Source organism: Conger conger, chromosome 2 (genome assembly GCF_963514075.1).
Source record: "Conger conger chromosome 2, fConCon1.1, whole genome shotgun sequence".
Lineage (NCBI taxonomy): Eukaryota > Metazoa > Chordata > Actinopteri > Anguilliformes > Congridae > Conger > Conger conger.
The window spans coordinates 63,443,892-63,499,611 of record NC_083761.1 but is presented as its reverse complement, the minus strand read 5'-3'; the positions used below and the strand labels follow the sequence as shown (position 1 = coordinate 63,499,611).

General features: G+C 42.1%; 2 protein-coding genes across 5 annotated transcripts in view; both read right to left on the bottom strand.

Annotated features, from left to right (window-relative positions):
• The window catches only part of bsk146 (brain specific kinase 146), a 13,673-nt gene extending 13,485 nt beyond the window's left edge, over positions 1–188 (bottom strand). Inside the window, exon 1 of the mRNA XM_061231729.1 lies at positions 31–188. The gene's annotated coding sequence lies outside the window, so the exon portion shown is untranslated. The remainder of the gene's footprint in view (positions 1–30) is intronic.
• A 4,568-nt stretch (positions 189–4,756) lies between these two features.
• On the bottom strand, positions 4,757–55,330 carry wu:fj29h11 (uncharacterized). Of its 4 annotated transcripts, none has more exons than XM_061232742.1 (49): positions 55,075–55,330; positions 54,266–54,417; positions 53,437–53,527; positions 53,019–53,319; positions 52,126–52,431; positions 45,251–45,856; positions 44,423–44,805; positions 44,175–44,303; positions 43,688–43,885; positions 42,971–43,111; positions 42,551–42,808; positions 39,512–39,695; positions 38,790–38,962; positions 38,183–38,311; positions 37,894–38,069; positions 37,272–37,441; positions 36,194–36,421; positions 35,366–35,472; positions 34,575–34,772; positions 33,870–33,981; positions 33,224–33,413; positions 32,512–32,659; positions 32,149–32,326; positions 30,836–31,013; positions 30,630–30,756; positions 30,243–30,362; positions 28,412–28,556; positions 28,174–28,286; positions 26,770–26,923; positions 26,405–26,653; positions 25,908–26,102; positions 24,671–24,849; positions 24,091–24,277; positions 23,366–23,508; positions 21,277–21,461; positions 19,009–19,262; positions 18,164–18,383; positions 17,639–17,819; positions 17,357–17,483; positions 17,134–17,214; positions 16,695–16,880; positions 15,847–16,118; positions 12,519–12,664; positions 12,281–12,365; positions 10,401–10,512; positions 9,188–9,325; positions 8,088–8,273; positions 6,082–6,301; positions 4,757–5,879 (listed from the first exon to the last, which is right to left on the bottom strand). In XM_061232742.1, exons 4-49 carry the CDS (start codon positions 53,308–53,310, stop codon positions 5,297–5,299), a joined length of 9,072 nt encoding a protein of 3,023 aa, XP_061088726.1. In that variant the 5' UTR covers positions 53,311–53,319; positions 53,437–53,527; positions 54,266–54,417; positions 55,075–55,330; the 3' UTR covers positions 4,757–5,296. The 4 variants fall into 4 exon arrangements, with proteins under 4 accessions (XP_061088726.1, XP_061088725.1, XP_061088727.1 ...); XM_061232741.1 differs by having other exon boundaries at positions 54,314–54,417; XM_061232743.1 differs by lacking the exon at positions 53,437–53,527 and having other exon boundaries at positions 54,314–54,417.
• Between the last annotated feature and the right edge of the window lie 390 nt (positions 55,331–55,720).

Genomic DNA, 55,720 nt, shown 5'->3' with positions numbered 1-55,720 from the left:
AATATCATTGTTATTCATCCGGTTACTTACCATTCGATCTGTAATGCACACAGAGGCTTTTCACTGTCTCTCCATTTAAAGCTGAGAATTTAACCAACAATAAAGGATGCCAGAACACTATGTTCTTATTCGTTGTTTGTACATATATATTTTCAGTTCCAGATATTAATATCGATTGAAACACAGTCTTGCACAATTTCACCTTGCTGAGCGAGCCGATTCCTCTCTCAGGCTGCCTTGCGTTGCCCTATTGTCTCCGCATCGCTCCTGGATGAAGATTGCAGCCAAGCAAAGAAGCTGCGAAACCTCCAGCCCCCCGCAACCGTCGGCCAATCGTAGCACAGATCAAGCAGCAGCAAAGCCTGCCTGCTCGCCTGTCTAGGAACGGTCTTCTGTCTCCGTCCAGATTAGGAACGCTCAACGCATCACTATGCGTAATAAATTGAGAATGAATATGAACGGTAGGAAAGGATCCATGAAGTACAGCGTTTTAGTGAAGTGCATAGGTTTGAAGGAAACTGTCATTGGTGTATTTACTGCAAAGTCAGCCATGTGAACTGTAGCATAGCCTACTGTATGATCAAGAAATAAACCAATGCAAGTTAACTGCAGGGTGTGAAATGGCATTCATGCCTGTTGTTTTTGACAAGAAACAGATATCACTTATTGGAGGGATGAATTCATGTCTGGTTCACAAACTGATTTGTGATGTAGGCTATTGTTGCCCTTCAAGATGCCATAGGTCTATATGTCCACCAATGCAGTGGAGGACAACAATTTGCAGGTGAGGACACACATTGTGTGCCTGAATGAACTGGAGATGGATATTTGTAGAGCTGGTAGTAGTTACTCACTTTTTTGACATTTTTTGTGGTGGTTAACTCCAGGCACTTTTGGCCCTAAAGTATTTTTCCAAACCACTTTGAACAAATATCAACTATCTTCCCTGTAATCCTGATTGGTGAGAAGCATTCCACTATAGTTACCAAGTCAACTGCCAATTGCCATACATTGCTGGTTCTCCCCACTGAGCTGTATAGTGGTTCTCCCTGTGTGCAAAAACACAGGCATTGCTGGCACCCATACCATGTCAGGGGAATATAATAATGATTACTTTTATGAGTTTGAACTACATTTTTAGAGAAATTGTAGTTTCGCAAGCTACCTTTCTCTTTCAGCTAGCTTTGAAGTAGTTCAACTACTTTGGTTGTTTGTACAACTACACTTTCATGTTTGTAATTTCTACAAGAAAGTATTATTTACCTGCTTTTACTTAAATATGTCATCTGTCATCTATTGTGTTACTTGTTCTTTTTTTGCATCGTCTTTGCAAGTTATCTTACCACACTCCACTATTCCAGTGTTAGCATTACCCACTCCACCAGAGTTCTGTTCCATTCGGCCCATAGAGCTCTGGATGTCATGTGACGGGATATTCTAACACTGTCATGTTAGCAGGACGTCATTGCTTTTTGGCTTCACGACAATTATTTTCCAGTGTTTGTTTATTTGCTTACTTGCTTGTTTGTTACACTGATCAATTTATTTTTATTTTACTTGCTCACTGACGCATTGACGGCATGGCCTTTCCACTGTGCAAGAGGACCACTTAATGGAGAGGCCCTACAGGGCGACCATACCGACAATAAGAGTGAGTGAACTGCATGCTTTAGGTGGAGAGACTGCCCCTTACATTTCAAACTTGCATTCAGCTGTTTACTCGGTACTAGTATTTGCCGAATCTCATCCTTATCAGGGAATGTAAGGTTACGCATGAGCAGGGGTTGGGTTGTAACACCCAGTGATAAGGAGACTACATGTTTTCAGGGCCCCGTCTGCTGTCTGTATTTCCATCCTTCACAGTCACTTGAGAAGCTGAAAGTGGCAGAGATGTGGTCATTTAGTTTTTTTCTGCTCCTTCATATTGAATGCAAACTCACGCAATAGAGAAAGGATAACATCTGTGTCTATGTGTTCTTATTGTCAAAAAAATAACAAAAATGCGATTGAACACTAAAGGCTGGTTTATACTCTGTTGGGCAAACGTCACTGCCTGCAACCAGTGACATTGCTGGTCGCAGCGACTAGTTATACTTCATTAATTAAATGTATGTTAAATTAAACAATGACCATAGTCAATTTCAGATGACCTTAGAACGTTCATGAACATTCAGCGATTTCAGTCAAGCGACGGAGTATAAACCTCTACAATCCTTGGACTGCTTCAGTGCATTTGGTGAATGTTAGAGCAGCCAGGGATGGTGAAAGGGAACCTCATGAAATCAAAGGCTTGACCGTAGAAGACAATTAGTATAAACCTACAGAAGACTCTGTGTTCCCCAAAATGTGAAAAGCATGTCCTACATATCAAATATGGCCAACCACTGGCATTGGTTTGACTGCTTGAAAGATGCAATATATCATAAGCATTGAGGGCTTAGAACACCTTAAGTCCAGGATTGTACAAATGCTGCTGTAATACATTTTTAGTGCTGAAATATGTAGATTAAACCCGAACACAGTTCTGAGAGTTCTCACCTCCTTTTGAGCTACCTCTAGCTGAAGCATTGCACTTGTCTACAAACTTGAGATGTATCTGAGGTTAGTAGAAGGGTATTAGCATGTAGGAGAAGGCTGCACTGGGGAGGAATGGCAACCATCTATCCTATGGTTATGTGTGTCCTGAACCAGCTATGCCAGATAGATCAGAACCGCTATACTTCTGCTTGGGAGTCAATCATTTTCCTGTAGTTGAAGAAGCAAAGGCCTCTGAAGCAAATGCAGAATTTGCCCTAAATCTGAGCATCACAAAGGAGCTGAGCATGGTCGATTCTAGATTCATTTTATATCACCCAAGTTAGTGCCTCATGGCAGGTAGGTGACTGTACGTGCCTCACACTCAAAGAAATGGAAGTTTACTACCTGAAACAAGTCAAAAGGATGCAACCAGCACATTGTCTGTGGAGACATCTTTTGAATGGCTGAAAGGTAGGTGATATTTGGGAGTCCATGCCATAGCGTTGTTAGCTAGAATGGCTCTAGCTCTGCACTAGATCGTCATACTGAAATTAAGAAATTAAGCGAACGTGAAAAACCGCAAATGCACGTTGACTGTATTGCAAGCCTAGCAAGATTGGTGACACAGGGCTGCAACTCAGGGGAATGAGCGCAGTCAAACCCCAGCAGGCACGATAAATTTGACTGCTGGAGAGTTATACAACCCACACATAACATAAATCTGATCTGTCACAGGAGAGGGAAGAGGTGGTAACTGTGCCTGGTATTTATTGAGGCATAAATGGAGTCTCACCATGAGCCTGATATTAACACTGGTGGTACAGTATTACTTCTGACTCAGATTTTTACAGTCCAATTTGTATAGAACACAACAGCTAGCTTGTTATTGCACAAAGGAAGGTTAAGTGCAATGATAAGGATATCAGTAAATAAATATCTATAATGGTGATTTGTCCATTGGTCAGCTGTTTCTACCAACAGAATAAATAAGATCATTGATCAAAGATCAGTTTACTAAATCTGAATCCACAACCCAAGCACTAAAATATGAAGTTACTGTATGAATGTTCGTGCTTAGGGCAGAATGCATCTACAATGATAAAGTCTACTGGAGATCTGCAGGCTTCTCATTTAACGTATTGCTTTGCACTAACCTATTCTAATCAGAGATATTCATTTGAGGGAATAGAAATATTGTTGTGTTTGAACAATCACACTGTGCTCACTTAATGTTTCTAAATACCCGGAGATATCTTATGGCTAAAAATGAATGTTAGCCTTCAATATTCAGACTATGAATTGTGATTTAATCACTCAATGGTGATACAACACTTCTGTATCGAAAATACACTTATGTATTTTCTCAAAAATGTGGAAAATTGAAGCTTGCCAATTTAAGATCTACTGTATGCAAAACAAATTATGCCACAGAATTTTAATGTACAAGCCTTTGTGTGATTCATCCAAACCTCCAACCATCCAAATCCAGCATCATGAATAATTTATTATTGTTCAATTTAAGAATTAGTCAAAGAAAAATATGGATGTATTAGTAGTCATCCTGTAAAAAAAGTATTAGTCATTCTGTAAAACAGGACCATTATAGATGAACACGATTATGGAATTTAGGAGATCAAATCACTGAAAGAGTAAATTAGGGTTATCCGCAGGGGCGGCGGCGAGGGCGGGACTCGCGACGCGATCGCACTGGAGTTTGTGCGTCAGTGATTAATTAAGCTTATGCGCATTGGACTGTCTACCTTTTTTCGAACAAAAACTTTTAAAACTTTGAAATTTAAGGGTAGCCAAAGTTGGTCTGGCTCACGATATGGCTCGCTCGAGGCGTGCATACAAGCAGTTTAGCCTAGAAGGTGCTGCATCGTGGGACCTGTAATTTCGGCCGTGAGACGCAACGCCGTGGCCGAACTTTAGAACACCCACCCACGCACCATGTAAAGAAAACCACACAAAGACCGTTGTAATAATGCCATGCTACTCATCGACTATTTCTTCTGAAGCTGTGAATTGGCTTTCAGACGCACGTCATCGCGCTGGTTTAGAGAGGACTTTACAAAGCCTGACAGAAAAAGATAAAATCATGGCAGAATAGTTTCATCCGTGCCATAAAAATGAGGCATCAATTAATTTTACAATAAGGATATTTTGTCACTAGTTATAAATGGGCGCATTATTATTACTAATAATAATAAACATAAGACGAAGGGAGGCGAAAAGTGAGTATGTTTATTCTGTACTTTAATAATAAAAATTTAAAATTACATGTGTAAAATCAAATAAAAACATTTTAATATATATTCCCAATATATATCTGACGAAGTAAACAACCACGGAATGACTCTCAGTAACCTATATTCTTTCAGAGCATTTTCAGTGCTGGTACAACTGGTTATGAATGTTATAAAAATATTTCAAACAACTTTACTATAATCAAAGAAAAATGTGCTTAAATTGCAGGTTACTACAAAAATCAGTGCTGGTACATACCACAAAACATTAATGTGTGCAGAGAGTAAAAAATAGTTAATACCTCTTAATTATGTCATCAGGATATTCAACAGTGTGAAACATTAGTGCATTAATTTACCTTAGAGCAAAAAAGCAGAAATAAAAATAATTTTAAACTTAAACTTAAAATCCAACTTAAAACCTCTTACTTAAAAAGACAACTACAATGTACATCTATCAAAGATGTTACATTGACAACCTAAAACCAAAAAGTATAAAATTGAAAAAAAAAACATATTGAGGTCAACCCTTTTTATACGAATAAAAACAACTCCAAGTCCTTGGAATGTAGATGCTGTGCCAGGTTTTTTATGCGACAGAGACGGACATTTTGTGAATCCCCAGCATTGTATACTCTATAGATGTGGTACCGCTCCTTCTCCTTCAGGGCCAGATCTAATTCATTAGCAGAGAGACGGATAAAGTGCTTCTCAGGCTTGACTGTGGATTTGACTTCCACAAAGACCTCGTGACAGCTTTCCCCATCCGTGGCGAAGGTGATCTTGAAGTCGCAAGGTCGCCCACTTTCACCATTGCTGTTGTACCAGGTTACCTCCCTGGGGGCATCAGGGCTCCCACTCTCCTTCCAGTGAGTGAAGAACGCATTCACCAGCTGCTCCCCCCACTCCCCAATAGACATTGTGTCTAGATTGTCCTCTAGATTGAACACCACGGTCTTCGGCCGCGAGCAGTCCAGAACCAGGTCTTCTAGAACAGCCTGCGGGGTCTGTTTTCCCCACACTGGGGTATCCAGAAGCAGCGGCGGGCGCTCAACATTCCCGTTCCCCTGGAATGAGCCGGACACCACCTCTGGTACTGCTGCTACCTTGTGGTTTCTGGAGGAAAATGACAAGATTAACATGACTGAGCTTCTATTGCAGTATTTAATGTGCAACCAGCAAGCTGAGAGGCAAACTGGCAACGATACAGAACGAGATGCAGAAGTGTTCAGTGAGGCAGTTTGAAACTAGGACAATAAAGAAGGATTTTAGTATCACAAAATATTCTGATAGTTATGTGAGCACAGAAGGTTCTTACGGAGAATTTGAGGACTTCGGTGTCTGCTGTTCTGGAGCTACGGTGTTCTCTGTAAGCCGGGTTTTATCGTGGCTGTCGGCATCAGGGCGTGTGACTTCAGATTTTCTCCCTTCAGGTTTTGTACCATCAGGCTGTGCCTCTGCACCACAGCTTTCATCTGCCTCCCGCAACTTGGTGTCGGAATATTGGGCCGTTCGCATGCCCGTCTCATGAGTCTTGTCTAAGGAAAAAGAACAGACCTTGTTGAAAAACAACAATGCTCCTAATTTCACAATAGTTGCCAGGGTTCATAACTGAGCACAGCTTTACATACAGTGCTGGGGCTGACAATATAACAGGCTCTCCAGAAACATACAAGTGTCATCCCTGCAACTGAGGAATACGAATTAGTTAATATTTGACATTACATCCATTACATTCTTTGAAATAAAATCAATTTACACAGCTGGATCTTTACTGAAGCCATTCATGTTACACCTGGGAATTGAACATACGATTTAGAGCTTCAATCGCTCCAGTTGCCATTGCTGCGCCAAGTCATTTACATTTTTAATTTACAATTTCTTTCTTTTTTTTTTTTGGAAGAAGGAGTTCTGAGTTGACCATTTACTGACGCAATTGAGGGCAATCACGGGCAGAGTAAGTCCGACCTGGGATTCAAGACCAGTTCCCACAGCCTTATACTACTATTTTCAGTAGTTTACTTCCACTTTGATTTCAGCAATAATCTGACCATAACACACAATTCAGCAAAATAGAGAACACAATTACCGGGGGTTAAGACTTGTTCCTATGGAGAGAGACAGGAGTACTAGCTTTGAGAGAACAAACCAGATTGTCATAGCTGTGAACAATATTTCCATTTATGATTTTTACATCCAAAGACATGCACGTTAGGCTGATTGGAGAGTCTAAATTGCCCGTAGGTATGAGTGTGTGAGTGAATGGTGTGTGTGCCCTGCGATGGACTGGCGACCTGTCCAGGGTGTATTCCTGCCTTTCGCCCAATGTATGCTGGGATAGGCTCCAGCCCCCCTGCGACCCTGATCAGGATAAGCGGGTTAGGATAATGGATGGAATGGATGGATTTTTACATCACTGAAACTCGATTCATATTGTGACAATTCCTGGAAATTCGACATGTGAAAGGCTACAGTTTTTTGTAAACACATACTAACACCTTGCTGTCACTGTCTACTGATCAAGGAGCAAGAGTTACATGCATTTCACAGTTTCACAGACTATTTTTGGGATATCAATTATAAGGATATTTATGGGTAACTGAACACAGTCACATTTTTTTTCCAGAAGATTTTATATATTTTAGCTACACAGCTCCTAACATAAACCAGATTTCATTTGAATAGCTTAAAGGGTACCTGTACCCTAAACGAGCATATGCTTAGATCTGTTCAATACATCATAACAATAACTTTTCCCATTGTCATAAGTTAAATAAGTCACACATAATGACATATTTAATTTATTTTATCGGACTACGTCGGTCCCGTAACACTTCAGTGAGCAGACATATTGTTGATACTAATATCATCTTCTGAATTGTCGCTTTCTCCACCTGAGCATACGAAATTGGGATACTCCCTCTTCAGTGGATCATACAATCAGTTGAAGTTTTTGAATAATTTTCGGCCACTAATAATGATGCCTAGATCGAAAAACAATTATCTGCATGATTTTGTGTATATACTCCACTGTGTTTACATTGAATTCAGCAGTTTCTGGTTTGAGCTGTCTATGACTTCGGCAATATGTCTGCTCACTGAAGTGTTACGGGACCGACGTGGTAAATATGCCGCACGCATAATGAAATATGCCGTTAGGCGTGAATTATTTAGCTCACAAGAATGGGAAATGTTATTTTTATCATATATTGAACAGATCTAGGCATATGCACGTTTTGGGTACAGGTACCCTTTAACTGTTTGGAGTGTTTGAACTGAACCAGGAAAGCCCTGGGTAAAGTAGGTGATGGTACACAGACAGACCTGTTGAGAGTGGGGTGTTCCCGCTTGGCTTGCTGCCCTGGGGGTTGGCGTGCCCCTGCTCTCTCCACACTGGAGGCTCAGCTCTTCCATCAGAGCTGGGCCCCGGAGTCGTTTCCCCATCCACCGGGGCCGGCGGGGCTGGAGGGGGCCACATCTTCATCACCGCTTCCACTGCCGGGCTGGGGCCTGTGTACACACAGCCACACACAGCCCACCAAGGTCAAATGAGTCAGCATTATCACTGCCGCCCATCCACCAGCCTGCATCGGCCCACATCTCTGCTATGTAAACACAACCCGTAGCTGCAATCCTTCCTGCCGCATCACTGGGAATGGCCAATGTTAAATCCTGTCTGGTCTTCAGGCAATTAAATATAATCCGCTTACAACCATGCCGTTGTGAAAGGCTCTGTCACTGAAAATTGTTTGTAGTGCATCTACCTTTGATGTCAATTTTGATGCAAATTTTTTAAATATAATTTCTTACAATTAAAGATGAGCTCGCTCTCAAAGAGAGTGAAGGTGAAACCAACAGAGGTGCCGTTGCTCATGGCGAAAAAAGCACTCTGTCAACATTAACGGCTGTGGCATGCGGAGGAAGAAACTCGGCCAAAATCTAAATTACTAAGCATTTAAAAACATGGTTATCTCCATGTTCCAGGCCCTTCAAACAACACAGAAATGCAAATGCAAAAATGCAAAATCATTTTGATTAACACTTTTCACAGCTGTGTATTTGTATATCCATATTGCATATAGAGTCACTTACTGAAGTCAAGAATGAAGCAAAAACACACTAAACAAACAGCAACTGAAGAAATATTGTTCCAATTTTTGAAGAAACAGTGGCAGAAAAGAAAAAACTCTTGTGGCAATGTGCTATTTTAACATAACATGATTTCCATTTTTGCATAAACTAGCTCAAATTCTAGATCTACAGATAAGTTTCCTTGGTACAAGAGAAATTAGTGATGTATTCATGGAGTTTTTAATTAAGCAGTCAATCAAATTTAACTGATTTCACCCCATTATGGGAAGCTGCATCAATGTTTGCTTCCTGACCTGAAAGCAGTTTGCATGGTTGAGAAACACTGACTTTACCTGTGTGGCCGCCTGAAGTTTTGTGGATGGAAGACCTGGGAGGCCAGCAAGCCAAAGTCCTCTCGCCTTCCTCCTGCTCGTCTCTGCGCTCCGCCCCAGCTACACTCGAGGACTGGCCGAACTGCATCCCAGAAAACACTAGAGAAACCAAAGAGAGTCATATACAGTCCACTCACACACTGAACAATGTTATAGCTCCTATGGTATCATTGTTTGTACATTGATGGCCATAAAGTGGCATGACCTAGCAACATTTATTACAGAATATATTCGGCACTACACAGCTAAAATTACTTACTATGCTGAAATCATTTTCTTGTGTTCAGTTACTCTGGAGAAGGTGTTTGCCTTATAAGCATATACTGTACCAACCAGTAATGTATTTGTGAATGATTTGATTTGGGGTAATTAACAAGAGGTGGATTACAACATTGTAGTCTGAGTGAATGGTTGACAAGACAAAAATGCATATGCCTTCAGCCTGTCAGATCATTCAGACTGCCAGGGGAATTACTGCAGTTTGACTAAGGTTGCCAAGCCATGCTTACAATTCACTGTGGTCTGAAGAAAACAAACGCAATAGTGTGGATTTTACACTGAGAAATCTTCTGGTTCTTTATAATAACTGCATCGCCTCAAACACACGGTGTGGTACATAATGTACTTAAACAGAAGGTGGGCTGCACACTCCTGTCTGCCAAAGTGTCGCTGGCGGTCCGTGTTTCGCTATGCAGTACAGGATTTGCTGTGGTTGGTCTTTGAGCCCCTGCGACAGCTGCTCTTTCATTTCACAAACCAGAACAGACAACCAACCCAAATTAGCATACACACAATCCCTCGGATATGTGTGTGTGCTGTGTGTGGAGAAATCAGGAAAGGAAGCAGGAATGTTTACAAATGGCTAGGCTCACGTGAACGACAGAAGAATGAGAAGATGGTTTGAGCTCACAGTTTTGATGAGCACGTGAGCATGACTAAGCAATTTAAATGGAATGAAAACACATAAATTGCAAGCTAAGGGTCTGAAATGAGGGGGTGTTTAACAAGTACAGCAGCGTGGTGCTATGAAACAGGCGGATTTTCATTCATTTTGGATTAATGACAGTAAAGGCATACTGTGTGCGCGCACTTGTTCTAATAAGACAGCAAAGATCAAAGTATGGTGTTATTTGTGCTTCTGTGTTTTATTTTCCAGTGGGTTGTAGTGGCATACCTGGTAGTTCTGGCTTCATCTCCAAAGGTTCTGGAACCTCCCATTTCTCCTCAGAGTCTGGCAGGTCTTTGATGTCCTTCTCACGGAGGAAACGTTTCAAGGCTCCTTTATCCTGTTTACAAAACAAAGGGTCCTTACGGGGAGCTCAGGTGGGAGTTTCTCCACACACCCACACTTCCTTTCTTTAAGTCAAAACACAACATTTTCAATGTTCACACGAAAAGACTGTTTATAGTCAAGACAGATTCCTTCTCTAGATTACAGACTTGGAACATAGCAGGACACATGTTTATGAGGAAAGACAAATAGCAAGATTATGTAGTGACTGCTTTTGATTTGTTCCCTATATTTAGTCTCCTGTAGTGCTGAGTAGTACCCATGCCAAACGTCCCCAATAGATACAGTTATATGCCCTCAACGGAGACAGTGTATAGAAATCCAGCTATCACCAGCTATTTCAAAACCTAGCTTGAGCTGGTCAAACCATGTTAAGTGACGAGCTGGTCTGAACTGGTCAACCAGCTACCAGAAGTTTCAAAACCTAGCTTGAACAATTTTTTTTTCCCTGCTGGTAACACTATGGGGTAGTAAAGGAAACCTAAATATAAGCACTGCAGAAGAAAGGTGTCAAAAGCAAATTCTCTTGAGTTCGATTTTTTAATTACAATATTATGGGCCTCATTACCAGCTGTTGTGATGTATTGTTTGATAAATTCCCTTGAAATTCAGATAATGAGTTCCCAAAGTTCCTCACAAAGTATAAACAATATGAAACACCAGCATCACCAAAGCCATAAGGGCTGTGCAAACTCATACCTCATACAAACAATGGCGTGTCCATCGCTGTTCAAGTGCTTATGATTTGGAGAACAGCTGCTAACCATGAAACATTGCTATTCCTCATTTTTCACTCTTCAAACAGACTCATAGGTTTGGGATAGAGGTGTGGCTCTGTATCAGCTAAGGAAATACAGCACTTGTTTGTTTGCCCCATATCCATATGTCACATAATAAAGGGGAACATTATGGTCCTATTATTTTTTTTAAATACTTGATGAAATAACCCTGTATATTGTAGGGATGGGCAAAACTTAACAGAAACACAGTGGTGTCTTTATCACAACTGTCAAACTGACACCGGTCAATGAAAATATGAGAATCATTAATAGGAGACTGTAAAAGGAAATGGTTATGAATTATTTAAATAGCGTAAATGTGTTTAATTGTTTAGAGCTTTCCCTACACATTTACCATATTTCTTAACATTTAGCGATTAAGCATACTGAGCAGCCTAACCTGGAATATCAGTGACATAAGAAAAATAAATAAAACAGTAAAAAAGAAAACAAATAAAACATTTTGGCAGTGACCCTCTGCAAGATGGCATACCAATCTGAGATTCTGGTCTGATTTCTAGAAGAATCACTGTATGACTCATCTGCAGCCGTTTAGCGAACAGCACATTGAAACAGAATGCTTAATGCTCAGGAGATCTGAGCACGGAGCAGGGCTTCATGTTATAAATACTACCTTCACTGTGACATGACGTCAACGTAAATCCCCTGCATTGTCAGTGCTGAATTAAATGTCACACTGTGCCATGTCTTACAAAACATGATCTTTAATTACTTTCAGAACTCATAATTCTTTATTACTTTATTACTTTGAGCCTTGTCACCGTCTTGAATATATGGGTACATATCAATATTTTCTGTAGTGAAAACCTTGCTGTTAATGTTTGTTTTTCATGTTCAGTGTTGATAAAGTGCAGCTGGTGAGAACGGAATCTTATGTCCCATCCCACCACTGGTTCCCATGAGGCTGAAACTGAAGGAGAGATGATAGTCTAGGGGACAGACTGAGGAGAGTCCAGGACTTACATCAAGACTGGTCATGAGTACTGGCAGGAAGGCCTCCAGTTCCTTCCCACACTTGCCGTCTTTGTTGAAGAGCTTCACCATCTCTCTACAACAAACACCAACACAGGAAGTGAGGAGTCATATTTCCCATTAAAGCTAGCCAAATTCAAATTTAAAAAGTGTTATTCGGGTAACATTTGACTGATTACACTGTCCTAAAGTAAAGCAAGCTGGATCATTATGGAAGTGTAAATCTTGCCTGCAGATGTCCATCTTGGATTTGAGGTGGTCTTTCTGAATGTAAAATTCCTTGTTGTCCTTCAAAAGGCAGATGACATCCTCTTGTTCAATGATAGATTGCTCATCAGGCAAGCTCAGTCGATACAATGTATAGAGTTTGCCGACCTATATAGAAAAACAGAAAAATCACTTTCAGAGACATCCAGCATCAAAGGACTGCAGCCTAAAAGAGAGTGCTCAAAAACAAAATGTTTATTTTTGCAGAGGTCTGCTCTTACGTAATTCAGTTTCATTTAGAATCAATTTCAGCACTTTGTTCAAGAGTACACGTCTAATCACATGTAGCATTTCTGCAACATCTATATAGATGATTCATGCTTCTTTACCCTTACCCTTTCTTCCTGCCACACCAATTATCTTTTACATTCTGCCTTAATGTAAACTGTACTACCTGCTATAATGTTCCAAATTATAGATTCCTACTCTTAAAACCTGTCGATACAAGGACTTTTACTCACTCTTCAACTCTTACTAATCCTCTGGACACATGTGCCCCGAGCACCATTGCAGGTTTCACCTCTACTGCGCAGAAGGGGGAACTAATCAACATTCTGCTGAGTTTAAATGGAAAAGGTCCAGACAGCCATCTAACTTAATTGCGTCTCACACTCTCCTCTCATCATCCACTCTCGCACAATCTCTTCTCTATCCTTCACTGCCTGCCAGGTAATCTTCACTTTCTACAATTGCCTTTTCAGCTAATTTCACCAATAACATGTCTACAGTTCACCATAATTTAAACCTGCAACTAACAAAGTTCAGCTTATCATATTTTAGGCTAGCTACTATGTACTATGTTGCGTATATGTATATATGTCTGTAGACAAGTAGAGATAACAGTAGAACAGGAGATAATAGAAGTCACTAGAATGTTGTGCCCTTATGTAGGAGTATCAGACTGTTTACACTTTGCTATCTCACCTTGCTGAGCACAATTATCAGGATTGCTTAGGATGGTCACTCATTATCCCATTTCTAATAAAGATCTCAAGGCCATGGTTTCTTTTTTCATTTGCTCTATATCCCTGTTCACAATTAATCAGCCTGACCTTTTGTAGACTCTAAGGTACAAGCAACTGAATAAAAATATAATAAAAATAAATAATGAACATAATATATTTATTATGTAAATTACAATATTATATATTATAATATGCATAATACAAATCACAATATTATATTCGATGCGAGATTAAAACCATACCTGTTTTAAGAAAATTGTAATTCTATGAATTTTTCATAGCAGGAGCTTGTGAGCAAGTCTAATACACACCATTGACAATTCACAGTGAAATGTGCGGTGGCTCTGGACTGGTTTCTCAACGAAGGGGAAAATGAACAACCAGTCCCAAAAAGACTAAATTTGACTCAAGGATTTGTTGATTGTCGGAGGGGACAAATTAGGCATATCTCAGTATCACGTGCAACGTGTCCATGCCAGAGATATCTATTACGCTTCTGATACTGATTCACTGCCATCTCTACTTGGACAACAGAGTAGCATAATGTTCTGCCCTTTCCTTTACTTTTAAAAAACCTGGGGGTCACACCGGGCCCCTCTTACTCATCCTCTCTCTTTATTTATTGAACGATTCCTTCTGACTCACCCTTCACTGACTCATCATATGCAATATTAACAGAATGAATACTTTTCACAGAAGTTATTATAAAAAAAACCCTTCTCAAGGTTTTGATATTTGCTAACCTTTGTTGCAGTGATTTTATTTTCTCTGTGCTGGCTGACTTGCTACACCTACACGAGACTGCTTTTCAGTCAGATATCTCTCTACTATTGCCTCCGATGGCTTCCTACCGCTGCATGAATTCAATTACTTAGTAAACAAAAATTACAACCATTTGCAAATGTAAGGTTCATGGCCTCTAAGCACAAGAAATATTGAATTCTGTTGCATTCACAGTTGAAGGCAAAAGGAGAAAAACAAAAATTATGCATTTAGAAATGGCAGTTGGAACATTTGCCAGGATACATTTAAACTACATCTGTACATTCATGCTGTGCAACTTACACTTATAAATATCTGAGTAACAAAGATGTTAGTTCGTAACATGAAATATGGTAATAAACCCTGATTTTTCAGAGAGATTTATTCATCACAGATCCTGGAGATTTTCATTTGATGAAGCACAAATCAAGTGGGTTCAACCAATTGCTTTCTTGTTCAGTAACAATCGTGACTATTCCACATTTTGAGAGCTCTAGTACACCTGCTGGATTACAAGTATGATGACAGCCCTGCTCCGAAACATCAAATGCTGAAAAAGAGAATGTGATTATTCTCAGAATTACAGACACTAAGTCTAGCGTCTCACTTCTGTTCATGTCAGGGGACAGCATGAGGTGAATAACCATAGCTAATGTTATTACAAGGCTTTAAAAGCAGCCTGAGGTAGCCAGAGTGTTGAAAAGACTTGGCAATCAGCCATTCCATACACAAGACTGGAACATTCTGTATCTACTGGGTAGAGAAGTTCATCAGAGTTCATAGAAGAATTGAACCTCTTCCAAAAGACCACAAAGAGCCAGTGACTTTCTCACACTTCCACCTTTTCCGTCAAACTGTGTACAGTGGTGCCAACTCCATATATGACTAAACAAATTGGACAAGAAGTCATGCTGAGAGTTACATAACCAATATAGAAAACCCATGGTGTAAAGGGCAAATCATTTTTTTCTTATTTAAACTGCCTTCACACCTGAGCGCATCACATATTACCCGCATAAATGAACATGAGGCAAATGATCAAAATAGGCAACATAACATTGATTCTCAATTTTTTCCAGAAATCTACAGCACTTTGGAGCGGTCATACCTGTGGTTATATTACAGAGCTGGCAGCCACCCACTGAGAGCAGAGCATATGAGGAGGGGTGGATAAGTGACAATATTCACAAGTCCAAATGCAATGTACTCATTCCCTTATACTACACATTCCGTCCTGTGATAGTCATTTTTATTCTTCAGCTCGGTGTGATTAGTCCTCAATGTCATATCTGTGCCCTTGATGACCAAACACCAGCAATGCTCCAGATGACAAACTACTTCCAAACTACTATCCTTTCACTTTTCTGTCACAACACTGACTGTAACAATTTTGACTACAACCTAGAAAAATTAATACATTATTCTACATTATTCCATAAAGAAACTGACTCTCCCCCACCAACTGTTTTCCCATAATGACTGCAGACACCTGAAGAACCAGCAGATATCACATATCAGGCTCTATCAGAGAATGGGCATCTAGAAGACAGCAGCACAGTGTACCTGGCCAAAAGACAGCGTCTTAATCTGCTGGGCAATGTGGTCCTCCTTCAGCTCCTCATAGGCGTCACCCAATTCCTCGTGGTGAAAGAGGAATTTCTGGACGTAGGGAACCATCTTACGGACAAGGGCTTGCAAGGGTGGGCACGGTCTGTAGTTCTCTGTCTGGGCCTCGATAGTAACACACTCTGAGAGCGTCTTCACCCCGCAGATCTTCAGAAACAGGTCCCTGTCACTCTCGCTGAATGTCACCTGTTTGTCATTCATCATCTTCCCTGTCAACACAGCCACAAAGGTCTATCAAGGCCATTCTGTATTTCAGAAAACTGACTGAACATATGCTATCTCTCCACTATCTCATAACTGTTTGTAATGGACACAACACATTCACAAAATCAACAAGACCCAATACGCGGTCTATTAAACTACAAAAGTACCCAATCATTTTATAAAGTGGATTCTCTCAGGTTTAGTGAGGTCTCTCTGAATAGAACATCCTACTGTGTGAGCTGAAGGCGGCTCGCAGAGAGCAATGGTGAATGGATCTTTGTATGTTTCTACCAATATCTTACAAAATATTAACATCTTTGTAAAAACATCAGTTTTTTTCATTTGTCCAATAGGACAATTTGGACATATTTTTGGGCTCATATTGAGATTGTAAAAATTCAGATTTGCAGAAGGGAGTTGATATACTGTATCCATTCAATGGAGTTTAATGTGCTAGAGAGGGGTCATATCATGACTTCATAAAAACAGAAAACTTGTCATTATACACCACTGAATGTAACTGCATTTGGGTGTACTTCAGCTGTTTACATAATGCTTAGTGTTCCAGAGTATGGGGGTACCTTGGTTGAAGTTAGACTTCTGCTTGAGCAATGGTCTCTTGTCAGGTTTTGGTAGGTTAAGCAAACAAATTTCACTGTGTGATCTGAAGAATTTCTCAAGGCCCTTGTCAGGAATTAGCAGCCTTGGAGACAAAGTTACCCAGCGGTTTTCCTTAGTGGGGAACACCCTCTTGTCAATCAGCATAGCTGGAAAAAATAAATACCATCAGTTGTTTCAGATACAGATGTGTTTTTAAGCATACCTTCATAAAAATAAATGTAAAGAAAATATATTTCTTATTTAAAGAACATAGCCCAAGCAAAAGAGAGATAAATACCTTCATCCAAAAAAATTAGACTAATTACAAAATCATTCAAAGCCATAAAATAACTGCATGGATATGATTACAAAACTGGAATAATATGTTTTTTCACCCATGATTACAAGATTGTTACTCACACTTCAGAGATGTGCAATAGTTGGTGTTCAGCTTATCAACTTGTTCCTGCTCTCCAGACACTGGTACTTTGCATTTTTCAGCTAGCATAGAGAGAAAACAAACTTCACTCCCAAGAACTTTGAAGCGATTCATGTTACAATCTTATGTTGACATTTGTTAAGACAGTGAAGGGGAATGAAAAAGATGGGCACTAGACCACAGTACCCAAATGTCCATACCCACCTAGCTTTGCGTAAATTATATTGACATCCTGTAGCAGCTCTAAATTGGGAATAGACCATGAATCACAAATGAGCTCCAGCAGGTCCACATACTGCTTCATAGATGGGTGTGGTTCCACATTCAAATACTGCAAAGAAAACATACAGGTCTTCAGACGTGGGTGTGGACAGGGCTCATTGTTCTGCTTTAACAGTTTCCCTGAATGCCCATGAATGCAAGATAAGCGATGACAGAGTACAATAAAAACAATGTTATCTTAGTAAAACAGACAACGGGGTGCACCTTGAAGAAAAAATCCTGCATGTTCTGCAGTTGCTTGTAGAAGGGGGCCAGAACCTTGGGCTCCTGAACTTCGCCTTCTGACTTGCGGACGAGATCTTTATACCTCACGAACATCCCTGTAGGGTCACTCCAGCACACCTCCTTCAGCATGTAGAACTTCCCTGAGCACCACATCTCTTTTCTGCAATGCAAGGCCCAACTGTTTATAGAGATGTATCGCACATTCTTACACTCACCCAAAACACAAAGGATCAATGCTTTGCAAGAGAGTCATTTTCACTGCCTTAGCTCCGTACTATATCTAACGTTATACACAGTGGCCTGTACAAGTATTCAGAGCAGTTTGGAATCTGGATACTTTCTAAATATAAACAAATACTTCTCATTTACATAAATGACTCCACAGATAAACTGTTTTTTATTTATCTTTATTTATATTAATAGATCATCTTAAATAAAAATGGAGATTATACCATGTCAACAGAAATGTGAAAATTAGCTCAAATGGCCAGTAGTTCTGCAGACCTTTCAAACTCAATGAAGACAGCTGCAGTCTGCCGGAACAGATCCTTCAGTGCGGAAAGACTGCAGTTGTTGCTCAGATAGTTGTAGACGCTGTGCACATGCTCCACGGTGGTGGTGAAGTCCTTCCTGTCTTCTTCTGGAAGGCAGCTGTCTGACGCCGTGGTGCACCACGACTTCAGATGCCCAATCATCTCATCCACAGTGATGGAGTGCTTCATTCCTGTCCGTGCATGGCATCAAAGGGAGATTACAAGCTGCCTGCTGTAAGCTTGCTTAACATTTGTATACTGAATAAATTAAATGTGAATCCAAGGTTTCACAAAAGGGAATTCTTAGATTCCCCAAATTCAGTTCAGCACAAGCTCTTGTCTGTCGCATACAACCAACAAACTCTCCCCCCTTTCCCATTCCAGGGATGAATTAAGCATAATGGGCCTCATGCAAGAACATTTTTGTATTATCATAAATTTCTCTTACTTTTTTTGAATGAAGGGCTCATACGAGCGTGCCACGTAGAATTCAACAAACCCACTTCAGACAACTGTCATAAATGAAGATGTGATACAATATATACCGTACTGTGGGTGGGTTCCGTCAGATAAATGGCCAATGGGATTAACAAGAACAAGGGACAACTGATACCTGATTGGTTCTGTGGTTCCTTCCTTTTTGACACACTGCAGAAAATTGGTGAATGCGCCAAGTTCGGGTAAAGCACTAGTTTGAAGAGATTTAAGCAATTTAAGAACAAATCTGTTCGTATGAGCAGTTCATGCATGAGGCCCTATGACATTTTCCCAAAAAAAGTGGCGGCACCTTTGACCACTTGGGGTGAAACCTCTTACCCACAGCATTGGAGAATTCACTGGGGTCCATCTTGACATAACTGACATGGACTCCCAGCAGCCTGTAGAGTTCAGGAGAGTACAGGTGCACTGCACAGGGACGCAGGTACTCCACAGAGCACTTGTCAAAATCCCTCACCGCAGGCACCCACAGGAGATTGGTGAGGAAGTGGAAGAAGGACGATTTGATGTCTCGAAGATGCCGTCCCTGGCTGTCTAGCACCTGAGCATTCATATACTGAGAATACCTGTCTCTGCAGAGAGAAAGAAAAACTGAGAATGATTGTGCCGCACATTGACATTCAGTATTTTCACTATCAATATTGTTATACGTGAATAACATGAAGTTCTTCAAGTAGGGAGATTTAGTTTGAAACATCTTCATTCACACAGACATTTATTTATTGCATACATGGAGGTATAAAGAACAACCGGAGACATCCAGTCCTTACTGAATTTCAATGAAACACACAGAACTAACTGCAAGCTGCCATCTTGGCTGAATTGGAAGCCTAATGTCCAGTGCAGCCAAAGTGAAGGATCATGGTAAACAGAGAGCCATTATGTGCCAGTGCACTGTGGGGGGGGTGCTTCTGGAGCAGCCTGTGATCCACTATGAAATCACAGCCAGACACATTCATTCAAGCAAACTGAATGTAAGCAAGGAACTGTGTTTTGACCAGTAGGACTTTAGCATAATTGTGGCATATAAATATCGGTTAATGAACAGCCAATCGTATTCTGTGAGTCGGAAATAAATAATCTGTGACTGGTTTTATACAACGCTGACCACAGCAATATATGCAAAATTCAAATAAGGCTAACCACATTTTCCTCAGAGAAGCATTCTTGCAGCTCAGAGCACATAGCCATTTCTTGCAACTTTCTGCAATTTTATCTTTGTAAAAAATGCTTCGGTAATTTATGATTGGGGAGCTGTTCATATTTACGGATCAATAGACTATTACATACTGCATAATAAAAATGATCTCACTACATTAGCAAAATGCAAAATGATTTTAATTCTATTTAATGATGCTTAACAATGATGTATTAGGACACAAAAAACACTGCCTAAGCAATTCTTGTATAGCTCATGATAGGAGAATTTACAGGATGAATATCACTTTTAAATAGTAGATGGATAACAAAGGCAATTGTATTACAAAATGGGAGGTTAACATGTGAATCAGAGAACTGGTATCAATGCTTATTGTAACAAAGATACACGGGACAATCCAATGGCAAACGTTTCATCAACACAGCTAAGCTCCAGAATAAGCACAGTTTAACATCCTATATACCCCACGGTCACGCAAGCAACCGCACTAAGCAAGTGTTGCAGAAAGCCGGAGGGGGCACGTGTGATGGTAGCAAAAGGCCTGAAGATCTCATCAGCAATACTAAACCGGTTCATTTGACTTCCTCCCCCAATGCAACTGGAGGACATGGAGCCTGTGAGTGACAGTGTGTAGAGTATGGACCATTTCTAAACATGAACAATGCACCTTCATCATCCTTAAATCAATCCTTCAAAAATAACGATGTGCAAGGCTGTGGTTTGCTCCTGCTTAATGAACTGGGGTAATAACTGTACCACATTCATGAGTATTCTGCGGATTGGGCATGTGACAAATTGATTTCTGCACTCCCTCATCAATTGGGAGAGATTGGGGCGTCTAGCTGGGAGAAGACAGTGTGTTTTTCCCAAGCTCACAGTGAAAAAATGCCTGTAGATGGGCCTGCCAGTTCAATGTTTGGGCTCTGGCTTTTCAGCAGACAGGATTCTGCCAAGGATGCTGCCAAACACTGGATCAGTATAGTGAAATCTATCAGTGCAGAGTATTTGGACAGCTGCACAGTTTTTGTAGCTTCGGTTCGGTACTCCAGAACATTGGCATTGAAATGAAACAATGACTATGAGGTAAAAGCGCAGACAGACAGCTTTAATATTTACATTCATATGGAGTAAACTGTGTAGGAATTACTGCCATTTGTATACATAGTTCCACCGTTTTCTGGGACCAAATGTAATTGTACCAAATAACATTAAATTGTTCTGATATCTAATACTGGGTTGCAAATCCTATGCATTCGACAGTGACAATTCTGTGACTATCCAAATACTTATGGACTGCACTATCAGTGCTACTTCGAATGTCTAATCTACACCGGGATGTGCAAGCCAGCTTGCATTTGACCTGGGGTGGGTGGGGGGGTTGACTTTTTCCATGCTTCAAAGGTAGTGTACTCCATTTCTAAACTTACCCAGTGACCCAGTTCTGGTCCAACAACTTCAGCAGCTCCAGCCTCTGCTCCCGTTTGAGCTGATCACTGAGCTGATCGGCTGTGACAAGCGAGCGGAAGTCCTCGCACTCGTGGTCCTCCACCACGTACAGGCCGTCAGCGGTGTGCTGCCACAGCTCGTGGTCCGCAGCCCAGGGGCTGGAGGCCTGGTGGGGAGAGCGGGGAGAGAGAGGGACGGGGGGGCGGACGTTATCACACCACTGCCTGGGAAACACGTGCCTGCCTCTCCTACACTCCCAAACGCACCAAAAACACAGTGAGTGCTGGAGAGCCCTGTCTTAGTTCCAGTGATGAACACCATCAAGACAAACTCTGAAATGCACATAATGTCTGATGGAATGTGTAGTAGTCTCTGACATATCTGCCTCTAGTAGGAGACAGGTGCCACCTGAGGGTAAACTGCAGGAGCTGGAGAGTCTATGTGCTGAAGGGCACGTCAGAGTTACTGTCAGAGTAGCCACATCCACCTGGCTCAGACACACACACACGCACGCACACACGCACGCACGCGCGCGCGCACACACACACCCACACACACACACTCCATCTGCAGGAGCAGGAGAGTCTATGTGCTGAAGGGCACGTCAGAGCTACTGTCAGAGTAGCCACATCCATCTGACTCAGACACACACACACAAACACAAACAGGCCAACGCACACACACACAACACACACACACACACAAACACAGACACACACAAATACTCACAAACACACACACAAACATACGCACAGACACACACAAACACTCACACTAACACTAACACACACACTGACACACACACTCTTGCACATACACAGGCACACGCACACACACACACACACACACACACACACACTGTTTAGAATTCCTTTCAATTGAGTCTAAATTAATCACAATCACAGGAAAGCTCTTGTCAAAACAGAGAATGGTGTGTTGCATCTGATTCTTTGATGATCTTTATCACTTTCCCCTCAGGGAAAAAACTGTGGTAAATCACATTTACTTAGCAAGCCAAGAAGTCTCCAAGAGAGAATATCCCTGATTACACATGAGGCTGATCTCAGTACAGTGTAGTGCGTGTCAGCAGAGCAGATCTGGTTTCTGGGGACTGTGAGTCACTTTCACAACAGATTAGCTATAGCATCCACATCAAGTACAGTTAATGCGCCCTGTGTGACAGGCTTACAGGTTGTCTATGCAACCAGTCAATATTGAGCAATTACAATAATCTTTACTTCTCCTTTTACTGAGCCTAAAAATGGCCAGGCAACAGCCTCCTCTCTCTGTAACACAGGATTCAATGGGCATATGATGGGGAACCCAGGACCGTTTGGATTATGTTCTAATATAGCAAAAATGGATGCAAACAAATCAAACTGCATTGTCGCCACTCTGAGGTAGAATTACATCAATTATACAGAAATATGGCTCACTCACATACAGTATAAGCTAAGGATTAGTGTGAGATTTGAGCGCCCATTACTGTGGGTGCAATATTATATTCTTAAAGCCTACACAGAGCCTGCACAACAGTAAGGTCAAATACAAGGCTTTGTTGGGTCTAGAATGTCGAATGGCGCATGTTCCTATTAAATATTGAATTTCACTCCCGAGAGCTCACTCTCCTGACCGGGCCTCAGCTGGGTTGTGGGGGGACACTCTTTCCCCTGGGTTACGGGAGAGTCTATGGGAGGAAGCACTCTCTGGAACCCAGCCCCTCAGTCCACATTAATGCTCACTCTAGAGACGAAGCGGGCTATTGCATCCCTTCCACCACCCCCCACCCCTCAATACAGCTCCGCTAAGAACAAAGGCGCCAAGCCCATTGTTAGCACGCTTAATTGAGTTGCCGTGTCCAGTGCAAGAGAGCGGGCGTTATGTAACACTCGGCTGACCTCTGTGCGCATTTTCCACTGTCCCGGACAGGCTGGCGGCCTCTGACTCTCCATCTCCCTCTCACGCACGAGGAGTCCATCCACGGCTCTCTTTTAAATACCAGCCCTCCGCGTGTTGACATTCACCAGACTGACCGCAGGTACCGCACAGACCGGTGCTTGCGTCTCTTACCAGCTCTTTCGACGACATGGTGCGCTTCTCCTTCTTGAAGATGAGCAGGTCCTGCACTCCCAGGGCACTGAAGAACTCCCTCCAGCCATTGAGGTCTCCGTCAGCATTCAGGTAGCAGGACTGCAGCAGTACCCACTCAACACCTGTGACACACGGGATGGCCAGGAGACAGGCCTGCTCAGGACACCTTCAATCTCCAGTGCCAGGTCGACCGTGTCGGCACGCTTCCCACACCGCGCTCGCTCCTCTGGCACTTACATAACACCCTGCATTCCTCCACATTTCACGCTTTCTTTCGTTTTAATAGCAGGATGGAGGCTCTCGGGAGCACATCCCTTTCAGAGGTAAAGGACAACAACAAGCTTTTGTTTTCTAAAGGACACATTGGACAGAATGTCCATACAGTAGGCAAAGTGACACATGCCAGTGCCATTTAGGCATGTCATACCTATTTTGAACAATTTCTCAGAACACAGTGTCTCTCAAAACACTTATTTTCTTTTTCAATTAACATTAATATGCCATTTTACACAATAATATGCATTTTATCTCTCGTACTCGATGTACTAAGCCATTATGAAAATAGCAATGGTTCAAGTCCCTGCGTAACCAATGGTGGGAGAATGAATAAAGAAGCAGTTACAACTGCATTTATCCTGAAATGCTAGATGCTATTCAATTTTCACCATCTTCTTTTCAGGACAAAAAAAAAAAAACAAGTTTACCTGGGAGCTTCTTAGGCAGGTCGATGTTGCCATAGTCCTTAGAAAACTGCACTTTGGTCTGACTGGGGCAGAGGAAACCCTTGTTGGTCAACACAGGAATTGCTGTGTTTAAAGTGACGTAGTCCTGGTTTCTAGAGTTCTGCTTGATGAACACCACATAGCTGATAATGATGTCCTCTGCCTTCCGCTGTAGAAATAAACATGGAACACATTCAGGTATAACATTGAATTACAGTACATTTAGCTGACGCTCTTATCCTTATCCAGACTGATACAGAGCATGTGACTGAAGCAAGTCACATGAAGTACCATACTCACAGATGCAATAGCAGTGCCCTGCCTGAGAATCAAACCTAAACCCTTGCGGTTATAAGCCCAGGTTCCTTACCATTCCATCAGCCCAAAGATGAAATGGTAACTCACATGACGTGCAGCGTAACAAATGTCTTTACAGTTACGGTGTAACAGTGAGCTCACAACCGTGCAGGAGAAGGCTGATTAGGGACATAATTAGGGACACAACAGCGAAGGTCACAGCGCCTTCACTCTTCCCTAGGGACGAGCGTAAACCCACAGTCACCTTCCAGGCCCCGCTCTTCAGGACAGGGTAGATGTGCTTGTGGAGCAGCTCCTGTGGCTCCAGCTGGTGGACCTCCAACCTCTTCAGAAGCTCTCGCACCTGAGAGTTCCCCAGGGGGTCCAGGCACTCCAGCAGACCGGGGGCCACGATGTTCAGGTCTCTGTACAAGGCCTGTATGCCTGAGAGGCAGACAAGGCAGAGGATAGTGTTAACACACTTCCCTCTCCCTTCAGCACAAACCTGCTGTGTTTACGACAACCTGGCTTTTAGCCCAAAGACCTCAACCTCACCTGACAGAGTCGGTTAACTTAGCTTTCGGAAGCCATTTGTCAAATTATTTTCTTCTTCATCAACCAAATCATTTTCCATGACTTTCTTAATGATAGCAAACAAGGATTTACTTTCAGTACTCTTGAAGCTACGATCATAACTACACGAAAGAAGGGCAACCAGTGTGTTGATGCAAAGTGAAAACAGAGGAGGTCCACAGAGCAGGGAGTATTATTACTATTACAAATAACTTTGCTTTCATTAATAATGCAAATATCCTCACAATGTTATAGACCACAGTCTGACAATGAATTATTAATCTTAACTGCCAAAAACACTTTGCCCTCTTCATGTGAAAGAGGATGGCACAAGGGAGTGACTTGTTCTATGACCACTCCTGTGGGTTTAGCTATTCTTAGAGTGAAACTGGCTGATGGCCCCATAAATAAAGTAAAGCATTCAGTGCAGACAGGCTATAGCAGGACCATCTGCTTGCAAAGAAAAGAGAAATGCTTGGTGTCACACAGACAAGTGTGTTCATATTTTAGCCTCATAGGAGCACAGAAATGCACAATGTATTAAGAAAAGATGCCAAATGATTCAATTTACTGCTTCAGGTTTGATCTTGAAGGATCCGCAGCAGATCCTCACAAGTTACCACATGTATTTGTAAATCTCTGTGTGAAGAACTCATTCCTATTGGTAGTGTATCATTTACTACTTTCCCTTTAGTTTTGTCACGGAACCTCTATTGTGGTTTGAAACAGCCTCCACAGAAGTTATCAATGCCTCTCACAAATATAGCTAAAATCCTTATCAACCTTCACAAGCTGTAAATGAAGTGTGCTACATTCTCAGAGGAGAATGGGTGCCTGTACTGCATGTGCGCTCCCAAATTTACAGGACTGGGCTTTAGCAATGACCATAAACACCAAGTTTACACCAAATGGGAAGATCATGAACATACCTGATTGTGACTTATTTTCATCTTCAAGAGGGAAGAAGATGCCCCCTCCACTCAGAGCCACGTTGCGACCATCAGCCAGGGGGATAATAGGAATGTCTTTCAGCGCTTTCAAAATGGCGTCCGCTTCACCGTACTCCTGCTCTAGGGCACGGAAGTTACACACCAGCAGCTTGGCCACCTTCTTCAGACAGGAGTCTGCAGAACAGATTACAACAGCGCAGCCACTAATCAGCATGTTACTAATCCAACACTTTTAGGAGCAAGAAGCATAATTTGATTAGAATATTTTCATTTTCCTACCCAGAAGCTGTGATGCTATATTCATGTGGGTACATATTCCTTTTTTGACTACACTATGACACATGGCAGCAACACTAAATTCCATTAAAAAGATCCCATTAAGTTTATCTTCAGTAACATTAAGGTCACAATAAAGGCTCTGGTTTGACTGTGCTTGCAGTCTCTGCATTCCACCGTTTCCTTCCTCTGTACACTACCTGAGAGGTTCCCCTCGCTGCTGATGAGGTCCTTGGCCATGGCAGAGGTGACAGCCACCACGTCTGCCGCCCTCAGCCGGTGTACCCCGAGAGCAGACACCAGGGAGGGGGGCAGAGCTGACTGCAGGGATGGGTGCAGGTAGGACAGGTTCAGATGCCTTAGGAGATGCTCGGGCCCAATCACTTCCTGGATGAGCGGGTCCTGTGACACGGCGATCTGTGAGGGCAGCTTGTATTCCACGCTGCCATCTGCAAAAGGACAGGTCCACGAGTGAACGTCCTGACGGCCGGTGAAAACGCTTTTAAGTGAACTACCTATCTAACGAACAGAGCGTGTATGTAATGCTACTCTCTGGCAGACTCACCTCTGCCCTCCTTTGTGGGAAGACAAGCTTTGCCTTTGAGTAACTGTATGATCTGGCCAGCCACGGGGTTAAAGAAGTCCAGGATCTCATCAGGAAGTGGAATGAACTGCAGGAAGTGACAGAGCCCTTGCAGACCAGAGAATTCTGGATGATCCTGAAGCCAAGCAGAGACAGCAAACCCCATGATCAATTAACATCCTAGACTTTTTACATCTTTCTTACAATTTATAACGCAATATGGATGCTGTGGCAGGACCTGAAATTAGCAGTTCATACTCGATAACCTACCATTTTGTCTGAAATAAATCAGTTCTTCAAAGAAGAGTGGGCTACAATTCCTCCACAGATGTGAAAGACTGATATGAAATTATAGGAAGGGTTCTGTTGCAATTAATGCAGTTAAAGGTTTAAGGCAGCAATGACTTTTTCACAGGGGTGATTTGGGTGTCTGATAACCTTTTTCATTAAATAAATCCATCCATCCATTATCTTAACCCGCTTATCCTGAACAGGGTCGCAGGGGGGCTGGAGCCTATCCCAGCATACATTGGGCGAAAGGCAGGAATACACCCTGGACAGGTCGCCAGTCCATCACAGGGCACACACACCATTCATGCACACACTCATACCTACGGGCAATTTAGACTCTCCAATCAGCCTAACCTGCATGTCTTTGGACTGTGGGAGGAAACCGGAGTTCCCGGAGGAAACCCACGCAGACACGGGGAGAACATGCAAACTCCGCACAGAGAGGCCCCGGCCGACGGGGATTCGAACCCAGGACCTCCTTGCTGTGAGGCGGCAGTGCTACCCACTGCACCATCCGTGCCGCCTCATTAAATAAATGAAATAGCAATTTAAAAAACAGTTTTCTACTTACTCAGGTTCCCTTTCTCTAATATTACATTTTGTCTAGAGATCTGAAATCATTCAGTGTGACAAATACGCAGTAATAGAGGAAATCAGGAAGGGGGCAAATACTTTTTCATGGCACTGTATAAATACTAACCAATGCTGCTGCCAGCATTCTATAGAGAACCAAATGAGAAATAGTGGCCTCATTTTGTGTTTTTGAAGAAGTCAGTCATAAATATCTCCCTTTGAATAACAAGAAGCTTGCATTTTCTACCTCTCAGATATTATAAACCTTTTTTTGGAAAACATTTCCATTATTAAGGCTTTTTTCGACAAAACAGGATTATTTAAAAAGTAGAAATTATTTTCATTGAAGATATAGAAATTCTTCATGAAATAATCTGTTATGAACCATTTTTACTTACACCAAAATATGAAAAGTGTTGAAAATGTCAGCTAATAACACAACAAACAGTAGTACATTATACGAAGAGGGGAAAAGGCCATTACATTCTCTGAACGGCCTTCATCTTTCTTTTTTTGACTTACTGCAAATATTTCCATGGCGTGCAGGAAGAGCAGAGGGACTTCTGAGCGAAGCCACTGGTTCCAGTAGCTGTCCCTGTCCACGTCTTCTCTGGACGAGGGGATGTCAAAGTCACCTTCAGATGAATCACAACAGCCACATCAGAGCTCAGCCATCCCTAAACCACCCGTCTTCAATTCGCCTAACGACACATACGTATATTATCCAAAATACACTGGAGGAGAGACTGAAGATGTCAACCTTGGATGATGAATCGGAATCCAAAGCTCCGGAGAGGAAGGAAGGCAAAGACCGGCTGCTTCTCAGGCTGGATGTTCAGGTCGGAGGCCGAGTCTCTCAGCTTGAAGGCCAGAGCCAGCTCTGTGGACTCCACTCCCTCTTTAATCTGGAGAGGAACCGTCAAATTCATAGGATTTCAGAATCTTCATATTCTCAAAATACTGACACATACAGCGACAAACTGCTGTGGAAATGACCCACAGAAAATGCACAATGCAGAATGGCAATGCAACAATCTGGACCAGATTGGAAGGTATGGCCAGAGGTGCCGTGTAAGAGCTAATGCTAATTGGACACCATTTTACACCTCTGGGGAGATTGAAGGAAATGTTAAGACTGTTAAGAAGAGGAGAAAAAAAACACAGCAAAATCTTATGTATCTGTTACTTGCCAATTTAACTCAACCCCTTGTCTACATTAGTGTGCTTCTGCAGTGTCTGATATTGCCCAGAGCAGAAATTAATTCAGTACACCTTGATAATAAGGCAGTTTTCATAAAGTTTAAATGAGATCAGAGTAAAAAGGGGCCTTTGTTCTGATGGATGCTAGCAGCGGAACACTTACATAACCCAAAAACAATCCTGGCAAAAAAAAAAAACTAGAAAAGAATCCAGCTGGTTTAAATAAAATATGTTCTTTTCTACTTGTATGCAAACTGTACTTTAAGTGAATGGGAAAGGTGAAAGCATATTCAGAAAGGAGGGATTAAACATTCACCATACAGGACGAGATTATTAGATCTATACATCAACAGTTTTAGTTCAGTGCGCACTAACATTCAAGTATTTGGCAAATACTTTTTAACTGGTTGGTGCATGTATTAGCCAATGATATTGACTATATTTCTTTGCTACTGGCCGACACTCACTCTCCTCAATAGTAAGGATTCAAGGACTGACAATAATCTTGTGAGATATGCAAGAAGGCAATGCGAATCTTATGCACTTACAATATGTAATTAGAGCAATTTAGGGAACATAATTAAATGTAATCTGTCAGTTATAATGATTTAAGCAATTTGCAATTATGTTTAGAACTGATATTTTTTAATTAAAAGTCTAAAAGTAGATGTTCACCCACAGACACAATCAAGTATACAGCTGACACAAAGGATTTAAGAAATTAGATGAAAACCTGGAATATACACTCACTGAGCACTTTATCATGTGGCAGCAACTAAATACATAAAAGCATGCAGACATTGTCAATAGGTTCAGCTGTTCAGACCAAATACCAGAATGGAGAAGAGATGTGATCTAAGTGACTTTGACCGTGGAACGATTATTGGTGCTGGACAGTGTGGTTTGAGTATCTCAGAATCTGAAATCTCCTTACATTTCAGGTGTGTCAGTCTCTAGAGTTTGCAGAGAATTGTGTGAAAAACTAACATTAACTAACACTAAAAATAAAACATCCAGTGAGCAGTAGTTCTGCGGGCAAAAATGTGTTGTTTATGAGAGAGCTCAGAGGAGAAGGGTCAGACTGGTCGAAGCTGCCAGGAAGGTGACAGTAAGGCGAAGCAGTGGTACGCAGAAGAGTACACACAAGGAGTCAAACCTCTAAGTGGATAGGATAAGTCTAATAAATACATAATAAAGTGCTTAGTGAGTGCAGTTTTAATTTGCCCGCATAACTTTCCACAATTACTTTACGGTTGAAATTCCCAGAACACTTATGAAACAAATTGAGGAAAAACTCCCAACATGAAATTATTCTCTCACAGACATAAGGAGTTGGAGAGAGAAAAGAGAGGGATGAGGAGAGGAGAGTCCGAGAGCCAGGGGAAACTTGCCTTCCGGGGTTTGATCATGCGCTTGACCACCAGCCAGCGCTCCATGCCGTCAGTGTGCTGCACCTCCAGGATGTTGTGGCTCAGGTCTCGGCGTGTCATCGACACCTGCCGCTTATCGTTCTGGAGCACACAGAAACCAGGGGGGAGAGGGGCAGGTCACTCACAGGGTTCTGGTGACAGACTGAGCGAAGGGCCAGGACTTTTCCCCTGCGATGCTCTGAAGCAGTGAGGGGGTGGAGGGGTGGTGAGGCAGCCAGCAGCCTAGCGGCTAAGCTACACGACGTTGGGGCCCACTCCGGGGGTGAATGTCCCCTGCTTAGTCTAATCAACTGTAGGTCGCTTTGGATAAAAATACAATAATAATATTATGTGGAAGGACTCAGTCACCTGGTTGACGATGGTGATGGAGCGCAGCCTGTGCAGGAACAGCAGCAGGGAGGGGTGCACGTCGTGGAACAGGTTCTTGGTCTGGTAGCTCTCTGACCGCAGGGGCAGGGATATCTGCGTGGTCCAGCTGGAGAGAGGCAGGAGATTTTAACACCGGCTGCACAGATACACCGTCGCTAACCACAACGATCCCTGTGAGAGCTCACCTGTGCTGTTTGAGCTCCTGCAGGTCTGTGAACACAGGCCTCTCTTCCTCCAGCCAGTGGGGCAGAATGTAGCCCATGGGCCCGCTGCTCTTGTCAAAGCAGATGTGGAAGCCGTTGGACTTAATTTCAGGACGGTCTGTCACTTTGAACACAGACTTAAAGCCAATGCCCTTCTGCCCTGGAAACCAGAACAAAAAGCACTGTCGATCGGGCATTCTCACACATCATAATGGGGACAGAGCTGACACCATCACGCATTTACACCGGAAAATTACTCCAGCACGGTAAATGCAAAACCCTCCTCCTTCCACCACTTTACATAAATAATTAGGCTTAACATAATTCCTTTTTTAATTCTAAAAAATACAGCTTGAAATACAGGCAGTTTGTGCCAATTTCTTCACAAAAAGCCCCCCCCAGGCAGTAGATGCTGGAACCCAGGTGTGAATGTGTCCGGCCCGATTTAGCAACTGAATGACTGATGCATTGACACAAATTGCTTCCGAATCAAGTGAGATTGAAATTTAATTTAAATTGATTCAGCTGTGTCTTTGATGTCTTTGAAAATTGTTTTGCAACATTTGGTTTCATAATCTCTATGAAATTAGGTCAGTGTTGGCCCAGAATGCTGTAATGCTGGCGGAAGGCTTGGCAGTTCTAGGAAGTAAAGAACCGCAGCCTTTCTAGTGTTAAATAACTTAGACCCTTTAAGGTAGGTAAAGTGGTCAGCAAAAAAACGGAATATATGCTGACATCCAGGAAGTCAATCTGACTCTCCTTGGACAGTATGGTATATCATCCCCTGTACAAGCGCACAGTTATGTGCTAGGAAACTTCAAAGGCTTTGGAGCTGACAAAAGAAAAGATTATCACTTGATAGTGAAAGCAGTTCTTATGCGAGTATGTAATTGAATCTTCCTATATCCTGACAACCCAAATTATCAAGGGAACATAAAAGTGAGTGAAAATAAATTCTCAGTGGATTTGAGAGTTAAATATAATTTAGGGACAGCTTCCTTATTGCCTTGCCTGCTATCAGGAGCTCGATATGAAAACTGCTCCGCTGTTCTCTGCCTCCGCTTGAAGGGAGGAGCAAATGTAGATAATAAATAAATGAAAGAGTGTCTATAAAGAATGATGAAGCAGCCCTACCATTACACCTGTCTAGTAGTGTGAATGAACATAATACCAAGGACATGACCGCGTTTCATACTGCAATAAGGAATGTAACCGTTAGTGCACCTGCACACAGCAGCTGCGGTCTGAGTCAGCTACAGACGGCCACGCGGTAAAACGCGCAAATGCGACGTTACCTATGTAGCCATATTTGTGCTTTCCCTTGGTGCTGCGGCCTACGTCGCAGATGGCTCGGATGTTCTTCTCCTCGAAGCCACTCTCGTTATTGAGGATGGTGATGCAGTCGTTCTCCAACACAAACGCCAGGGCTGGCTGCACATCCCCAGGCAAAGCATAGCTGTTGTCATCGGCATTCTGAACATAGTGTGGGGCAACAAGCGTCAGAGCATATATTATTAGAATTACCAACTGAAGGCCATCTTAAATCCAACCAGCGTTGATTCATTTTACTTCTCAGCATTTTATCTACATCTCCACACAATCAAGCCTTTTTACATTTTTCTATATTCATTTGTATATTAAAGTACAAGGTGACTGACCTGGATTAGCTCCAACACGAAATGGGTGTCCTTGCTGTACAGTTCTGCAGACAGACGTTCCAGACTCCTGCCAAGTCGCTCCTGGTGAACCATCATTAACCTCTGACCTTCTTCATTTAGCTCCACACCGATGCCAAACTCGCTTTTCCTATAATGAACACAAACATGTAACAGTATTTCAAGCAACTGAAAAGAAAAGGACAAAAATGTATTATGACTGTGTGGTCAACTTAAGGAAAAATGGTCAATTCTGTCATTCAAACTGAGTCATACATGAAAAGGCCTCTGGCTCATATAAAATGGTACATTTCAGAAAGAAAGCGGTCCTAAAAGCTTTTCTGGTGCATCTTCACATTTCCCATAATTCTCTCAGGATAAAATAAAAGCAGCAGTGAGAGTTCTTTGTCTGAATTACATCAAACCAAGGGCCCAACTAGCTTAACCTTTCCATCAATTTAGTTTCCCAGCGGTCAGTCTCCCTTCTTCTGGAACCTTCTGAACAGTGTGCTATGAACTGTCACTTCACCCCCGGTGATGAATCATCTATATTTGACTGGCATGCGATTGGTTTATTTTTACCGGGGAAAGTTGGAGGTGAGCACATTGCAGGCTTCATCCAGATCATTTACGTTGCTGTTAACACATCCCTTGCAACAGGAAAGACACTTTGCCAATACGAGACCCTGATAAACTGGGAAGAGGGAGTGCAGACCTGATGTCATTGATGACAGCTCTGCACATGCTCAGTCTGCCCTCGGCCTCGTTGGCAGGGGGCTCCTCTCTGTCCGGACCCTCGCTCTGCAACTGCTCGCCCCTTGCTTCCTCGCTGTCGACATCCGCCATCTCGCCATTAACACGGCCTTCAGCATTCTGCACCAGCTCAAATTTCTGCTCTTCATAATCTGCGTGAACATTACACAGAGTGCATCATGGTCTACACAATCTATGTGAACAATAAACCCAGCACAATAGCACCATTGGTGTTAACGCTATCCAGAGCACATGGTCACAGAATGGCTTTGAGAGCTTAAAGAAAGTGTCCCTGAGCAAGACACCTAACCCCCGAAAATGCTACTGACGAGCTGGTTGGTGCCTTACCTGGCAGCTAATCGCTGTTGGTGTGTGAGTGTGTGTATGAATGGGTGAATGAGAAGCATCACTTGTACAGCGCTTTGGATAAATGCGCTATATAAAATGGCAACCATTTACCATGTTTCCCATGGGGATTAACAAAACACCTGATAGACAAATGGGATGAAAAAAGCTACTGCATACTTCATGCTATCTGAAGAACGAACTTGCATTCCAATAGTTCAGGCAGCAATTGGGACAATAAAACACACTTGAGGGAACCTCACCATCCTGGTCAGTAAAACTCAGGGATGAAGTTTCAGAATTTAAGTCAGGTTCGGGGCTGGACTCAACGAAGTCTTCGACCTCACTCAAGTCCGGAGAAGATTCCCTGCTCGCCTGCAAAATGGAGGAGACCCAGGCTCAGGGTACAGAGCTACCACATAAACAATGCAATATGCAGACATTCCACCCAAACCAGATGGTCAACGCTCGGCTTGTATCATTTCAATGTGAGCGGCCCATCAGCTTGTCTGTGACGCTACCTCACGCTCAAAGTTCACATCATTTGCTTTTTGTTCTTGACTGAATAACCTCACGAACCTAAGCATGTTCAATGCATTCTCTTCATTCAGATCAGACGTGATTTAACAAAATGTTAAGAAGCCTCTGATTCAATTCATAAAACAAGATGATCTCTCACCAGCATCAATGCTATCCATTTCAAAATACCATAGCACATCCATATAAAATAGATTTGTATGGCTCCATAGATTTGCTTCTGAATAAACCGATGCCAGAGGATTCATGATATTGGCTTATTCAAACCAAAAAAAAAAAGAAAAATGAAAGGCGAAACTGATTTAGAAAGGAACAGCTGGTATCTGCAGTTCAGTTTCAGCTTGGAACAAAGGGGTGAGAGATGATACATTTTCTTGGCAAATTCAATCAGTCTATGACAGGCTGTTTTTGCTTCAGCTGCTTCTGCGCACCTTTTTCAGTGGTGGAACCACAGGCAGCGTCGGTGGTCTCAGCTTGGCGTGGAAGTCCTTCACCCACTCTGTCATGCCCAGCAGCAGGCCCAGATGGTGCAGTCGGTTCAGGTAGCGGGTGTCTGACTTTGCTGTTTGCAGAAGGACAGCCTTCGATTTGGCCTGTCCCAGCACTCTGGAGAGGGGCTCCAAGAACACCTGCAATTAAAGATGAAACAATACACATGTGCACCGATACGCTAGCAGTATTCAGTCACCATTCTGCTACAAATCAGCAAGCCATGTGAGATGTCGAGATAATGCACTCCATGTGGACGCAAGTTCAGCATGAAGTTGTTCTAATAGCTGCCATCATGGCCAGATGTGTTTGCGTTACTGTGTATAGCTTAACACTACAGTACAATGATTTGAAACCCAAACAATCAGAATTTTCTGTTAAGATACTGATGAAAAACTGAAGGACAAAAGCATAGCTGCAGAATCACTACAAAGTGACAAAAACTACCTGAAGAAAAGGGCTAGCTTTCTTTCTTTGGCATCGTGACCCAAGTAATAAAAATGTACACCCTCTTAAATAATGTATACCCAAAAAACAGGTCTACAGAGCAGAGTAATGACTGAACGGTACACTGAGCCACTGGAATGACTAAGGACTGACAGAACAGTCCAAGGTTTCATAACGTACCTGCTGTTCTCAAATGATCCCCATGTGTGACTAATACAGCACCATTAAATCAAAGGCTCCAACACTGCATGTAGCACAGAAATGAAAGAGTAGGTCCACTGCATACCTGCTGTAGAAAGGCTTTGCAAATTTTTGTTGGTATTCTGATCAGACAGTCAAGTATGAACTTGGCCACTCTGGTGTAAACTGCTGGGTCTTCAGCCACTGATATGTCTAATAAAAACAAATGTATACTCTTGTTAATCGTTGGTTACTGAACACAAACATTTCATGTTATGAGCTAATCTTAGCAACAAAATATTTTGATAATTGACTATTCAAATTTTTAAAAATACGTAATCAAATTCATTCACTCATTAATTACAAGAATTTGCGTATCAAGTCATTTGCCATTCTGAAAACATCAAAACATGGTAACCTGCGATGAAAGGCAAAAATAAAAATTTCTTAAAGGTACAAAAGGTCATTTCAGACTTCTAACGATCAAGAGAGCAATTGCAGCAACAAACACGCTCAAACCACAACACCGTTTATCCCAGCCCTTCTCTGTGAATGCCCTGACGTTGAAACACAATTGGCTGTCGCAGTTATAACCAATTTGAGCTTGAATTATTGTACATCTATACAATGTTTTTGGTACAGAGTGCCGGCCCGTCAACTGCATATTTTGAAAGCCGAATTTAAGGACTATAAACACAAGCAGAGGGTCAGTCAACATGTTAGTGAGCCTTTTTCAATGATAGGAAGGGATTTACAATGGTCTTGTAACAATGTTTTAACACAAAAATCTTACATATTGTACCTTTAAGTTGACCTTAAAATAACCATGCAAAATGAGCTAATATCCACCTCTGTAGTTCATGACAATAATAATGAAGCTCAAACTGCAAATGCCAATGAATAAAGACAAAATAAAGCTTTGTTCCAAGCCCACCTTCATGTGTGACAGCCGGTGCCAGCGAGCTCTCCATGTGATTGGCCAGCAGAGCTGCAGGAGCATTTGCTATTCCATCAGCCACCACGATGGACACCAAGTGCCCTGCGGTACCGACTGGGTCCAACTCCTGCACAGCCTCCGAGAACAGCTTATCGCTGCTGGAGGAGCTGATTCTCAGCAACACTCCAGGCCTCACCTCTAGCGCTGCAAATCCTGAGCGTGCAGCTGGAGCAGACACAAACACATACCTCATTAAAGGAAATGGAAGAGGGAAATACTGTATTCATTTCCTGTAGCCATTCAATTAAAAATTGCCAATACCTATGCAAGTTTTATCTAAGTGATCCACACTGACAATATACACTCAGTGAGCACATTATTAGGAATTTATTAGACTCGTTTTTCAGACTTATTGGTTTTCTACTGCTGTAGCGTATTCACTTAAGTGGTTTGACACGTTGTTTGTTCAGAGATGCTCTTCTGCATACCACTGTTGTAATGTGTGGTTATTCGCGTTATTGTCACCTTCCTGTCAGCTTTGACAAATCCGGCCCTTCTCCACTGACCTCTCATTAACAATTTGCCAGCAGAACTGCTGCTCACTAGATGTTTTTAGCACCATTCTCTCCAAACTCTGCTGTGTGTGAAAATCCCAGGAGATCAGCCATTTCTGAGATATTCAAACCACCCTGCCTGGCACCAACAATCATTCCATGATCAAAGTCACTTTGATCACATTTCTTCCACATTCTGACATTTGGTCTGAAAAACAGCTGAACCTCTTGACCATGTCTGCATGCTTTCATGCATTCAGTTGCCGCCACATGATTAGTGGACTAAATATTTGCATTAAGAAGTTGGCGCTCAGTGAGTGTATAAGGTATTATTTATATGTACAGTATGTAGAGGATTGATGAAAGGATTTCACAGGCCTGGGACTCAGCCATGGCAAATAAAGCCCCAGAAACAGCGTTACATTTCTATTCTCAAATAAGAGTACAAGCAAGAATATTACATGTACTGTATACTAATAAAGGGCAATAATATCTAGAACCCATGAGGAGGAATCCCTTACCACAGTGTTTCTCAATGAAGTCTTTCAACTGGCCATGCTGGGGTTCGAACACCAACTCCCATTCAGCCCACTCAGCCAGGTCCTCCAGCAGAGGAGCAGACACCAGGCTGGCCACGGCGTCCTCGCGGCTCACCGACCCCAGCAGACCAACCTTCTCCTCCACAGAGCCCCTGAGACCAGCGGGAAATGAGAACAACCAGAGGACAGCACGACGTGTTAAGAGCGTGGAGTGCTGGGGCCCACGTCCCACTGTACAATGAAGAAACCAGCATTCTCAAAGATTTGGCGAATTTAATTGAAATGTTGCAAATGGTGTATCTGTGCAGTGCAGAGGTTATACAGCAAAGTTGGTAACCTACAATGGAGGGGAAAATGAGCACAGCACTTATCCAGAATTGCTTCAGTATATACCCGTATGCTCAAAATGGTAGACTGAAGTCACACAGAACAATAGCTTCTGCTATAACAATAAATCATGTAACGTAATACAAGCAGTAGAAAGGTCTGCACAGCTGGACAATACCCCCTGCCGACAGAGGAATGCTTCCTTACTGAGTGCCTGACATGTTTAATAGGGACAGACCCACGGGCCCATGAGACCATGAGCATTGGAGATATTCACCTGGAGTCTTTGACGAAAAGTGAAGACTCGTAGAGTACCAGGCTGGCCCTGAACGAATCACCCAGCTGTTTCTGCCGTATCACATTCCCCACAAGGGAGGACAGGGGGCCGTAGCCCAGCTCCCGACTGTCCCTAACCCTGTAGTGACTCCGCAGGGCAGACTCAATGAAGGGGGCCTACCAAACAAAAAGGAGAGGTCACACTATGCTAAATTCTCTACCCCTCTGACTTTATGGCTTGTGTCAGCACAGGCTGGAGTTGGACAGGGTATGTTTGCATGAGGTCTCACTCTGTCTGGGTCCTCCACTCCGCACTGTCTGATGAACTCAAACACATCCTGCCGGCTGGGCCTGAAGCCACTGGCCTGGGAGTCCTGACTACTCAGAGCAAGAGTGCCCCCTCCAGCTTCCTGCAGGATCTGCAACAGAGCGGACGCAGATCAGCACACCTACACAACTGAGCCTTAGACAGTTTATGTGCATGAACCAACCTTCATTTCTTTCAATGTATTTTCACATATTTTACCTATACAAGTTCTCTATTAAATACATGCAAATCATATGAATGGTAAATGGTAAATTCTCATTCACCCATTCTCATTCACACATACACTCACACACCAACGCCGACAGGCTGCCAGGCAAGGTAGCAATCAGCTCGTTGGGAGCAATCGGGTGTCTTGGGTGTCTCAGGGACACTTCAACACACCCAGGGTGGGGAATCGAACCAGCAAAAAATTGTCAGATGACCACTCTTACCTCCTGAGTTAATGTTGCCACCCAACAGCATTTACTCAAATAAGTATCAAGAAATATACATCTACAAGAAGAAAAGTGAATACACTGCAGCGAGACAAGGTAAGGAACCGTGTGAGAAATTAAGAGCAAGGTCCTTACCTGACCAATTCCTGGTTTCAGCAGGAACTCCAGGAACGTACCCTGCTGCAGCTGGGTGAACTGGCTGACCCGGAAGTGCTCAGACACCTTCTTCTCCAGTCTGGACATGTAGGGCAGGGAGAGCACGCCGCTGAAGCTAGCCATGATGTCGTGGAGGCACTGCTTCACAGCAGCTACGGCAGAGCACATGAAAACACAACCTCCCGTTTACTTCAGTTTCCACCAGTCTTTCAACTAAATAGGCCAAAATGCTCATTGGAAGACAAGTTCTGTCCTGTAATAGACCATTTAAGATATTTAAATTCACACTGCAGAACAGCAATGCTGGAATCAAAGTGGACTGTTTTTGGGAACGATTTGAGTACCTCTACTGTTTCTATAAGTGGCAGACGCAGTCCAGACAGTCACCTCCAGGTTTTTAAAGTCCTGTTCATCAGCTAATTTGATCCATTAATAATGAAGTGTTTCGGTCAAGCTAAAGTCCATATAATTTCATGAGATTATGGGGAAAGTCCAATACATATAATTCCCCTAAATGCCCCTGTGTATGTTTGTGTGGATATGTGTTTAGTACTGCTGGGCACTTATTACCCAGGCCCACATACGAACATCCACTTCCACATACAATAATTCAGCCTTAACTTGTTAGGTGTCACAATTGGAAGAAAATGAACAAATTCCTTGAAGACCAAAATGAGTATTGAAAACTGAAGAGTACATACCCTCGCTGGGAGGTGGTGTGGTACTTTTTTCCCCCGCCTGATTTTTTTCCTGGGTTGGTTTGTGAGCATCTCCCTTTGCCACCAGGTCATGAGGCACCTCCAGAGACCCACCGCAGATGGCTAACTGGAACAGGGCTGTGGCCAGCCGGTCCCCTGTCACACGTGTCAGGAACTCCTGAACGTGCTGGACATGGCACAACAGAGCAGAGGAACTGTAACAACAACACTTAGTGCAGTATTCTGTTACTAAATCACTGCTATTACAAAGGTGAGGCAGGTGTGAAACTGAATGGACCAATTTTATCAGAACATTATATCTTTATGCAAGATTAAAATAATCTTAATGTACGATGTAAAAAATAAATCATAATATGGCCATACTTCGTTGATATACTGTATGAAAACGTACCTTAAACACTTAAACAGATACCATACACAAACATAATCTAAAAAAAAATATATAATAATAATAATAATAATTTAAAAAACGGGGATTAATTACTTTTTTATTTTAATCTTGCCAGAGATAAAATGATTATTATGACAATGGATTAAGGAGTAGAGAAACGAGGACAACTGAATAGCTTAATTAAAATGAAGCCTTCTTATCCTTAACTGCATCTATTGCATATCATCTGCAAATATTTACATAAAAATAGCAGATAAGAATATTGTGCGCTACATCTATTATACAGTACTGTGCAGAAGTCTTAGGTACCCTAGGCTTGACTATATACAGTCAGGTCCATAAATATTGGGACATCGACACAATTCTCCTCTTTTTGGCTCGATACACCACCACAATGGATTTGAAATGAAACAAACAAGATATGCTTTAACTGCAGACTTTCAGCTTTAATTTGAGGGTATCACATCCAAATCAGGTGAACGGTGTAGGAATTACAACAGTTTCTATATCTGCCTCCCACTTTTTAAGGGACCAAAAGTAATGGGACAATTGGCTGCTCAGCTGTTCCATGGCCAGGTGTGTGTTATTCCCTCATTATCTCATTTACAAGGAGCAGATAAAAGGTCTAGAGTTCATTTCAAGTGTGCTATTTGCATTTGGAATCTGTTGCTGTCAACTCTCAATATGAGATCCAAAGAGCTGTCACTATCAGTGAAGCGAGCCATCATTAGGCTGAAAAATCAAAACAAACCCATCAGAGAGATAGCAAAAACATTAGGTGTGGCCAAATCAACTGTTTGGAACATTCTTAAAAAGAAAGAACGCACCGGTGAGCTCAGCAATACCAAAAGACCCGGAAGACCACGGAAAACAACTGAGGTGGATGACAGAAGAATTCTTTCCCTGGTGAAGAAAAACCCCTTCACAACAGTTGGCCAGATCAAGAACACTCTCCAGGAGGTAGGTGTATGTGTGTCAAAGTCAACAATCAAGAGAAGACTTCACCAGAGTGAATACAGAGGGTACACCACAAGATGTAAACCATTGGTGAGCCTCAAAAACAGGAAGACCAGATTAGAGTTTGCCAAACAACATCTAAAAAAGCCTTAACAGTTCTGGAACAACATCCTATGGACAGATGAGACAAAGATCAACTTGTACCAGAATGATGGGAAGAGAAGAGTATGGAGAAGAAAAGGAACTGCTCATGATCCAAAACATACCACCTCATCAGTGAAGCATGGTGGTGGTAGTGTCATGGCGTGGGCAGGTATGGCTGCCAATGGAACTGGTTCCCTTGTATTTATTGATGATGTGACTGCTGACAAAAGCAGCAGGATGAATTCTGAAGTGTTTCGGGCAATATTATCTGCTCATATTCAGCCAAATGCTTCAGAACTCATTGGACGGCGCTTCACAGTGCAGATGGACAATGACCCGAAGCGTACTGCGAAAGCAACCAAAGAGTTTTTTAAGGCAAAGAAGTGGAATGTTATGCAATGGCCAAGTCAATCACCTGACCTGAATCCGATTGAACATGCATTTCACTTGCTGAAGACAAAACTGAAGGGAAAATGCCCCAAGAACAAGCAGGAACTGAAGACAGTTGCAGTAGAGGCCTGGCAGAGCATCACCAGGGATGAAACCCAGCGTCTGGTGATGTCTATGCGTTCCAGACTTCAGGCTGTAATTGACTGCAAAGGATTTGCAACCAAGTATTAAAAAGTGAAAGTTTGATTTATGATTGTTAGTTTGCCCAATACTTTTGGTCCCTTGAAAAGTGGGAGGCACATATAGAAACTGTTGTAATTCCTACACCGTTCACCTGATTTGGATGTAAATACCCTCAAATTAAAGCTGAAAGTCTGCAGTTAAAGCATATCTTGTTAGTTTCATTTCAAATCCATTGTGGTGGTGTATAGAGCCAAAAAGAGGAGAATTGTGTCAATGTCCCAATATTTATGGACCTGACTGTATATGTTAATTTTTTTGAGATTTCCAAATATTCATTTTCCAAAAGATTTAATTGTATTTTTGTATTTAATTTGAAAAAAGTAACATATTACTATAAGCAATTGAATACTTTTTATATAAAAACTTCAGCAAGGCTGTCTGAGATCAGAAGCAAGGAGACAACCATAGTCTGCAGAAGAACTGTGGCAAGTTCTCCAACATGCTTGGAACAACCTCCCTGCTGATTGTCTTCTAGAACTAAAGGACAGTGTTGCACTCAAGAGAAGTGATGCAGTTTTAACGCCGAATGGTGGTCACCAGAAATATTGATTTGATTCAGTTTTTTTTACTAAAATGCAATGTAAAATGTATAGTATGTTTATTAAGGACCTTTAATTGAATTATTTTTGAAAGCATCTTATCTGTACACAATGTTATGCAGGTGCCTAAGACGTTTGCACAGTACTGTATAATACAAAATAAAGTAATAAAAGACCCCCGCAAGTGGACATAATTCCAGAAATAAGTTAAACTTCTGTGAAGGAATATGACTCTCACACAAGAACGGGGGCAGGGGCGCAATAATTCAAACCTAACAGTAGAGGAGAGACATGTCAGAAGTGGTCCTACTTGTTTCACAGCCTAGCCTTCATAAAGGACATATGAGTGAGTGGCACCTTGGCCATCCGGGTGCTGAAGACTTCCCGGGCTTGATTGAAGACCTCCAGTACAGCCTCCGCTGCAGTCAGCGAGGCGTACTTCCGTCTCAGGTCCACACTGCCAGCAGAGGAGAGGGTAGGGCCCTGAGCCACTTCCAGAAGGCTCTTTTTGATCTTCCTCATTCTGTTCGACACCTCTTCCTCAATCTCCGCCTGGATGGTCCCTTTGGCCTTGTCCATAGCAGCGTGCTCTGTCCTCGTTGCTGCATTCAAGGTCTGGAAAAACGATAATATAAAATAAAATAGCAACCAGAACAGGAAGAAGGAAAACCGGGGACTGACTCAATGAAAAGGTTAGGCCATTACATGCTGTTAAAAGCGTGAGGTTATAGCCTGTGCACAAGTACATTTAATTGCATTCAGCACTGGTGTACTTACCGAAACAGACAGTGCAATGCTCTGTATCCGGACCCCAAGGGCGTAGGGTGAGTCACAGTTGTGCTGGTCTGCCAAATGCTTCAGGAATTCTGCCAGGTCAACTCTCACTCCTCTCTGCTTCCTCTTGTAATCCCGCAGACTCTGTTTGATATTTTTATAATGATAATGATAAAAAAATAAATGAACTACAATGAGCAGACGCATACAACTAATGCAACCAACAGTAGATGTTTGACATGGATAGAAACTGCACAAAAAAAAAGATCACTTTTCAAAGTTTTTGATTGAGGTTTATAGAATAAGAGACACATAAAATTATTCCTGCAGGTATAAGTGCGCCCTCTTTTCTCCACACAGAAAAGAGATAACCCTTTCAATCAAAATGCTTGTAGAGCCATTCAGGTTCTCCTTACGACACTGACAGCTTACAAAGCAAGTGTGATCTAAAGTGATGAAAGTAGAAGGGCACAGACATCAGAGACACATAAAGGAGTAAGAAACCTTAAATGGAAAAATGAAGCAACTCGCCCCTATACTTCTTCTTGATGTTAACTGATTATAACATCACGGCAAAAATGGCTATAATTAATTTAAACCTCTTCCTCTGTTTATGCTAATATATCAAGATACCACAAGGGAGATATCCAATAAATTATTTCATTCTAAAATATGAGGCTGCTTTGTAACCTGTCAAGTGAGAACCAATTTATATCTTACCCTTATAATGTCCACTGTTTCAATCTGGTTAATGTCATCATCCCTTGTGGTGCAGTCAACTTGAAACAACTTGTGTACAAGTGGTATTCTGCAGAGGGGGCCAAGGTTAAGCTCCTCAAATCGATTCATGTTCTTGAGGCTTGCCAGGCCTTGCCCAAGTTCATAGAGGGTGCAAACTGTCTGCACGGCTTCTACAGACTACCCCAAGAGAGAGACAATGGGAGAACAAACACACACACATCTGAACTCAGAACAGCATACCAGTTACAGGACACTTATTTCAGACTTTAAACTGCTTTAAGCTGACTCACTACCTGCATTACAAATTCTACCTCAAATTCTCTATTGTTCATTGTGTTCAAGTTCTGATGCAGTTAATGAAACAAAAACATATAATCAGGTAAATTCCAGCCCAGCTTCAAATTTTGGTTCTATAACACACCAGCTCAACACCTTACCAATACGAGACCCGAGACTGGATACTCACCTTAATGTAGAGATCGACCTCTCTAATAGTGCGCTGGAAGTCCTTTATAACGGAAAGCTGCCGGCCGGGCTCAATACCGATGGACTGCAGAGACTGGACCCTCAGAAGCTGACAGACTCTGAAGCACACCTGAGGAGCAGAAGCCCAAACATCATACGACCACATTCAGAAAGCAGGCCAACCATTCGGAAGTAGTCACCCAGTTATGGCTGCGGTCAGACAAATAAGGTCAGGGCTTGACCACCCACCTGGTCCACGGTGACGCGCTGTCCGTCGGCGGCGATGGTCCGGATGGCATTCTCGGCCAGGCTGTTCACCTCCTCCACGGTGACCCTCCTCTTCCGCCGGTCGCTGGGTTCGCTCTCCAGCACCTCTAGCGCCTGCATTGCAGCGCGGTGCGTTTCCCTCTCCTGGGCGCGGTAGGCGTCCATGAACAGCGCCGCATTACCCGCCGGCCTCAGCTTCTTCTCCTGGCCCTTGGGCATTTTGGCCCCCAGCGCGGGAAAGTCGGCCCCAGAAAGGCCGGTTGGGAGCGCTGCTGGGGTAACGGCGGGGGTCGCTGCATTCCACGCTGCTGCATTCTGGGTGCTGTTGGTAACCCCTGCAGACTGGGCCTCCGCATTCTGGGCACCTGCAACATGAAGGAACAACACATTACCCTGACATCATTACAGTATACGTTCAGTTGTAAATGCTAACAGATCAAATGGCATTCTTCAGAAGGCAAGAAAAATCCTACTAGCAATAATACTAGAAATAATGTTATCCACAGCTTTTTTCGGAAAATGGTCCTGTACATGCTTTGTGTAAAAAAATAATAATAAAGAAATAATATACATTATTAACTGACTGCTGCAATGTGCTTCAACATACAAAATATATAAAGCTAACAACTTAAAAGCTAAGAATCTACACAAGTCACACTGCATAAGGGAAATGAACAGTGTAGAACTAAAAATGCACTAATATTTGCTAAATTTATGCAGAAATGGCACTATTATAATCTGCTTGTAAATAAGTGAACGTCTTCCATGCAATTCTTTATCACTGCATTGCAACCTTGTTCACATCCTTACCTGCAGGAGACTCTGCTCTGAGCTCAGCAGGCCCTGGGGACACCACTGGGCTGCGTGCGTTTGCCCGGGCAGCTGCTTCAGACTTCTGACTCCCGGGCTGCTTGTCATACAGGGACATGTACAATGTCAGTGGGAGGGAGGTGAGGAAGAGGAGGAAGTAACCCTTCTGCAGCTCCACAATGGACTTGCGGGCAAGTGGATATAACTCCACAACTTTCTTGACATTGCTCAAAAGCTGTGCCTCGGTCAGCTCCTTCTTGTCTTGCCCTGACTTGTGGACGGAGAGCTGGCTGCTGGACGGAAGCACTGCAAGACCATTGCCAGCCTGCGCTGACCCAACAGGAGCATCACAGGGAGGCTTGGGAGTCCTGCTTCTCCCGGTGGCAGATACGTGAGATCTGTGAAAGATTACTTCCTTTTCCATAAGCACCTCATCCCCAAGAGAGTCAACAAACTCTGCCACAGAGGATAGCCCAAGCTTAGACATCGAGAGGTTCCTCTGATATTTCTTGTTGAAGGCATTGGCCAGGTTTTTTATAGGAATACCCTCTCTGTGCTCTTTCAACAACTCCAGGACATCCGAGGATGCCTTCTCCATTTTTTTACCTGCAGAAAAAATTAAAACGGGTTAAAATTATTGCACTACATAACCAGTGGTGGGTTTCCTAATTCAGGCCGTTAAGGTGGCTACTGTTTCAACATATTGCTATGGTTACATACAGGTGAAATTCGGAAAATTAGAATATCATGCAAAAGTTAATTTATTTCAGTAATTCAACTAAAAAGGTGAAACTAATATATCATATAGACTCATTACATGCAAAGTGAGATATTCCAAGCCCTTATTTCTTATATTTTTGATGCTTATGGCTTAAAGCTTATGAAAATCCCAAATTCAAAATCTCAGAAAATTAGAATATTGTGGAAAGGTTCAATATTGTAGGCTCAAAGTGTCACACTCTAATCAGCTAATTAATCCAAAACACCTGCAAAGGGTTCCTGAGCCTTTAAATTGTCTCTCAGTATGGTTCAGTAGAATTCACAATCATGGGGAAGACTGCTGACCTGACTGTTGTGCAGAAAACCATCATCGACACCCTCCGCAAGGAGGGAAAGCCTCAAAAGGTAATTGCAAGAGAAGTTGGATGTTCTCAAAGTGCTATATCAAAGCACATTAATAGAAAGTTAAGTGGAAGGAAAAAGTGTGGAAGAAAAAGGTGCACAAGCAGCAGGGATAACCGCATCCTGGAGAGGATTGTCAGGAAAAGGCCATTCAAAAGTGTGGGAGAGCTTCACAAGGAGTGGACTGGGGCTGGAGTTGATGCATCAAGAGCCACCACACACAGACGGATCCTGGACATGGGCTTCACAAGTCGTATTCCTCTTGTGAAGCCGCTCCTGAATAACAAACAACGCCAGAAGCGTCTTACCTGGGCGAAAGAAAAAAAGAACTGGTCTGTTGCTCAGTGGTCCAAAGTCCTCTTCTCTGATGAGAGCAAATTTTGCATCTTATTTGGAAACCAAGGTCCCAGAGTCTGGAGGAAGAATGGAGAGGCACACAATCCAAGATGCTTAAAGTCCAGTGTGAAGTTTCCACAGTCAGTGTTGATTTGGGGAGCCATGTCATCTGCTGGTGTTGGTCCACTGTGCTTTATTAAGTCCAGGGTCAACGCAACCGTCTACCAGGAAATTTTAGAGCACTTCATGGTTCCTTCAGCAGACAAGCTTTATGGAGACGCTGACTTTATTTTCCAGCAGGACTTAGCACCTGCTCACACTGCCAAAAGTACCAAAACCTGGTTCAATGACCATGGGATTACTGTGCTTGATTGGCCAGCAAACTCACCTGACTTGAACCCAATAGAGAATCTATGGGGCATTGCCAAGAGAAAGATGAGAGACATGAGACCGAACAATGCAGAAGAAGCATCCTGGTCTTCCATAACACCTCAGCAGTGCCACAGGCTGATCGCATCCATGCCACGCCGCATTGAGGCAGTAATTCGTGCAAAAGGGGCCCAAACCAAGTACTGAGTACATATGCATGATTATACTTTTCAGAGGGCCGACATTTCTGTATTTAAAATACTTTTTGGATTGATTTCATGTAATATTCTAATTTTCTGAGATTTTGAATTTGAGGTTTTCATAAGCTGTAAGCTATAATCATCAAAATTATAACAAATAAAGGCTTGAAATATCTTGCTTTGCATGTAATTTGTCTGTGTAATATATTAGTTTCACCTTTAAAGTTGAGTTATTGAAATAAATGAACTTTTGCACGATAGTTTCAATTGTATTGTGGCGTCCAGGGGCAGGAGCTGGCCAACCAGGGGGCTCCCCCCTTGCCAACTTAGAAAACACTTCCAAGTTGGCGAACTAACATTATTAAAGGTACAATAGGTAAGATTTTTCTGTAAAAATTGTTGTCACAAAACCATTGTAAATCCCTTCCTATCATTGAAAAAGGTTCACTGACATGTTGACCCTCTGCCTGCATTTATAGTCCTTAAATTCGGATTTCAAAGTGTATTTGTGGGCCGTCACTCTATACCAAAACATTGTACAGTTGTACAACAATTCAAGCTCATTGTTTGAAAATTGGTTCTAACTGCCACAGCCAATGGCGTGGGGCTTATTCCAAATTGAACTCCAGACAAGCAATCACTGAAACTCTGTAATACTATTGCTTATTATCCAAGCGAAGACTATATATCTAATTGTAAAACAATACCAGTTTGTTATCGGTAGCAACAAGCAAATTAGCTATAGTTAGCTTGAAGAATGTACAAATAACCTGCTTGCTCACAATATAGTTGGTGAGCTAAAGTGAAAACTATAAATAGTGTTGTGTAGCGCACCAAAGTCAAGATCTCAAAGTCACCTGTTGGGCGAACATTTTGTTACTAGAACACTAAGAAAAGACGGCAGGCTCTGTTGCGTTTGTCACTGTTTTCCAAAACAGTGCACGAGAACACCGACTGTATAATAACGATTTATATTACGCGTTATTCATAGACTGTGGGAAGCATAAACAGTGTTGTGGTTTGAGGGTGTTGCAATTCCTCTCTTGAAATTACCTATTGTATCTTTAAATGTGTAAGCGATGTTGTCTAAAATTATTGCTAGAAATGTGTTAGTTAACCAGCGAACAATGTTTACACGTAATAAAACCTACACATGTGTGATCCGTGTAATCCGCGTGGGGTCTGGGGGGCGGGTGGCTATTTGAAATTTGTATGTGTTGAAAAACCTGACCACTAATCACGTGTTTCCTGATCAATAAAAAACATTGAGCTTTAATTCCTGGTCTATCGGTTTCATGATGGAACCCCGCAACACTGCAATATGTTGGTTAACTTCAAAACAGAGCTAGGCAGATAGCGGTTTTGATTATTTTTCATCTTGGTAAAATTAGTTTTTAAACGAGGCTTCATTTTTCTTTTACTTCACTTCATATTCGTAATTCCCGGTGCAAATTACATTTTTTACACCGGCGTTGTAACTGCTAGATGCGCAATTTCCACGAAAAAGTTTGAGTTAGCCAGCATAGCCAGCCTGTGTTTTGTGCTGGTGATAGCTACCCACTGAGGGAAAAGATTATAGATAATAGAGAATTGTCCGTCAATCAACCATTTAAGAATGTCACATAGTAACTGGCTAGCGAACTAGCAAGACATTAGAGCACTTACAGCTATTAATATCTCGATGTAATGATACTGTACTTCACAAAACCATTTCAAAATATTTAAATACAAGTCGCTTTATTGGCATATTAAGCAATAACTCACGAAAGGCAGTGGTATGTATATACATTTTATCACAGCTAGGGGCGCTGTGGCCCGACGCGCAGTGTAGGAGAGTGAGCAACGAGAGTTCGTGCCTTTTTGACGTTTGTTTCTATTGTGCAACATTAGTGGGATCACGTAGCGTAGGTCTACTCGTTTCATTATTTGAGAAGCGCTGCAATGCTTTCTCCTGTCCACAAGTTTCCGAGTTTCGGTTATCCAAAAGCTTCTTCTGCTAACGAACACAAATCTCTCTCGCAAATCAAGAGCCGCATCGGATAGTTTCTGAATGACGTGGAAGCGGAGCCAGTGTCTAGCTATGCGTCCCTGCTTGTTTGCCAATTCGAAGCAACATTGTCTGTTTTTACATTGTGGCATGAATGACTGCCTCGCCGCGAAGTTGAAATAGAACTGTAAACAAGCATTATAACTCACAGCAGTGGTATTTAGAAATTGTAACGCTTCTATGAACACTGCGATATTTGTCCTGCCCGTTTTATGAATCCATCCATGATCTTAACCCGCTTATCCTTGCAGGGGGGCTGGAGCCTATCCCAGCATACATTGGGCGAAAGGCAGGAATACACCTTGGACAGGTCGCCAGTCCATCGCAGGGCATACACACCATTCACCCACGCACTCTTAACTATGGGCAATTTAGACTCTCCAATCAACCTAATCTGCATGTCTTTGGATTGTGGGAGGAAACCGAAGTATCTGGAGGAAACCCACGCAAACACAGCAAGAGAACACAGGGGGAACATGCAAACTCCACAGAGAGGGGCCGACCGGGATTCGAACCCAGGCACGCACAAACGCATTATGTTATAGACTACTACATTTTGAGGCAATCTAAACTTAACGAAAGATGTCCAAAGCTAAATAACTGAAGTACAATTCAATATTGTAATTCATCAGTAAGTATAGTTATGTTCAAGCCAATAATCATATTATACAGAAAGGCATATCTTTTGAAAACAAACTCAAAACACCATAAATATTTGTAATCAGCTAACCATTATTAAACCACAGGTCCAAAATCCTAGTCCCAGGGAGCCACAGAGTTTACTCATGTCTGTTGTCACTTGCATTTACATGTTAAGCTACGTTAAATTACATGTAAAGTTCACTCCAGGACGAGGGTTAGGAAACACTCAAGCAACAAACCCAATACATCAAAATAAAAAGGTGCAGCCACTAAACACTCTGATTGATATATTAATAACTAAATTACAAATAACAATTCCAAAGCTAATTTTCCATATTCATATTGATATTAGATTGACTTACCAATATTCAAATCCTTCTATAATAGGTATATGCTTTGAATGTCTGATGGCTGTCTCTGGCAAAAGCTTTGTCTTTTAATGAGGGTGAACCAATCCCTGCTATTTATACCACAGCACTGTGACAAAGTCTGTTTCTGAACCACACCAGACTGAAAGAAAAGTGAAACTAAATAGAGCCAAGTACCCGCACAATCGATTACACTCTGAGTGTACAGTAAAATGTAAAAACATAACTGTTTGTTGATGTTTACATCTTAAAGATATGGTTTAGCCAGGCATAATACCTTTCGTATTCATGTTTTTAAATAATATTCTATATGAGATGAGCTGAGACCATTAAAATACAAATTGTGATCACACATTAAGCAAATAAGTTACTCAGCTGCTACTGCATGAGTGCCTATTAGAAGCTCAAAATGAGTTTCTTAAGAAAGGAAACTGAAACTGAGAGAATTGAGGGTGAGGTTTCATTTGTAAGGGAGGGGCTTTAGGTATCGGTTTCCCGGTTTGCTCCCAGCTGTTGCCAAAGCAGTCCTATGACTCATCTCCAGGAGAGAAGTGTTGTGTAACAGCACTGCTTATCAGCAGGGGCACTGTAAGCCCCAGTGAAAGATAAGTTTTGTGGTCTGCCATGGCTGGGTAGCGAAAGTAACAGATAATGTTACCTGTTGTTCTAGTTCATTAGGAACGTACAATGAGCAATAGAGGATATGGATGCAATGACTAATTTCGTAAACATTTACCTCCCAAACAACCCCAATTAAATGAATAATTAATGCAAAGCACCAGTTCATTAGAAACGTACAATGAGCAATACAGAGGATGTGGATGCAACAATAATATTTATCTCCATAAAAACCCCAATTAAATTAATCATTCATGGAATGCACCAGTCAAAAAAACAATTGGTAAGCCCACTGTTTGTCTACAAAGGCCTAGAACAGTGCTACTCAACTCAACTTGTCCACAGTGGGGCCACAGTGTCTGCAGGTATTTGCTCCGACCATGCGCTACACCCCCTGATTTCACTAATTAGCTCATTACCTGAACCAGGCAAGTAAAATAATTAGTGAAATCAGATGGTGTAGCGCACGGTCGGAGCAAATATCTGCAGACATGGTGGCCCTAAGGATGAGTAGTTGAGTAGCGCTGGCCTAGAATCAAGACTAGATACTGAAAGCTCTCTAAGGAAGCGACCAAACACACCTGACTAATCAGAAACACCTGTGAAGCCATTTGTCCTAAATGTTATGGCTCCCTGAAATTGGGGTACTATGTACTGCAAAAACTGAAATTCCTACACAGATCACCCGGTATGGTTGTAAATACCATATTCATTATTTCATTTGAAATCCAATGTGCCAAAACAAAAGAAAGTTTGATTCTGTCCGAATACTTATGGATTGTACTGTACTTCATTCGCATCAAACATTGAGGAAAAAGAACCAGTTAAAAGCTCAACTTAAAAAATAGGCTTAATATCATAGTCATTTTACAAACACCTTACACATTCAGCCAATGACACAAATTGCACGTCACCCATGTTTAAATTTGCTCCGTGGATCTTCAGCATGGGCCACACCAAAACAAAAATACCCGAAAATATAATAATAAAATTGCTTTTGGATCAGTAAAAAGGTTCACACAGCCTTTTACGACTTATGACTTAGAAGTTCAGCCTGCAGGTTTTATTTTTGACAAATGCATGTGAAAATGGGTCCCCAGAAATTAGGTCAAAACTACACTGCACACAGTAGTAATCCCTAATTTTTTCACAGGGTATGTGAGAATAAATTACCTGTCTTCTTTGGAGAAGGACTGTGACCTGGTCCACAACTGCTTGGACTGTTATCAGTCAGACGCCGGCTGCCGGTCCTCTGACTTGCTTCCTTCAGCATATTCTTATTGTTCACGCGCTCCACGCATACCTGGCCCCCTAACAGCACTAGCAGCTCCTGCAGACCTCCCAGGCCATAGTGGGAGAGGGTTAATTTCTGTCCATACAGCTCCCTGTACTTGCTGCACAACTTAGGCAGTTCCACACCACCTGGAGTACTGTGCAGCAAGTACAGAACCTCCCCTTGCAGCTGCTGCAGCATGTCCTCTGTTGAAGCAAAACAAGAACAATGTGTTGCTTTGTTTCAACATATCTTATGCAAGTTTGCTATTACTTTCCATACTAGAGATGACACTGGCAGAGCCTGACTGAGATCAAATAAGCAACACAGGCAGAGATACAACGGTCATTTAAACCAGCACAGTCACCCAAATCAGTCAATTATGTCACTTAAAAACTTATAAAAGGTAAAGTGGAAAAGTGAACTCATAATTTCAGATATTCAGCAGAACTTGAGTTGCCTTGGGCATGGATTTACAGTACTCAGCAAGAACACCAATTAAAAATGAGACTGGTGTTTATTGTGTATCAATAATAATATGTATACTCCATAAGCGTCTGGATTTCAGCCAAGTGTAGCTGTCCCATCAGTTCTTAATTATATGGAAGTGGACCTACTTCAATTTTATTTAGAAGAATTTAGCAAACCAAATTGCGACATGTTTCATTGTTTCTAAGGCAAAGCAGACCATTTGGACTAAAATAAAGATGAAGTGCTGCAGTATTTATATTGTAAATATAGTATATTGAATATTAAGTAATAATATCGTATTAGCCTATTCTTTAGATCTCACCTTTATTACAATCTTTTGCCTGCACTACTGGAGGATATTGCTGAGAGGAAGGTGCTGGTGGATCACAGTGCGGTGGCTGATACTGGGCAGGCCTAACCATCAAGCCTGCCTTGGTGCACTCCAGAGTGAGGTCATCAGCCATAGATTCTAGAACTCCCTCCAGAAACCCACCAGGGCCTAGGTCCAGTGGTTTCTTGTACATTGCCCTAAAAAGCCTTGGTAGCTTCTGCAAAGGAAGTCCCTGTGGGTAATGCTGGCACAGATTCAAAATGTCTTCCCTGAGCTTGTCCATGGTCGTGTACTGGTGTGACAAGGAGAGAAAAGGAGAATTGTGAGTATCTGCTCAACCATTTTATCCATAAATACCACTGGTTATATTCAAATGTCACCCAATGTATCAACATTCTGCCTGCAATACCTGATCTATTGGAGTGTTGTCAGAATTCTGATTTGGTCCCAAGAGTGGCCAACATGCTGGCCCAATGTTGAATTTATCCCCATTGCAGGTTCTAAGCGAAAAAGGTTATAATGAAGGGACTGAAAATATACAGGCCTATTGTTCTCAAATGAGTAATTGGTTTGCATGCATTACGTTCTATGATGCAGTTTACTTCAGTTACTGCATATGATTAACAGAATGATATACAGAGAGGTCCGAAAGTCTGAGACCACTAGTAAAAATGCCTATTTTGCCAATTCTTATTTTCTAATTTAATACAAACGTTTTCATTACTAATTATATTATCAGCATAACAATTTGAGAGAAAAGTTTAATCTTTGACAAAATGACATTAATTTCCGAATTTATTTGTATTTGATATGTCCATCTTCTTCTTTAATGGCAACATGCACTCAAGCTGGCATGGACTCCACAAATTTGTGCAAAACCTGATGATTCATGTTATCCAAGCATTAGGTGACAAGGTTCCAAAGAGCATCTCCTGATGTTACTGAATGCTTGGCTTTTCTAAATGCCCTCATAAATGTTCAATGGGGTTGAGGTCAGGTGATTGTGGATTGTCTACTCCTTGCAGTGCTTTGAAGAAACTTTCATTTGTCAGAATTTTTTCAAAATCCTAAAACTTTTATTTCCAGGATTACATGGGGAAAAAAACCCGTCAGATTTTAAATGTAGTCTCAGACTTTTGCACCCGAATGTATGTTCATGTGCACATACCTACAATATTTTAAATATCAAATATTCCTTGATAATGGCAGCAAGAAGATATCAATGTAAAATAGCTCACTTGTGCTATATGTTCCACTGACTCAGAACTCAGAGGTAAAAAAATTACCTGAATTCAGTAGTTCTGAGCTCACAGCCAAACCAACGCTTCACGAAGGATGTCGGGAGATTTTAAGCCACCAATGGCTGTGTGGACAGGATATTGAACAGAATCTGGTTATAAAGGAAACAAAGAAAAACATGAATGCCTATTGGTTTCTTCACTTCGGTACTTTATATTCACTCGCCAGCCAATTTCTTTGCAATCTCAGTCTAATGTTTACATTATATTGGTTTTGCCACGTTACTGAGCTGGCTAACTACCTGTTTAATGTTGCATTTATCTAATTTAAGTAATGTTGTCAACAAACAACAACGTTATCTGAAGTTAACGTTATGAGGTTATGATGTGCATGTTGTGGCTAACTAGCTACATCTGATCAGTTAGTTAATTAACGTTAGTTACTGTTGCAATGGACCTGCACAAAACTGCCCTAGAATGACCTAAGAATGTGCGAATTTTTTTTCGAAATTAGGTCACCTTACTACAACGCAGCAAGTGTAGAAACAAGGAAATACCATTAGATGTTCGCTGGCCTTGCTAGATTGCCTAAACACCATTTCCAAGTATCTAGCCTAATGTTTGTGTTAGCGACATGCATGCATGTACCTAGCTAGCAAGTTAGCAGCCGCCGCGTCTGATAATTTTCTATCGATTACCAAGACCCAAATCCCAGTGACAATTTTTACTAATGTTGGTCCTAGAATGACGTTAGTCATGCCAACAGCCTAGAAGTGTTGATGCATTTGCTGACTAACCAACTAACTTACCAAGCTGTAAACCCAGGTTTATAAGCAGGCTAGCTCACTGTAGCTAACGTTAGCTGGTTTATTGTGCTCATTAAATTTCTAGCTAGATACGCGAAATTAAACTAATCATTCATTGAATGAAAGGCTGCAAACGTAACGAAGCTGCTTTATAAAGCATAAAATATAGCTAACTGTAACTCGATTCATGAAAGCAATTTCACACCGTTTATCTATACTGCTAGAAAATGCACTTCCTCGGTATGACTACAAATCTGATCGTGGTACTGTCGCATCAACAATGAAGCGATTTCAAGTGAACTAGTACGAGCTATCTCAGCGGTTGTATCAAGTGTTCCAAGCTAGCCAGCTAGCTATGTTAGCTAAGTTAGCAAGCGTAGTTGATATTACACTGCGCTGCATAGACAATACGTGGATCCACTTTGAGGCTCAGAGCACATGCGCATTAGCTATAACGGTAGCTAACGAAGGCGACCATGAAGTTATTACAGAAAATATCAATATGACTTGGACAACTACTGTACAACAAAAACATAATTGCGTCGAGTGTCACTGAGACTAGGGGTGCTTGTGCGTTTGGAGTATGAGGTCTGGCAATTCGAAAAAGTGTTTTGAAGAAACAACGATAATCACATGCGTGGCATGTAAC

Bases quoted from the DNA above. Each gene is read 5' to 3' on its own strand.
- wu:fj29h11 (XM_061232742.1), bottom strand. From the start codon at position 53,310: ATGGACAAGCTCAGGGAAGACATTTTGAATCTGTGCCAGCATTACCCA. The intron at 38,963-39,511 runs GTATGTACTCTT...GCTCTGCCGTAG, and splicing joins CACACCACCTCCCAGCGAGG to CTGCTGTGAAGCAGTGCCTC. The intron at 35,473-36,193 runs GTGGGCTTGGAA...TGTTTTTATTAG, and splicing joins ACCGGCTGTCACACATGAAG to ACATATCAGTGGCTGAAGAC.